The 72,089-nt window shown below is 49.8% G+C and overlaps 1 protein-coding gene across 1 annotated transcript; it reads left to right on the forward strand.

The window, feature by feature from the left end:
• Positions 1 to 9,846: 9,846 nt before the first annotated feature.
• PTPN5 (protein tyrosine phosphatase non-receptor type 5) lies at positions 9,847 to 58,623 on the forward strand (the record flags this gene model as incomplete). Its single annotated transcript, XM_080909238.1, has 15 exons — positions 9,847 to 9,945; positions 16,217 to 16,419; positions 23,247 to 23,323; positions 45,831 to 46,024; positions 46,563 to 46,670; positions 46,890 to 46,973; positions 47,380 to 47,621; positions 48,650 to 48,839; positions 51,128 to 51,212; positions 53,960 to 54,039; positions 54,231 to 54,368; positions 55,395 to 55,505; positions 57,886 to 58,046; positions 58,135 to 58,248; positions 58,530 to 58,623. 15 exons carry the CDS (start codon positions 9,847 to 9,849, stop codon positions 58,621 to 58,623), a joined length of 1,980 nt encoding a protein of 659 aa, XP_080765364.1.
• Positions 58,624 to 72,089: the final 13,466 nt, after the last annotated feature.

The following is a 72,089-nucleotide window of genomic DNA, read 5'->3' on the forward strand; positions in this document are numbered from 1 at the left end:
TACCTGTCGGTGAGACATCAGGACCCTATTTTTAGTCCCCTAATATGATCCACTTTGTCGGTTTTGATGTCCGGATAGCGCCTAACCTTTATTAAGAGATCCCATTAATAGGTAGTTCATAAGGTTTATTCACCCACCTGATCTGTGGGAGCCTAAACAGTGATCTACAGTGATGACGCTGCTCCAGTGGCCGGCTACACAAACCCTAAAGGCTCTGTCTTCGGAAAGCACCGGAAGGCCTACGAGCTGAGGCTCCCTCCACTTTTTTACAGAAGTAAAGAAAGGGGGGCAGACAGGACAGGACGCGTGAGTTGCACAAGCAGCAGCCTACACTGGCAATCAGACGTATTGATTATTTCCTTCCCCAATGCCACCCGTTCAATAGAAATTTAACTGTGTACCTCACTCGTGTATGTCAGACAGACACCTAGACTATATCAACAATACAAACATAGATACGCCTGCCCATGTGGTTCTTATATTCCAGTGAGAAAAGACAACCATTGAATACTGACCTCACTGAGGGCTAGATAGCTCAGTGGTTAGGGGTATGTGCTGCTCTTACAGAGAACCTGAGTTCAGTTCTCAACACCCTTCTCAGGCAGCTCACTCCTGAAGGGACCTTAACTCCAACCCCAGTGGGATCCAACAAAGGGATCTGGCCTCTTCAGGTGCCAACACACGTGTGCATACCCCCCCACACACTGTAATTATAAATATAAAATAATCATAAATAATAAAAATTGCGAAACTTAGTAGTGCCTCTGTCTTATGCTATGAGGAGACACAACCACCACAGCAACCCTTGTAAAGGAAAACGTTTCATCCGAGCTGGCCCAGTATCTTCGTGGCAGGAACTGTGACAACGACCAGGCAGGTATGGTGCTGGAGCAGGAGCTGAGAATTCTACATCTCCAACCTCAAACAGCAGACAACTGTGTGCCATACTGGGTGCCACTTGAGCATGTGACACTCCACAGTGACACACTTGCTCCAACAGGGCCACACCTACTCCACCAAGGCTGCACCTGCTAATGGTGCCACTCCCTATAGGCCAAGAATTCAAAGACCTGAGTCCACGGGGGCCATTCCCAGTCAAGCCACCACGGACTCTATTAATCATCTCATCTATAATTCACAAGTTTGCTCATTTAGAACATATTATAAAATCTAAGAAATACAAGTGAGACAGTGACTATTACCATGTAGCTTATAACCAGATGATGCAATGTGTTAGAAGGTAAAAGAAGCTGATATAAGAGAGAGGCAGATGGAAACAGCCAAAAGGAGCAGGAAGGGCTTGGTAGAGCAGTCATGGAGGTCCAGCTCGCTTCCCTCGCCACTGAGAGTCTAATAACTTCAGCAAACCCCAAAGAAGATGAGTTATGGCTGCAGGATGGCTGCTTGCCTTTCTTTTTAGCTTCCAAGATGACCGGACTCAAATCTGAGGCTCGTTACAGCACCTTAGAGGTCCCTGAGGACAAGTTAGTCACGGCCCTTTCTCCCTTGGAGAAATACAGTGGCTGTGCCCAGCACCAAACTGTATTCAAACGCCAGCTCTGACACTTTGAAGGTACATGGCTTTACAGCGGTATTCTGTTCCTCTGAGCCCCGGTTCCCTGCCTCAAACTGGAGATATTAATAGGACCTACGTCACAGGGCTCGTTTCAGGATTTAGTGAGATGGCACAGGTGAGTTCCTTTGCACACAGGAAGAGCCCACTGAAATCAGCTGTAACTGCTGAGTCTCACTCCGGTCTCTCGACATTTGTTTACCTTTTCCTTGGTCCTGGTTCTTTAGCCTTACTGATATTTTATACATTGATTATAGTTCCTGCTTCAGTGGCAAGCCACCTCAGGTCCTTTGTGGATTAGGGGAGGTTATAAATAAGTAAGTAAATAAATAAAAGTCTGGGCAGGAGAATATTTACACAGAAGCAAAACATTTCATTACCAACAGACTGAATTGCAAGTGAAGCCAAAAGCAAAAAATATTGATCCTGATTTCTAGGAGTACATCAAAAGCCACCACAAGACACCCTCTGGTTTCTCTTCGGCCATTTTTGCCCGCCCGCCCTTCCCTCTCCTTTCTCTCCCCTCTTTCCTTCTTTCCCAACCACGTCTTCCTCCCTCAAGACTGAGTGGATGAGTCACACAAAATGACTCAATAGCCCCCCAGGTCCTCCCAGCCTCCTGACAGCTTCGGTGCCATGGGCCTCATAGAGCTGCCATTCCTGCCATTAGCAAAGAGATGGGAAACAGATGGGGGGGTCACTTTCCATGCTGACACACGGACACACAGACAGGCAGAATGCTGACTCTGCGAACTACCACACACAGGCTAGACCCTCTCCTGTCAAGAGTGACTGAGCTGTGTGGTGACATAAAAGTCCCCGAAACCCCTCAGCGCCCCAAATTCCTGACTGGCAGTAACAGAAGGCAAAAAGCAAAGGAGAAAAAAAAAATCATTTGAGCCCTAACTAGCTTTATTTTGTTTTATTTTTAATTATGTGTATATCGGCGTGAGCGTGCGCCATGTGAGTACGGGTGCCTATGGAGGCCAGAAGACAGTATTGGATCCTCTGGAGCTGGACTTACAGGTGGCTGTGAGCACCTCTGATGTGGGTGGTGGGAACCGAACTCAGATCCTTTGCAAGAGTAAAGCATGCCCTTCACCAGTGAGCCGCCTCTCTGGCCCCAGAGCCCCTACTATCAGAGTGGCTTCCAGAGGTCTTTCCTGCTTCTCTCTACAGTGACAACTGGGAGTGAGTTCTACACTGAGCAAGGGCAGTTCAGGAGGCAGCCCTCACACACACACACACACACACACAGAGAGAGAGAGAGAGAGAGAGAGAGAGAGAGAGAGAGAGAATGCTAATCTCCACCAGAGCATGACCCTGGGCTTGGCTGACCCTAAGCCCTCTTTCTCTTTCGCTAACATCGGCTACCCCCCTTCCCCAGAGCAGAGGTTCTCCCTTCTGCTCGGACTTTGAACTGGCTAGAGCTTCATTTAAAGAGCACACCTCTTAAGTGACATTAAATGAGTCACCTATCCTTTCTGGTTTCTCCAGATTATTGGCATATCAGAAAATGCCCGACTCCGTAGCTGCTGGTCACTTTAGTGAGACCTGGGGACGTTCAGCCTGACACTCCATCATGGTGCTGACACACTGAAATCATCCCTGCTGCCTGGAAAGGAAATTCCTAGAGGGTGAGCAGGTGAGGTAGCCTGTCTCTGCAGGCAAAAGAAAAGCTCAGGGTCTCCAGATCAATATTCTTGACCTCCAGACACATCCTGATGGAGCCTTCTGTGCAGGGGATGAAGGAGATCAAAGTCACTGTCTGGAAGTGCATCTAGGAGGAAGGCAAGGAAAACCCATCACAGCCAACCGAGAGTGATGGGGGCTGAGTGTCCCTGGAAACACAGCTTTGGCTGTCCCTTGGATGAAACAGAGCCACTGGAGGCAACTGGATAAAGGACTGACATTTCTTTCAGACCGCCACCTAGAGGGTGGCCAGGGAGGTTCCGAGAAGGAGGTGACACTTGGTGTTGAAAAGTGCACAAAGCCTGGGGGGGGGAGCACAGCGTGGTCATCGGCCTAGAGATGGGAGAACAACAGTTGTGGGGGGGGGGACTGCGGGGCAGCATAAGAAACCGGAGCACCTCGGGGTACACAAAATAAAGGGCATAACTACGGTAGGAAAACACAAGGCGTAGGCCTGCAGTCCTAACCAGAATCACCAAAGACCTGACGGAAGGACTACATTGAAGAGGTCATAGGAGAAAGGAAAAGCACACGGTTTTCTGGAGCTGAGAGATTAACAACGTAAAGGTCCTGGGGCCCGAGAGGCTGCCATCTTGGTTATGGCCACAGATTGAGAGGAAGGAGTGAAGGGCAGGAAGTGAAGTTAGAGCCTTAAAGGACGGCCTGCTCATGAAAACCCTCTCAGGCTATAACGGTCGGTGGCCTTCTCGTGAACACAAAGGGCACCGGCTGTGGGAGTTCTCACAAAGGATGCAACCTGGTGCGCGGTTCACAAGGTGCGCTCTGCCCACCCTGTGAAGAAGCAGCCGCAGGTGGCCTGGGATGGACGACTGGTAAAGAGGCTACTGCGGAAAGCGGTGGCCCGCGCCGTTCTTTTTAGTAGCCGCTGCCTTCATTTTCGCCACGTAAAACATGTGCAGTCCGCTGCCCCACCGAGCCTGCAGTCGGGTGAAATTTCAGGAACCGGCCCCGGAGAAGGTAAGGCTGGAAATATGCCACACCTGGGTAAGCCCCTAGGAACCCCGGTGCCCACAAGAAAGCGAAGCAGATGGGTGCCTGTCCCGCTGCATAAGTCAGGAGAGCTAACCCGGGTGGAGAGAGAGGTGTCCACCCGCTCTTGCTCTACAGAGACAGAAAAAGAAGGAGTGGGAAGTAAGGTGCCTCCTCCGAGTCCTGGAACAGGTCCGGAGCTCCGGGCTCTGCGGTGTTCCGCAGGTACAGGTGCCAGCATCCCGGCAGGAAACGCTACAGCATCCCCTCCGTGCACAAACACCCCCACCCCAGCTCTGACCCCTTTGTCTAGCTTGCCTCTACCCTCGTCCATCTGTCTGTCCGTCCCGCTCCAGATAAAATGTGTTCAGCCCTAGTGGGGTCCCTCTGGCGGTTGCCGTAGTCGCGCAGCCCCGACCCGGGGCTCCCGAGAGGAGAAAATCATGAATGAAATGGTTGCGGCGCTCCCACTCCCCCGCCCTCTCAGTCCAGGCAACCTTGGCATGGGGGCGGCGCCAGCGAGGACTCCGCACAGAGTTGCGGCGGGTGTGGGGGCACCGGAGATGGGATCCGATGTTAAGGGTCTGTGCTCCCCCTCCTAGAGCCCTAGGCAATGCCGGAACTCCCCACCCCCACCCCGCCAAGCCGGCGAGCCCTGCGCAATTCCCGGGGAGCGGCGCAAGCCCGTCCGGGGGCGGGGCGGAGCCGGGGCTGGGGGTGCCAAGCAGACCCGGCAGCTGCGCCCGCGACTCTGCAGTCCAGGCGCATTTGGTGGGGCGATTGGGCAGAGAGCATGCAAGGAGAGCGGGACTGAGGGCTCCGCGGACAGACCGACAGACGGACGCCCCCGCATACGCAGACGCACCGAGCTCCGCACGGCCCCTGTCACACACAGACAGGGACACACGCAGACACGCACACTCGCGCGCTCACATCCTCCCGCCAGCCTGCTTGTCCGCCGGCGCCTGGAGCTCGCTCTGGCCGGTAAGTGCGGCGCCTTTGTGTCAGAAGCCTGGAGGTATTGGTACGGGGGTCCCCTCTGGGGCGGCAGCAAAATTGGCACCTCCTCCAACCCACGGACGCAGGAGCCCGAGTCCGCCCCCGCCACGCCCCCCGTGGGGCGCCCCGAAGACTAGAAGTGGGGCCCCCAATGCAGGGGAGGGGGCTTGTGGTTGGGGACCAGGGAGGGAGCGGCCGCCACTCCCCGTGCTCTTGCGGGTTCCAAGAAGGGATCCAGATAGTGGTCCAGGTCCAAGCTTCTGCGGCCCAGGCTGGTGTGCAGCTCTCTCAGCTGCAGCACCCCTCCGGAGTCTGAACCCCAGAAAGGGGTGATGGAAAGGGTAGTTAGCCAACTGGTCGCTAAATCGTGTCTTCCCCAAGACCCTTGAGCCATCTGCCACTCCGTTCCAAAATAGAATTTCAGTGCATTTCCCCTCCCCCGACATATTGCTTTTTTTTTTTTTTTTCCTGGAGGAGGCCCAGGCTCCTGCAAAGCTTGGGTCAGAATCCTCATCAAGGATCAGTTAGAGAGAGGATCTTGGGACCGGGAAAACTCATTTGATAGCTTCATTTTCCAGACAGGGAAACTGAGGTCCAGGGAGGTGGTAAAGCCAAGGTCACTAAAGAGTTAGTAGCAAAGCATGCATCATAATCTGGGGTGCTTGGTTTTTATACTCATTTCTTCCCCTACCCAACCCCCAGGAAACCCCAGAGCCCAGAAATTCACGTGAATATGCCAGGTGAGTCTTGGCAATGCTGGCCCTTCCCCCAGCTGAGGCTGGAGATGCCATTCATTTCCTGTCATCCTTACCGGTTTAAAAAAAAATAAAATAAAAATGGGAGTGGGTGCTTTAATTTGCCTCATTTCGCCTCTAGGGGGGCTCTGCTTTGCAAGCATCCATGGTTCGGATGGAGAATGAAGCGGAAATTAGATTCCTGGTGTGAATCCAGCCCTCCAGAAGTCGCTAAGCCTGAGGGTCCCCAGTTGGACCAGTGACGTGGCATTCCATGCTTCATCTCTTCTCCTAACTTTGAGATGGCCATGTGGACTCCCAGTCAGGCACACTTGCCTTCCTCCATGAGCACCCTCACCCAACCATGTCTTCCTAGAGGTCTAACCGTCCTTCCTCTGTGGAGGTGCCCCAGGTCTACGCCGATGATGTCCCTTTTTTCTTGCTGTTTATTAAGGCTGAGAGAGCTACCGAGGAAGCTTGAGTTACAGATGCAGAAACAAACACAACCTGAGGAAAGGTGAAGTTGGTCACCTTGGAGAGTTGGGATGGGACAGGGTTCAAGTTGAAGACCAAGTTCCGTGTCTAGGGATAATGTATGCAGATTACTGAGCACAGTCCCCAGGCCAGAGGGAGGACTTCGGAACTGCTTGATTCTTATAATATTGGTGCCTTAGCTTTGCAGACATGCCCCCTGCTTGTTCCCATCTTTGGATCCTTTGAGAACATGGAGTTTTTAAGTCTTCTCAGGATCTTCCCTAAAGCCAGGCTCACCTGTGCCTGGACCGAGCGCTCAGCCCCTGTAAGACGTCCGTGCTAACTGGCCCTGGAGGACTTTTGCTTACCAGTTAGTTTACACAGTTGTTTAGGTTGTGTGATTAGGCGGTGCATCTTAGCACGGTGTCAAGGCTTGTCTTACCCTTGGTATCTGTATTTACTTGGCTCAGCGCCCATAATGCCAGGAACAACAACCACTCCATTAAGCAGGTGGGGAAAGCCAGGACGAAACTAGAAAGGCTGGGGGGAAGGAATAGCGAGGCAGATAACCTACTAAAAAAGTTTATAAGAAGCACAGGTCTCATCTTCTTGAAGCTCGGTGTGGTACCTGAGCTAGGTCTAAGTGATGTGTGTATTAGAAGGCAGACGCTGGGATGCTTCCAAGACGTAGAAACAGCCGGAGCAGGGAGCAGACAGATCCAAGGACTTGGAAGAAGATCAGAAACTGAAAGGTGATCCATCCCCACTAAGGCCAAGAGTTAAAAAACAACTCATGGTAAGACTTTAGATGTGTCAGGCAGGTGCTGGGTCACTGGGTGCCAAGCCAAGGAACTGGACTTTCATTGTTGAATGGAGGAGAGATGTAATCAGACTACAAGGAGAACAGGCAAGATGGAGACAGCCCGTTGACAGGGAGCTCAAGTGGGAAAAGATGACAGCAGCCTCTGGAGAGATAGCAAGGACCTGGGCTGGGGGTGGTTGCAAGAACAGATAGAAAACAGATCTGGCATCAGCAAGAGGTCTCACTGTCACCAGAACCCGCAGGTGACTTTAATGTGGGCGCCTCAGGGAAGGAGGAGTGAGAGATGACAAGGCTTTGTGGTTTGAATGGCTGATATTGCCATTCACAAAAACAGTCCACCAGGAGGGGGAAGGAGACTCTGGAGGCATAGGAGTGGCTGGCAGAAGTCATGATGAATTCCGATACAAAGCTTTGCAGATGTGGTCAAGTGTTAGTCCCTCCATTTATCCCCTGATGCACAGAAACATCCGTGATGCGCTGGCCTGTTGCAGGTTCCGGGAGTGAATTGTTGAAAAAGACAAACTTCTCACGACAAGAGAGACAGAAAATAGAACCTAAGCAGGATAAAATGGTTTGCCTCTGGAGCAGGATAAAGCAGGAGTGGTAGGTAAGGGTGGAGGAAGGGACGTTCCTTAAACAAAACTGCCTTTTGGGAGTTGATATCCAAACAAAGCACTGAAGGAAGTGAGAAGACGGGAGAGCAGTCCTTTCTAGAGGAGGTTGCATGTGCAAGAGCTCTGGGTAAGAATAAGTGAGTATTTCTAAGGAGCCTTTGTTGCTATAAGAGGTAGGCAGGGGAGAAGTCTGGCCGGGGGACAGGGCATGAAAGAGGGCAGGGCCTATCCTGCAGCTTCTCATAGGTCTGAGGAATGAGACCTATAATGTGTTGGTGTTAATTAGTCCAAGAGGAACTGGGGTCCTATTTGTGTATTCTTAGTGCCTAGCAAAACGTGGCTCACTAATATAGTCTTAGAAGGGAAAAAAGCTGGAACTGGCCATTCATGTACCAGATTTCATATCTTAGGATTTCATGAATCAATAAATATATGGTGTCACTGTAAGGATACAGTGAACTTGTAGTATGGTCACATTCGTAAAACTTAGGGGACGTGAAGGCCTGCGCTGTAAACTGAGTCAAACACGGGTATCTTGGGCATCAAGATGGCCCAAGAGATGAATCACTTGCCATGAAAACCATGGCTTGATCCCTGGAGACCATGGAAAGATGGGAAGAGGGAAATGACTCTGCAGGGCTGTCCACTGACCTCCGTGCGCACACCACAGAATGCACGCACCCACACACGGCAGTGATTTAAATCTTCATCTTGTTCAGTCTGACTCAGTGTTGTAAATACTGCTAGTAACTAGGACTGTGTAGAAAACATACCTGCAGTGTTCACAAACCCGTTAAAATGGTAGCCTTTGAGGTCTTTGATCTTACTTCTGTCTTACAGTTCCTCCTGTTTAACCCCTTCACCCTCAGCTGCTTTTCTGACAAACGTTCTGAAGACACTGACTTCTCTCACACAAAGACACAGGGGTCCAGGATAAGGCATTATCGTCTCCAGTAAAATGACAGACTCCCAAAAAAGGCAGAGAGAGCCAATGCAACACAAATTATTTATAGAGTATGACTACTTCAAGCACATGACTCGTTATTTAAATGAATCTACAAGTGTCAGGGGCAAAACTCTAGAAGGTAGCTAGCCGTAGAAAACACCTATGCATTAAACTGAACGAGGCTTGTGTGGACATTTTAAATTGTATGGGGCCCTGTGCCAAAAACAAAAGCAGCTCACCAGAAAATACCGATGCACCCATATGGCTTGGCACAACTGTAGATGTGGTCTGACCCTAAACTTGCCCGTGGCTGAGTGAACTGAGTGAGGTTCTTCCTGTCTCCCAAGCTCAGTGTTCCCATCTCCAGCTGGGGTAAGGTTTAGGTTCCCAGGACACTGCAACACTAAGCCCTCCTACCCTGTGCAGTTGACAGTGGTGTTGTGGCTCCCTGTGCTCAGCGGATGATTTGGGGGAGGGGTGTGGGGCAGATAGGTAACATGTTGGCCTGCTGACAACATGAGCTGTTCCCACAAACAGGAAGCCAGCTGCGAGCCTGTACCAAGTGGGGAACAAGCAGAGAGGTGGTCTTAGTCTAAGGCTCAAAGCCTGAACCTCCTGGTCCAAACTCCATCTGAGCCCAGCAGGTGCTTTGCCTCCGTACCCTGGAGCAGGAAGAAGAGGGTGCGGAACAGGAGAGCTGGGGCCTGGAGAAAATGGAGAGAAATAGACCTGTGATTGAGTTGTGGGAGTGTTTGGGAGGGTGTACGCAAGGCCTTGCCTTGAGTTCCTTGGGGTATACACCTAGGGGTAAAATGGCTGGCTTTCAGGGTGATTCTATGCTTCACTTTGTGAGAAGCTAATGGTGTGCTTTTATTTAAAAATAAAAGGGATTTTTGCATGCCTGGTATGAAGAACAACCCCCCCGCCATGGAAGTCTTAGGGCCGAACGGCACAGGAAGAAGCCATTAATTTAAAACAAGTAAATTTGGTGTGAGCTCCGCATGATCTTGGAGGTAATAGAGAAGAAGAAAGGGGAACGGAATGCAAATGAGAACAAGCCGCCATTTCTGGAGAATTATTGTGATCCGAAGGCACTGTGGGTGGGAAAAGAACGCTCTCCTGAGAGATGATAGTGGGTGGAATTCATTCAAGCATGCAGGTATTTACTGCTCTGGGCATCGGAGCCTCAGCCTTACCCTTGAGGCAGTCTGACTAGTGGGGACAAGAAAAGCAATCTGGCAACAGCGGTCAGTCCTTATCAACGTGTGCCATGAGAACAGGCACGCAGACCTTCAGATCGAGCTGGTGATAGGAGCGTGCAAGCCCCACTACTCAGAGGGCTGAGGCAGGAGGATAATAAGTTTAAGGCCAGCCTGAAATTCAGAATAATCAGTTCAAGGCCAGTCTAACCTAGTGAGATGCTATTCAATGATTTTTAAAGTAGGGGAGCTAGATATCTATATATCTATACAGTTATAGATATATAGTTATAGGAATCTATATAGTTCAGTTGGTAGAGCTCTTGTCCGGCATACATGAAGCCCTGGGTTTAGTTCTCAGCACTGCATACATTTGGTATGTAGTGCATGCCAGTAAATCCCAGCACTTAGAAAATTCAGGGAGGAAGACCTTAAGTTCTAGGTCATCTTTTGACAACATAGTAAGTTCAAGGCCAGCCTGAGATAAATGATGCACTGTCTTTATTAAAGATTGCTCACATATAATCCTAAAGGTACATATACATATACATATACATATACATATACATATACATATACACATACACATACACATACATATACATATACATATACATATACATAAACCTATACCTATACCTATACCTATACCTATACCTATACATATACATATACATATACATCATATACAACACATACATCATATACATATACATATACATATACATATACATACACATACACATACACATACACATACACATACACATACACATATACATATACATATACATATACATATACATATACATATACATATACATACACATATATATGCAGTCAGATGCACAATGATCTACTGAGCCTTTACAATCCTACAACTATCAAAAAAATGCAGATGTGGATGTGCCTTAAGGATGCTACTCGTGTGTTTATATACACAGTGCATGGCTGATTTTTATCAGTAGAATTTATTTTTATGGAACCAGAAGGGTAAATTTCATCCTTTATCTAAATAAAAATAAAATAAAATAAAATGATAAGAGATGTGAAATGCGTCATTAACCTCCAGCCTCCGAAGGCAATAACTACTCCCACTTCTACCATTGTGGGGGAATTTTATCTTTTCTGGATCTTCATGTAAATAGAATCATGATGACATTGATTTGGGTATTGATTTCTAAGTGACAACTAGAAGGGGGGAGGATGCCCACTGGGTTCAGAACGGTTGCCCTTCCACCCCGCCGCCAGCCACACTGAGATGCCCCTTCTTGCCCAGTTACCTATCCAAGCCTCTGCGTCCTGTTTCCTCCCACCCCAAGCATCTTCCCTGCTGTTAGGGGACTCCTCCTGGCCTTTCAGCTCTCATCCGTGCAATTACGCCTTCTATAAGACAGCCCCAGCTTGCACTTCACACACACACACACACACACACACACACACACACACACACACACACACACACACCTGGCACGACTTACTAGATTGAAACCAGCAGAGCAGAGGCTGAGATCAACTACGCATGTCCCGAATGAGCTATGCAGATACAGATGTAGCATTATCCCGTTTTATCTTAAGATTATTTCAGATACAGAGTTTTTTTTTTAAGATAAGTATGTGGGGGGCTGAAGAGATACCTCAGTGATTAAGAACATTAGCTGCTCTTGCAGAGGACCCAGGTTCAGTTCCCAGCACCCACACGGTGACTTACAACATTTCCCGAGGGGATCCAACGCTTTCTTCTATCTTCCATGAGCAGGAGACGTGCACACAGTGTGCAAGAATACCCACAGGCCAAACATTCATGCACATAAAATGAAAACTATGTTTTTGTATCTATGTAGGTGTGTGTGCACACACAGCCTAGGGATCATCTAAGTGGTGGGTACTTGTCTACTATCTGAGAGGTGCTAGATTCAATCCTCAGGACCACAGAAAATAAATGAACATAAAAACACAAATTTAAGAATCACAACCTGGAACCTGTATGATTGAAGGAGAAAAATGGCTCCAAAACTTCTCCTCCGGCCTCTGCTGGCACAGCACGGCAATTGCACAAGTATGGGTAAAACGTTAAAAATTAGGATAACTGTAAATACAGCCCAAACTGCTTCCTGAAACTGATTAGAGGGAAACAGTGAGGAGTCTAATTTCTGGGCAACGATGGGAATCAGAGCCTGGGACTTATGGCCAAAGAAAGCTGTGTAGCTCAAGGCAGCACAGGGAGGCGGAGACCAGCCAAGGAGGTAAAGGTCAAAGGTTTTCAAGAGGAGCCTTTATTGACAATGGGGTCATATAGTCGGGAGCTATTCACAGAAAGCCTTAAAGCAGGGTCTCCCATTGTGCTGAAGGCTGAGTCCTGAGTCCCTGTCCCTCCTCTTTCTCTCCATCATCATCTCTCGCTTCTTACCTTCCCATCTCCTGAATTTGAGCACACAGGAAAGTGCTGAGGGACCAGTGCATTGCCTTTTGTCCCTTCTCTGTCTCCCTACACTGGAGGATACAGGATTAAGTCCATCCCTTACTCCTCCTTTGCCTGAGCAGCTCATAGAAGACACAGTCATGAATAGGCAAGCCAGAGAACACCTCTAGGATGAGGTGTAGTTCTTCACCAGGTCCCAGACCACTAAAGTACTGAAGGAAGACTTCACATGAAGCCCAGGTTGCCTGCAGCAGTCTTACTGGAGAAAACTGGAGGAAGCATGCACTAAGGTGGGCCTTAGAAGAGCAGGAAGCCACAGCATAGAGAACCTGTCTAAGCAGGAAGAATAGGAGACAGAGAGGCTGAGAAGCAGGAGAAACATACACCCACTTCATCATGGAAGAGGACCCAGAGAATTCAATTATTTTAACCTCTAACCCATTCAGATGGGAAAGAGGAGTTTGTCTGAGGAACCTTTCTCTTTAATGCAGGGATACCTGGCAGAGACTAAGGCAATGGGAGGCTGACTTTCATAGTTGATAGCAACTATATAAAGAGGTTGCCCTGGGGCTGGAGAGATGGCTCAGTGGTTAAGAGCACCGACTTCTCTTCCGAAGGTCCTGAGTTCAAATCCCAGCAACCACATGGTAGCTCACAACCACCTGTAATGGGATCTGATGCCCTCTTCTGGTGTGTCTGAAGACAGCGACGGTGTACTTATATACATAAAATAAGTAAATAAAATATTTAAAGAGGTCTCCCATGACTTGGGGGTAGACTGAGCTGGGTCAGTAGGAGCACTGAGGTGTCCATCTCAGGATTATCTAGCATTTTCTGTACACAGGACTCTTCCTAGTCTTTACTGCAGCTCTGAAGCTCTCCTGCTGAGCCTCAGGGAGATTAAGACACCAGCCCAGGGCTCTGTAGGGAAAGGGTTGTAGTGCCAGCTTCTGAATCTATCCTTTCCCCAGAGATCTGTGGCTGACTTAAGAAGAGCAGCCACAGACTGCCAGTGTGTTGTGTTTTGAGAGAGTCAACTCACAGTGTGTCTGTTGAAGGCCACCAGGGTCCCAGGAACACACCTATTTCCAGAACACAGTAAAAGAATCCAGCCTCCATCCTGACTTCTCCATTGGCCACAATGAACATCTTGTCTCCTAAATATATCTACCTTTCTTCTAACTTCTACAGATGAATCGTGGTATCTCCCTCTGTGGTGACTGGAATGAGAATGTCTCTCCTTGACTCCCACCCCATAGGCTCCTATATCTGCATGTTTAGGCCCCAGTTAGTGAACTGTTTGGAAGGGTTAGGAGGTTTGCCCTTGTTGAAGGAAGTGTGCCGAGTGTGCTGCTGGGGGGTAGGCTTCGAGGTTTCAGAGGCTCACATGAGACCCATATTCATTCTCTCTCTCTGTCTCTCTCTCTCTCTCTGTGTGTGTCTCTCTCTGTCTCTCTCTGTCTCTCTCTGTCTCTGTCTCTCTGTGTGTGTGTGTGTGTCTCTCTCTGTCTCTGTGTGTGTGTCTCTTTCTCTCTCTCTGTCTCTCTCTCTGTGTGTGTCTCTCTCTTTGTCTCTGTCTCTCTCTCTCTTTCTCTCTGTCTCTGTCTCTCTATCTCTGTCTGTGTGTGTGTGTTTGCTGCCTGTGGATTAGGATGTAAACTGCTTTGCCTATCTGCTTCATGGCATGACAATTAGGGGCTAACCTCCTAAAACTGTAAGCAAGCCCCCAATTAAATGTGTTCTTTTATGAGTTGCCTTGGTCATGTTGTCTCTTCACAGCAATAGAACAGACTAGGACACACACACACACACACACACACACACACACTTTTCTAAAGACATCAGAGAAGCGTGTGGCACATACAAACACCTGACTTGTCTTTGTTATGGTTGCTTCAGGAGGTCAGACCCTTTTCAGCCTTCATTCCTAGCCCTTTCTATGTCTTTTTCTTGGGTCTTGCTCAGTTCATTCAAAAGAGCCTCAGTCCGGAAGTTGTCCCTGAGCCTAGTTTCTGCTTGGGCTTTCCCAGGCTTGTCTCTGACTCTTTATCAAACTGCTCCTTCCAACCCTGACGATTCCCCATCACCCCCACATGTACTGCTGAAGGCTGAGCCAAGCATGACCCCAGAGGGGCTACTCAGAGGCTGGAATGGGACCATAATGGGAACTACAGCCACTGAGGATGTGACAGTAGCTAGGACTTTAAGGTGACCATCTTTACACCTTCCCCTCCCTAAACGCCTCCAAGCCCCATAAGAAGGAACATAAAAGATTCCAGATGTGACCATCACAGCTTCTCCATAGCAAGTCACAGCAACACCAACACAGCCAGCAGCAGGAAGCCCAAGTGACACCAGAGGTAGGGGGCGGTCAAAGGCACAGAACGAAGTAAAGCCACCATTTGTGAAGTCTAAATTCTATTCCAGGGGGAAAGCAGAGAGCTGCACAAAAGTCCGGGGTTCCTTTCTGCCAGCCGGGGCAGAAGGCCAGGGATGGGGATGGGATCCCTGCTAAAGCCAGACACATAAGGCTTAGCAGAACTGGGTAACACTTGCAGCACTGAGCGCTATGTGCTCTTCCAAGTCTTAGATTTACTTAGCACGGGTATTTCTGTCGGTCCAGTTTCCTAACCTGATAAGGAAACTGAGGCACAGAGAAACTCAACAAAGCTCTGGACAATGTCCAAGGCTGGCAGCAAAACCCCTCACGTTCACAGCTTGGAACCAACCACGGTAGCAGCATTTACACCATGGAAATCAGCAAAAGTTACAAAGCCTGAGCTTTGCGGCACTTGACCCTGGACTCATCTTGAATCTGTATAGATCCTGTCTGGAAGGAAAAGGGCTGTAGCCATTGGAGAACACCCAAAGCGCACACAAAATAATAACAATTGGCATTCCCCTTCTTAAAAAGGAGCGTGTATTCATACAAATCAATGGATGTGATTATGACATTTCCATATGCGTGCCAAACATATTTCAATCATGTTTGTCCCTCACATGCTTTCCTACCCCTTCTTCCTCTGCCGCTCCTCCTCTTTCCACTTAATCTCATTTCTGTTTCCGTGTCTTTTCTTTTTAATCTAGAGTCTACCTATTAGAGAAAATGTGATATTTGTCTAAGTCTGGCTAACTTTGTTTAACATGATGTTCTCTGGTTCTACCCTTTTATCTGCCACATGACATAAATTCATTCTTTATAGCCAAATTAGACCCTGTAGTGTGCATGGACCACATTTTCTCTATCCCATTTCAGCTGCTGGTGGATGTCTAGGTTGAGTCCATGCCTGGGTATCATAAACAGTGCCGGCATAACTTGGGTGTGTAGATGTCCCCATCCTTTACTGACTTAGATTTCTTTGGGTAAATGCCCAAGAGCGGTGTAGCTAAATCCTAAGGAAGCACCATTTTTAGCTTTTTGAGGAACCTCTTTACTGATATCAATAGCAGCTGAATCAACTTTACATTCCCAACAACAGTATAGAAGAATACCTTTTCCCAGCATCCTCTCGGAAGTTTGCTGTTTGGTTCCCTGAAAGTAGCCATTCCAAGTGGAGTGAGCCGGAATCTTTAACTGTTATTCGTTATTTGTTGGTTATTTGTACAGTTGCCTTGGAAAACTGTCCAACTGTGGGTGTCTTTGGGACCTTATGGGTTCATGTCCTGAACATTTTACATACATCTCATGTAAAAACCTTGAATAGAACTCAAAATTCACTCACTCTTCCTAATAACCCTCTGAATCTTAAGTGTGTGCCAGGTGAGGAAACAGAGCTGGGAATCAGGCATTTTGGCCAAGATCAAGGAGCCAGTTGGGAGCCCGAATTTGTGGAGCAATATCAGAGGTTCATATTTGTGGAGCAATATCAGAGGTTCATATTTGTAGAGCAATATCAGAGGTTCATATTTGTGGAGCGATATCAGAGGTTCATATTTGTGGAGCAATATCACAGGTTCGTATTTGCTTCTTTTGTGGTAATTTTAATAAGACACTTGTAAAAACTCAAACTCTAACCCACTTTTGTTTAATTTTAGAACCACTTTTTGAACAATTGGATGAATAAAAATTAAGTGTGAGAAACAGGAAACCCATATCTCAAACGACAAATCTTGTGATTCAGGTAGAGCCTGGATCTGGAGTTGAGGCAAACAGTGGAAAGTCTGCCTCTGCTGTTGCCAAGTGTGTTCTTGAGCGAATAACTCTCCCTCTCAGCCACCACAACATGCGCATATGTAAAAGGGAGTTTCTGACCTGGGGTTAGAGTAAGAAAGAAGAAAGGAGGTTTGTGTTTGGAGTGAGATCTAGCACACAGTAAGCCCTAGGCAAAGGGAGGCTGTGATGATCACACCATAGTCCTGGATGCAAGTCTTCCCAATGTGGCAGGACTCAGGGCATTGATCACAGAACAGAGGGATAAGAACAGGAAAGTGGATACCAAGTTCCCTGAGGGAGTCAGCAGTAATTCTTAAGGTGGTAACATTTGAACAGGGTCTTTAAATTAATTTTTATTAGCACAGAGTAATCGATTTCATTATGGCATTTTCATAAATAGACATCATTTTATTTTGTTCTCATACCCCACTACCCTATCCTATCTACCACCCCCACCTTGCTGGGCCCTTCCTTACTTTTAAACAGGTCCTACTTCTCTTAAAGTGAAAATTAGTGTTTCCCCGGGCTGACAGATAAAGAGACTTTTCCAGCAGAGGGAGAGGAAGGTGCCTTTCCAAGGCATTAGAGATGGAGTGAGAGTCTAAGTAGAGAAAGCATCAGCATCCCCACAGGAGGTGTGATCACACCTTCATGTTCATGATTGCCTGTTTTCTCCTCACAAATTAAAACTGTGTACCTGGGGAGTGGGGAGCAGAATGGAATGTTTTCAGAGGCCTTAGAAAACACAGGTAGACCAGATGTCCTTTGAACCGTCAAGACCTCCAGGCCTCCTCTGTGTCCCTGCCTGTCCCACAGTTCATAATCGTATAGGTCTAACCACCTATGCAGATGTTCTCCTCTTTCCAGTGAGCACAGCTGGACTCGGATTCTACCAATGGTTGGCTCAGCTTGGTTCACCCTCCACAGCTGGTCAGCAGCCTTTACCCAGCTTCCCTGGAGCATGGCCTGACTTCCTGGTGTTCTGAGTGTCCTCTGCTAGTCCACTGCCATTCTCACATCTGTCTCTTTTAACCTTGATGCCACAAAGTTGAAACCAGGGATAGGCCCACTTGCCAAAAAAAAAAAAAATTTTTTTGAGGAGAGGGTTCTTTTTAAAGATTTGTTTATTTACTTTACATATAAGAGTACTCTATAGCTAGCTGTCTTCAGACACACCAGAAGAGGGCATCAGATCCCATTACAGATGGTTGGGAGCCACCATGTGGTTGCCAGTCCTGAACTCAGGACCTCTGGAAGAGCAGTCAGTGTTCTTAACCACTGAGCCATCTCTCCAGCCCAGGTATTGTTTTTTTTTACACCTTTCCTTTTCACTACAGGCTCTTAAGACTCAGAACACATCACACCTTTAACTATAGCCAAGAATTAGTAGGTTCGAGACCTGTGACCTATTCATGTACTGATGGAACATGTTTGCCATTATCACACTCAAACCGCCTCCCAAGGCAAGCTCATGCTTCCTAGGAAACCAGTGGTCGCATCCTCTAATACTTCTGCTGCCAGAGAGGACATTAGGGAGCCCCATCCCAGGACAGGCACAGGAATTACTCTCACTCTTCCATTGCTTTACACTGTGAACCCAGAAGAACCACTGTACCCACAAGCCTTAGCATCTTCCTCTACATGATATGGACCATCTGTAGATGGGGAAGGCTTTCAAGAGAACACAGTGCCTGCTATAGTGTGACACCGTTCTATCTCTGAATGTGGTTCCTACCGAAGGCTAGGAGGGGAAAAGGAAGGTGCAGAATGTGAGTAATCGGGGCAGATCTGTAACTGTGGGTAGCCCTGGGCGAGTCATATCATATGACAAAATCTCCACTTTGCTTCTCTAGAGAACTGAAGTACCAGGCAATTTCTTCTAGTCCTGTTGGGAGGACAAGCAGCTCCCACATGAACAGTGCTCAGGATAGGTCCTGGAACTGTGTCATTGTCCACTCCCTCCTGGGACATGGAGTAGTGAAAGAACAAGACTTAATCTACCTGTTTGCCTCCCTCCTCTGGGCACCTCCTCCTCCTGATTTCCATTCACATAAGAATGGAAATTTCTAATTTCTAATTTCCATGAGAAACAGAAGATAGAGATTTTGAAGACCGGGAGAGGTCCGTGGAGAGAGTGAAGTTTCCGCAGAACCCGAGCTGGGTCACAGCAAGATTCATGGATCTTCATCCTAAAGATGGAGTCAGGACAAGGTGCCTTAGTTGTGTACATGAGCCCATGGTGTTTCTCCATATTGCTTGCATGGTTGGCCTCTGTCTCTCAGCCCCTGTGTGGTAGCCGAGGCCAGCAGAGAACCTCTGCGTGTTTGCTGTTCCCATCTAACCATGATGGGAAGCAAGAAGAGCCACTGGACCAAACCACAGATACCCCCGGGCTTATGGCTCATTGCATCCGTGTGGTTTGCACACAGTAGCTGTTTGCAGTAAACCTGAGTTGAAGAAATGGATGGGCCAGTCCCTGTATTAGACTCGCTTGCTTTGAAAGATTCAAAGCCAGGTTCCTAAACCTTAGCGTGGCTTGTTCAGCCCCTTCCATCTTCCCTTCCTTGGGTCCCAGGTAGTCGAATGCTCCATAATGCTACCCACAGAGGAAGATGAAAAGGGAGTCATTCATTTGCGTATATCTCAGCCAGAGAACAGCCAGGCCCCTTCTTTGAGATTCAGAGCACTCTCAAGTTCGTGGTCTGCTCAGATGAGGGCACAGATGGCTGGACAGTGGACAGATGGGCCAGGAGGGTAGGCAGCTTGGTGGGATGGAAATAGCATGAACTAGGTAGGCATTGGGAGTCCTGGGAGAAGAGCCTGTCTGTTCCCTGAGTTTGCTGCACGCATCATTCTGGGCTCTTTGGCTGCCAATAACAGAACACTTCACAACCCAGACGGTACAGATTCTTATTAGGAACCTTGGGGCATGATACAGGCGTGATGGGCAACTGAGCTTTGCTTCAGGGATCCTTCCTATGACAAGAGGCCATCAGGGCATTAGGTGAAGGGGCAGGTATCGCCTAACAAGAATCCAGAACTACCTGAAAAACACCATTCAGGTCCCAACTGTGTGACCTGAGGACTACTCTGCGCCTCAGTTTCCCCCAGCTTGACGTTGCAAAGCTGGCCACTTTTCCTTTACATCTACAGTTTGCTTTTTTGCTGAGGAGAATTCCAGATAGCACCTTTCCCTACCTGGACACCTTGGGAAGGAAGTTTGAGGGAGCTAGGTGAGGTGAGCACTTGTGTGTGGTCCCTGGAGGGCACTGAAACTACATATTTTATGATTAATGACTCATTTGCATAACGTGACCAGCCTGACCATTTCTTTTCCATTGAGCCAGCTGATCCTTGGCTCCTGCATGCTAAACTTGCTGATAACAGACCCGGACGGTGGACTACCTAACCGTTCTTCTCTGTGTTGAGAAGCTCCTAGCCAATGTGAGAACTGATCACCACCCTATTTTTGACCTTTAAAGTCCATCAAAGGCTCAGGAGCAAGACTGGGTGCCTAGAACGCATCAGGGGTGGGGAGAGGAGGGGAGGATGCTCCCATATCACTGAGGTGGATGGGGAAGGTAGCTGTATGAATTGCTAAGAAGCATCGAAACAAAGTAAGCCACAAGAGAAGCGTGGGGCAGGTACAGGGAAGCCTGGAGGGTTTGGTTCTTCCCTGGAAATTATGAAACACACCATGGAAGAGGTGATGGCTGAGAAGAACACACAGGAGGGGGAGGGTGTGGCAGAAGTCGGAAAGAACATTGCAAGTTGAGGAACAGCACGAACCAAGGCACGGAAGTGAGAACAGTTCCATTTGGCAAACAGAGTTGAGAGATAGGATCTTGAGACAGTGAAGAGCTTTGTGGTGATGGGGAGGCATGCTGAGGGGTCTGAGGGGGCAAGCAGGAAGTCTGTGGTAAAGCACAAGCCTATGTTGATTCCCCCAGCTTCACACTTGGGCATCGTTGTCCCTCCCAGCTAAGTTTCCTCCTCCCATGTCCCCCATATCACCTAAGATGGTGCTTGCTCAGGATCCTCTCCCTGCCTCACCAAATATGTCATCTTTCTCCTCCTAAACACTGAACAAAGCCAGCACCTATTCCGGGAGGCCCTCAGTAGCACCCACCCACCGGCACCTAGGCAGAGGAGTGGCACAAACAAACTCACTTCTGCATTGTCCTGGAACAAGCCCCTGCTGAAACTTCCTCCAACTCATAGTGGCTATTTGTGTCAGCCACGGGCTTCTAGACGTTGGGCAAGTGGTCCGGGACGGGTGTGTGACTATGTGATTATGTCCACAGACATGAAAGGACAGTTAAGGGTAATAATGATGATATTCAGGCTGTAAGAAGCTTGGGGTGTGACCACTGACAGATGAGCAACAGGCCCAGGACAGGGAAGCAATGACCCGAAGTCCTAATAAGTCCTGTTATTGTGGGGGTAATAACAGCACTGGATCATAGTAGCACCATTCACAAGAGCCAAACGGCAGAGCCAGTCCACATGTCCTGATAATTGGAGAATACGATGCTGTCTGTCCATACGGTAGAAAATTATCCACCCATTAGAAAGAATAAAGCCATGGTTACCAGCTTGGATGCACCCATAGGCATTATGCTAAGTGAAGGGAATAAGACATGGGAGTCTCCACGTGTGATTCTACTTCCGTGAAACAACCAGAATTGGCCATGGAAGCACAAATAAAACCAGAGGTTGCCAGGGGCTGAGGGGATGGAAGATGGAATATGGCTCTTTAATAAATATATGGGGTTTCCTTCGGGAGGTAAAAACATGGTGTAACTCGGTGATGCTACTATTAGGTGACATGAGTGTATTCAGTGCACGATGACGGGTTTCCAGGTGTGGCAGTACATACCTGCAGTCCCACCGTTCGAGGGCAGAGGTAGGAAGATCAGGAGTTCAAGACCAACCTCAACTGCTTAACAACACTGCTCCATAAATAAGTAAAGAAATAAACGTCAGATTTTATGCTATGCAGACTTTATGGACAGGTGCCGCCTGCTAAATCCTGAGTCCCTTCCTTACACCTAGCTCCACCCCCTCCTGTTGCAGACTTCCTGATCCCAGGCTGGCTCTGGGAGTCTTGTACAAGGAAGCCACACAGCCAAAAGCAAGGACTCCCTATCCGAGAGGCAGGGCTCATGACTTCTGGGAGAAGTCTCACCTGCTTCCTCATTTCTTCTGACCAGACTACTTGCAGCCGGTGCCCCCCCCTCCCCAAGTAAAACATTTGTCACCGCCAAGTTCTCGCTCTGGCAGCCTGTCATTGACATAGAGATATCCTTCGAGGAGTCGCTCCAGCCTTCCCTTTGGAGAACGCTTTCTCCTCCCACAGGCTTGAGTAGAGCTCTCCCCGGGAGTGGACCTTACGTAAGAGACATCAGTTAAAGAGATATGACACCGTCATGTTAGCACCTCCAGCTCTCTGGTCGGATGGGAAGGGCCCTGGTTCGCTCAGCACTGCAGTGAGCCACCGGAGGTCTGGCTCACAGGGGTTGCTCCGCAAATGCGTGTTGAAGGCACCCCATCACCTCTGGGGCTCTCTGCTTCTAAGCACAGCAGCGGAAAGCCATTAAAAGAGTTGACACAGGCGAGTTTTAGCAACTGTTGCCCAGCTGATAGAGGTGGAAGAGGAAAGGGCTGCCCAATTCCATGCTGCTGTTGCTGCTCCTGGTGCTCAAAGAGAAAGGCAATTCACAGGGGCAGGGCTTTCTCCATGCCGTGTGATCGGACCATCTTGATTCTTGGAAATCGAATCAAACTCCTGATATGGCCTATACACACAGCTCTGAGGGGACAGGGGCTGGAGCCCAGCACAGGACAGAACCAAATCTTGCTCCGTTTTCCTCCGCAGGGTTGGGTGCTACTCTCTCTGCTTTTCTGACTATGAAATTAGTCATTTTCTAGGAAGCTTATTTATAGAGCCCACTGCATGGATGCAGCGCTGAGCTATTCCGAACATGGCTGAGGTGTGAAAGCAGGTGTGAGTCACTTGTGAGTCCCTGTCCAGATACCTTAGTAATCATTCTGCCTAACCTTCCCGTCCGCTGACTCGGGGTATCTTCTATCTAGGGGTGCTCTTATAGTAAAGCGAGTTCAGAACTGAGAGGCCGTTCTAGAACCCAGTTCCCCTGGCCCCCACTTTGGCATTCCACTGTGCACGTGTATACATCAGCAGCAGCATCACCAACAAAGGAATTAGGATGGCACAGCAGTAAGAGCATTAGCTTGGAGTTCTTCAGCGTAAGTTCAAACCCAGCTACACTCTGATGAGACCTTGGGCAAGTCATAGTCCGCTAAGCTTTGTTTGATGAACATTATTTTCTGGGGTCACGGCGAGGTCTCTATTGCAGAGTTTCTGGAAAGTTGACCTATCTTTTGTGGAGGGGGAGATGGTGGTGGTGGTGATATTATTTAGGAGGCGCCTGCGAAATCTTTCCCCTCTTGTATAGCTTGACCATAGGACCTGTTCTTTCCCTTGAGTGCCTCTGATGAGGAAGAGTATCAAAGGGATACTGCGGGAGGCAGTTTTTCATCTTTGCTAAAGGCTGGGGCTCAGTCCTGGAACACCAACTTCCCCTGACAATTTCCTTCCCACTGCAGGAGTGAGAGAGAGAGCCAGGCCGCTGATGACTCCGAGGGAGGGACGCTGGACATGTGCTGCAGTGACAGGCTGTTGGGTGAGTGTCCTCTGCACTTACTTGTCTCAGGAACTCAGACCTGGGGGAGAGGGTGCCACCTGACACAGAACCGAAAACCTGCGTGGCTTTGAACTTGCTGGTCCAAGGTCTCGGTCTGGATGGGGATTTGTTTCTCAAACCCTAGGTGTCTTTCTGACCTAGTGTCACTTTGGGCAGCTCTGTCTCCTCTGGGAGGAAGAACAGACAGCTGAAGATGTGCTTAGAGGTAGAAAGGAAGAGAGCAGGCCAGGGAGCCTGGCCCGGAACGAGAGCAGCTGACCAGAGAAGGCCTTGGGAGCAATGGAGGGAATTCTAAAGCAGATGATGAGGTCTGAGCTGAGGGTAGCCAAGCAGCATGCAGAACTGCCTGTCAGTCCTGCCGAGAAGCCTGGCTAGGAACCAGAACCTGCCTCTGGAGTGCAGGTGACCACAGATGTGGGAGTCTGCCTGCCCGCTCGAACCCCTGTCATGACTATCACCATGGAGACAGGCAGGGCATCATGCCCACAGGGTGGTGGCATGGCCCACCAGTTGGAGACCACATCTGTGGTCGAGATAAACTGCATTCGAGGGAAAGGAGTAGAGAAGACAGCAGAAGTGGTTTTCTTTTCTTTTTTATATGTTTTAATATTTTTTCTCATAAAGAGTGCCCCTTACAGCAATGTTACAAAATAAGGGCAGGTGGGCCAACGGACACTTGCGGTACCTTTGTCACACAGCCTACGTTTCCATATCCTCCACCCAAATGTTTGTTTCAAAAAATAGCCTCTCGAATTCTAACTTTGAAGCCTCCCAACCTGTGGTGTCTGAAAACCCTCGTGATCGTGCAAGGTAAGAAGCTCCAAAGTGCAGTCTTTGTGTGACATTTAAGACTGGCACTGAAAAGAAACAGATATGGCTCTGAGGCTGTGACTTCTAAACAAGCAATGACAGCATCCGCTGTCCACCTGTCCCCATGTCCCTGAAGCTCTTCTGGCAGCCTGAGCCTCTGGGGCAGCTTGCCTTTGTCCTGTAGGGGGGTACCATTGTACGCCATGATCTCTTAGTTAGAGGGATGGGTGCAGCTCATAACGGCCAGAGGAACTAGTTGGAGAGAAATGTCTGAAGGAATATGAAGGGTGGGTATCTGAAGGGCCACCGTGTGCCGGGGATGGGAGGGGTGGGAAGGAGGTGGCAGATCCATCCTGCATATTTTATTGTGATAGCATAAGCCCAACCTCTAGACACAAAGGATCTGGGCCCATGGGATGAAGAACTTAGCTTCCCGGCTTCCAGAGTGGTCCAGTCGTAGAAGTGATGACTCCAGAGGAGGGAAATGAGTGTCCCGTCACTGGGGGCATTCAAGCACTGGAAGATAAGCAATGGAGAGGAAATTTCCACAGTGGGTGGGGGAGGTCTCAGTGACACCAAAGTCTCTTTCAACTATTAAACACTTCTGTGATTCAGACGTGAGTCATAGAACTTGGAGATGATTCTACAACCAGAGATGACCCCCACTGGCTGGAAAATATCCACGGAAAGTAGGACATAACGTATAGGAACCCAGGGAGGAGAACAGAGCGAAGGGATGAGCATGGGGCTTGGCATTTGAGTCTGGTTATTCTATTTACGGGCTGTGTATTTATGGGCGAGCCGTTTAACCTTGCCGGACCTGCCTCCAGTCCGTCGTCTGAAAATAGAAAGAACAGCAACATGAATATTCATCTTCACGAAGGTCCTGGGGAAGTAAATAGATGTGACCCCACTCATCGGCTCAGTAAGAATGTTTACTCAGTCCCTACCATGTCTCGGGTACTGCCTTGGGCGCCGGGACACAGCGGCAGATGAAGCATGGTCCCTACCTTAATGAAGGTTCATGGACGAGATCTGTGCTGGGCCAGTTCTGGAAAATGGGGCAAAGCCACAGCAGAGGGGTTACAGTAAGCAGTACGATATGTTTAATTCTAACTCTCCTCCCCCAGAGCCGGTAAACAATGTAGAATGGAAGAGGAGATTAGTCATCCCCATTGAAGCTGGCACATTGCCTGCCTTATGCAAGACTCAGGAAGTTGGTATCATTTACTGCCCCCATCTTACAGATGACAGGACCAAGGCCCCAGGGAAGTTGGGCCTTCTCCCCAAATTCCCTCAGCTGGTTGAGGTTTTGAAGGGAAAACTCGGCCCAGCCATTCCTGAGCCAATGACCTTGCCGCTGCCCTGGCCTACTTCCAATATCTCCTAGAGTTGGGGTTCTCTGTAGATGAAACGAGAAAGAGTGAATGGATGTTTGTCCCCAGGGAGGACTTAGGCAGTGTCTCCCTCTGTGTCCTGCTTCTGGAAAGCCCTATCTGCCAAGGGCCCCCTAGACACCCCTGATGCCAGGCAGGCATGGTACTGTAATGATCATTGTGACCGTGAGCTCTTCAGGGCCAGGTCTATTCTGTCTTATTTCTGTGTCCTCCACGCCTGGCATTTATTTAGCCATGTCTTCATTTATTCACCATTAACTGAGCGCCTACGTGTGACTGACACTGTAATTGTTTCAGGAGCTCCAATAGAAAGCAGGCTAAACTGAGAAAGTGCCTACCCCTCTAGAATACATTATGTCTTAAGATTGGGGCTTCAGGCCTGGAAAGACGACTAACCTGTTGGGAGCCCTGCTGTCCTTCCAGAGGTTCCAGGCTCACTTCCCAGCACCCACCTGGAGGCTCACAAATTGCCTGTACATCCAGTTACTCCATGAATTCTGCAGGCATGTAGGTTATATACATACATGCAAAAAAAAACTCATATACATTAAATAACTTAAAAAAAAAAAGAGAGAGTGGGTGTTCTTTCTGGTCTTAAACCTGGCTCAGTCAGTAATCAGAGAAGTAATAACTTCACCTTCCTGGATCTGCTATCTGTAAAGTGTCAAGATTAATCTTTGTGCGGCTGAAGAGGTGGCTCAGCAGCTAAAAGCACTGGATGCTCTTTCAGAAGAGCTGGGGTCATTTTCCAGCACCCAAACGGTAACTCACAGCTGTCTGTAACCTCAGCTCCAGGGGACTTAACACCCTCACAGAGATATAAAGAAAATAAAATACCTTTTTAAAAAGATTTATCTTTTGGTGCCATACAGGATTGTTGGATGGCTCAGTGAATTTAATAGAGAGCTGAAATCATCCATAAGCATTCACGGTAAATGGGAGATAGGCAACAAATGCAGGGGCGGGGGGGGGGGGCAGATCATGGGCAAGTAGTGGAACTGACCTTAGAAAAAGATGAAAGCCAAGCAGAGGGCAGTGGGGAAGAAATGGAAGGTGGTTGAGCACCGTGATTCTGTGGCGCCAATCCTGGTGTGAAAGACATGGTCACGGAGGCCGGTCATCAGATCTGCTGACCTAAATGGCAACCTGCACATAAAACGGATGAATGTCCAGAGGCCAAGAGCACTGGGGTGCTGGGCCTCTGGGGGAGACAGACACTGTGAGCAATTGCATACTAATATTAATGGTGTAAGAATACAGCCCTAAGTAGTCTCTCTCCCTCCCTACTGCCTTCCCTGCTGGGCAAGATTCAGGCAAAGCTAGGTTCCAGCCAGGCCGGGTGACTCATCCATTCCCACAGAAACTTCAGAGTAGACATGGCAAACACTCAGAGCCTCGGTCACCCGGACCCGAGCCAGCACGAGGGGTGTCATATAGACCTCTTAGATAAGGCTCCCTGGAGTGAAGATGTCTTTAGGCATCCCCAGGCATCCAGGAAGCCCACAGCTGCCTTCAGAGCGGGTAGGCTTGTGTTCCTTCTCATTTGACACGACCACACGCTCACGTGCACACACGCACGTGCCCACACAGTCACCCAGGCACGTGGCCTGCCTCGGATTCACAGGGCCCTGTGGGGGTGGACACGCACCTCCGTAGGACACACACCTGCGTGTCTCCTTCCTCTTGTAGGCTCAGCCAGCTTCACTCAGATCTGCAGTGGTGTCTGCCTTCATCCGACACACAAGCTCCCTGGTAACTAAAAGACACACCAGCTCTCTCACTCTCTCCGGGTCTCTCCTGGGACTGCGCCCTGACCTCACACATGTGCACAGAGGTCAGGAAGCACGCTCCTCCCCTCTGCATCCCCATCCTTTCCCAGACATTTAGCCACCCTTGGTTTCAGGGACCACAGTTGGCACTTGGTGTAGACCTGTCACTCTGCCCTTACGAAGGTGTCTTTTCTTCCCCGAACTCACACACTCCTTTTCACGTGGTCACTCTCCCCTCTTCCACTCCCCTTGCATGCTAGATTTACTTGCTCACCATCACCCAAACGCATCGGTTCATGCAAACCCACACTCCCTGCTCTTGGGTGAAAGCAAACAACACTGCTGATGCTGTTCCTTTCCCCAGCCAGCACTGCCATGGCCTAGCCTCAAAGCCAACTGCTTCCTTAGGGTACACAGGAGGTGGAGAATGCTGGTGCCTGTGGTGAGTGGGCCATGCAATCGAGTGACATCATTGAGTCTTGCTTTCAGTGTCTCCGAAGGGCAGACTCACGGACATGCTGACTCCTAAGATTTACAAGAACTGAGGCCGGATCATGAGTGGGGCCTCTAAAGGTATAGCACCTGCCAGCCAATCTCTTACTGCAAGGGCTCTTGTATGTGTGCATATAGAAACATAACCCTGTATAACCAATCATGGTCCACCTCAATCAGTATGTATCCTCAAATGATGCCACTGAGGGGGAAACCTTGTAGGTATCAGATCATGGCAAAAAGGAATTCTGAAGACCTCATTGTCAGAGTCCTGCCTAAGAGGGCCTGGACACCAAAGTACATGGGTACCTGAACCTTGTGAATCATTGCCCTAGAAGATTGGTGTGACCTAATGAAAGGAGATGCAAGCCCCATGTCTCAGAATGGCATTGCTCTTGAGACCAAGGTACCCCAGAAAGCCCCTATAGCTGACTAGAATCATGAGCACCCCAGCTACCCCAAGAATTAAGTGTTTGATGTTCACCTAGGTTCACAAGTGTACAGTGAAGGCTAGAACTTGTCCTTTGGGTAGGGATAGAGATGACTTCTTAGGATGCTTGCTATCTGCGAGCCCTGTCTCCATCTTCAGTCTCTATGACTTGAAGGCAGGTCCCAGCCCAGCATTAGGCACAGTACTCTATGTGTAGACTGACCAGTGTTCAGTGGATTATTATCTTCAGCCAGGGAATCGATCTCGGTCTCAACGAGAAGCAACTGCTTATCCCGGGTGCCACTTGATGGAGTAGAGGAGATTGAGGTCTGTACTAATGAAGGCTTGTTCATCAGTCACTCCCCCACCCCCCAGTCTGCTGGTTTTTATTTCTTTATTAGAATGATGCTTCTGTTTTTATTTAGAACCCATAATGCATTTAGAGACGTTTACGTTGACTGATAATTTGAGCCTTTAGGCCATAATAAACAAAACACTGTTAGGATGTTCTAAGACACTAATGGAGTGACATTTTATAACATCATGGCCTGGAGAAGAGGTCCTGGCCAGGTATCCGCTAGTCAGCAGTGGTAGAGCTTAACTACTTCCTGACACCAAGACAGAAAGGAGAGCAGGAACCCAAGAGGCTGAGCCTTGAAATGCTTTGGGGAGGTAGACAGACCGGGGTTCATGTTTCATCTCTGACACTAACTGGCACCATAGCCTCAGGCAGATCATGTGATTTGACCTCACAATTCTATTCTCTGAACTACAGACGGGGAACAATGTAAGATAAAAGGTTAAGGTAACTAATGACTTGATAGATCACAAGTGTTTATTGCAAATGGTAGCTAATAATGATGGTGGCCATTCCAAGATGTGGATCATGAGCAGAAGAAAAAAAAATCTTTCATTTATAAGCCTGCTCCAGGACTCAAACATCAAGATATGGCCAGTCTTTGCAGCATAGCTTCTCTGACTGCCCACCACAGGCCTGAGAGTTTGCAGAGCCAAAATAGCCCCTACAACAGCATTGTTGCTTGTAAAGTCGGGTAAGAAAGGGACCAGCTTTGGCAGAACAACCTCTTCCCTGTTTCCATCACAGGGTTTGGCATAGCCATGGTGTCAGGGGGTTACCTGGATATGCAAAGACACTAGTAAGAGTCCCAGCAGCTGCTGCCTCCAAAGGGGTCAATGCCAAAGCCCATTGAGACAGGTGAGAATCCATCAAATTCCAAGACATGTGGGGACAGATGGTCCCCCTTCTGGTCCAGTGTCAAGCCACTGTGGCTCTCAATATATCCTTTATAGCCTCCTCGTAAAATGTGCCTTTCCAACCCCATCTCTGACTCCAGCCCGCTTCTTTACAGATCTCAGCACCTGTTTTAGTTAAGCTATCACTGCTTTATAAACGGTCTCTAAACGTAGTGGCTTCAAACAGGGGCCATTTTACCTGCTCGAAAGCCAGAGCGCCAGGCAAGGATCGGCCAGGTGTTCTTTGGTTCCATATAATCCACCGGGCTGTGTTCACCTGCTGCTGATCGGGGAAACAATGTCCAAGACAACTTTTCTTACGCACCTGGTGCCTCAGTCTCTGTCATGTTGTTTCGTTCTCTCTTCGGTTAGACCTCACGGCACAGTTGTCATGAGTACATGGACTTCTCCTATAGCAGCTGCCTTCTAAGACAGAACACTCCAGGAGGGTGGACATTGAAGCTTCGGGTTTCCTAAGCCTCAGAAACTAGAGTATTATTTTGATCTAGTGATGATTTACTCCCTGCCCAGATTCAAGTAAAGGAAGAAAGATGGTTCCTCTTGATGGACCGAGTCCAGGGATCTACACCACCTTCATCTCCCATAGCATCCTTCGTCACCTCCTCTGCATCTCTTACACGTGTTTCTTTCCTAAATATCAACTCCTTTCTCCCATTTCCCACCCCATTCTTTTTTCCAAGCCTTTCCCATTTCAACTATGCACTTCTGCATATCGTAAGCCCTTGGCTTTTCTCCCTGCTTGTAAAGAGCGTGGCTGTGTGCAGACTCATCCCCAACACTTGTAAAGCCTCTGTGTGCTGCATCAAAATAATTTAAACTTGGAAATAGAGCCAATGAATTTTGAAATGGACTATTTTACACTCTTCTGCCTGGACAATATTCATCTGTTGGAATAAGGAGTTGGAAAGCCAGGTTCATAAGCTAAGCCAGGAGACAATTATGAATCCTTGGCATTCTGCATTAAGATCCAAGGTTTGGAGAAAGCCAAAACTAGCTTGGCTGGCTCTGCCCACTGCAAGGATGCTCACACACGAGTATGCACAGGAGCATGGGGAAAATGGTTTTCCTGTAGCAGCGTGGAGGCCGCTGTGAGCTGGTGTGTGCATGGAGCTTGTAAACCCAAGTCTATCCACTTATTTGTTTTCTGATTGTTAGATACAGACCCAGATATGCTTGGGAACCTGCTCAAATCATTTTGCATATCTAAACATCTGCCTGCCCCCCACTTAGGCTATGGCTGCCTGGACTGTTAAGAAAGGCTGTCTTTTATTTATTTATTTTTTGCCAAATTCCAGTGGACTATCACCTTGCTTAAAACAGGCCATTTCTGATAGCAAGATAGAGTGTCAGATTAAGGTGCTTGCTGCCAAATCTCGTGGCCTAAATTCAATCCCTGGGAACTACATGGTAGAAAGAGAGCCCCACTCCTGTAAGGTGTCCTCTGACTTCCACACACATGCTGTGGCAAACATACACTCAAAAAGAAGGTACTTAAATTAAATGAAAACATAATTTTTTAAGAAGCCATTTCTCTGTCACAAGCAAGGCCATTTGGGATTGTACTTCTTCTGTCCACCCAACCCAGCCCCACACCAGTGGTCCTAGAACCCAGCGGCAAGGGCTATCATAGCCCCACCTACCATGGCCACACCCACTTAGCCACACCCACCGTGACCACACCCACCGTAGCCCCACCCAACATAGCCCCACCCAACATAGTCACCACTACTCACCATACCAACACCCACCATAGCAACACATACCATAGTCACATCCACCATAGCCACACCCACACCGTAGCCACACCCACACCATAGCCACACCCACACCCAGCCAAGAGACTATAAGTCCAGCATGTTGACATCTCAGAAAAGGGTAAGGCTGCCAGTGATCGGCAAATTCTGTTGCACTAGTTATCAAAAACTTTACAGCTTACAACGTTCAGAGCCCAGGGATGACTTGAAGGGCTTAAGGTTCTGGCTTAGCCTTTCAGAACATCTTAAAATGTTGGCCGTTGTACGGTGATTCAAAACTTAACCGAGGCCCAACATCTGCTCTACCTAAATTCACCCACAGCTGTTAGCATGCCTTCTATCCCTGCAGCCTGTTGACCTCAGTTCCTCTCCAAGCAGACCCTTCCATAGTGACCCAATAAGGACACTGGTTCCCCCAGTGTAGGTGACTCCAGTCAGCATGCCACCCAGGAGACAGCACCCCAGATGGAAGTCACAGCCTCTTCTAACCTAATCATAGAAGTGGATGCCTTTGCTGTGCTGTGGGCTTTTGGCCAGAGCCTAACATGGTTACCATGTGGAAGAGAGTGCACAGGGTTATGACCACCAGGAGGCAGGATCACCGATGGCCACCTCTGGGGCTTAAGAGATGAAGAATTAAAGTTGAAAAGCTTTTAATAAAGCTTAGCATAACTAACACCCTCCACCCAGCCGCATTTTCAACCCACTAGAACGCTTCAGTCTGCTTCCTTCTTTATATTTTTCAGTGTTCAATTTGCGAGTTAAACTCTATGTAATTGTATATATGGGCTAGTGTGTCACTGATCTTTAAAATATGAGTATAAAATGACCATCTTTTAACAAAGTTAATTTCTTATAATCCAACGAGGCACAGTCTTAGGATGTACCAATGAACCATTCCAAAACACTAATTAAACAGTAGTGCAGGTTGGGGGTCATCCTTACCCCTGCTTGCTTTGTTGGCAGACCCCAAACCTGGGACTTACCCAAGCCCGTGAATCCTAATGGGGGCTGGTTAGTCCTATGAGACCTCTGTACAGACAGATGACAAAAAAAAAAAAAAAAAAAAAAAAAAAAAAAAAAACCAAAAAACAAAAAACATGGCATCCTGTGTCCTTGAGGAAACTCTACAAAGTGACTCAGAGGCCATGATGGTGAGCCCACTCAGGTAAAGGAGTCTCAAAGCCTCCTTGACAGTCCTCTATGGCGCAATGAGATCCAGGAGCCTTTCCTCCTGGGAGGTGCTGATTCCCAAGCAGGATCCGTCTCCAGCTTTAGCAGACAGAACAAAAGGCCCTGTCTGTCCTGCCTTTCTCTTTAGACACGGGACCAATTTCTGGTTCAGTGGTTTGGTTTCCGGTTTCCTTAGAGGTGGGGAGGGTATCCTGAGTTTCCACCACTGTAGGCCATGCCTCGTCAGTGGTCCGTATGAGGCCCCGGTTGGCTTCCTGAAGTGCTTCCTTTTCTCTCTGCTGCGCCCTCTACACATAGTTTGTGTGTTTAATATTCATTCTTATTCCTGCCCTTGCTGAATGATGTCAACATTTCATGGTCTATTTTTAAATTGTGCATATTGAACAGACAGTCTGTGCCTTACAGTGGTTGGAATTGAAGTTCCCTCTGACTTGCAGGTGGAGCAGTGGAAACAGCTTTGATCTTCTCCCATGTCAGCAAGATACAGTGTCCTACTCTAACAGGATGCTGGGCAGGAACTGGGGCTTCTAGTCAGACAGATCAGCAGGGTAAATCACAGAGGCTCTGCCTGTTGCTAATCTTGCTTTGCAGCAGGTCAGGTGGGATAAAGCCATGTCTACGCAGGATGTTTTCAACTCCTACTGAGTTTCTTGGGCAGGAACTCTTTCCTAAGTGCTCCTGCTTTGGGTTGGATCTCAGCCTGTTACTCGGTGTTATATGGCTCCAAGCTCCAGCACGGTGTCATGTTTGCCTTGATATCTTGCTCCTAATGGATACAAATGCTTTCTCTTTTGTACATTTTTTATTGGATATTCTCTGTATTTACATTTCAAGTGTTATCCCCTTTCCCCCAATCCCATTCTCCCTCCCCCTCCCATTTCCTCCATGGAGGTGCTCCCTCTCCCAACCACCCTCTCCACCTCAGCACCTTGGCCGTTCCCCTACACTGGGAGAACGAGCCTTCGCTGGACCAAAGTCCTCTCCTCCCACTGATGTCAGAGAATGCCGTCCTCTGCTGCATATGCACCCGGAGCCATGGGTCTCTCCGTGTGTGCTCATTGGTTGGTGTTTTAGTCCCTGGGAACTGTGGTGGGTCTGGTTGGTTGATAATTTTGTTCTTCCCATGGGGTTGCAGACCCTTTCAGCTCCTTTAGTCTTTTCTCTAACGCCTTCATTGCAAATGCTCTCTTTATATCTCTGAACATTTGGGTTTTCTTTCCTCCTAGTAATAGGCCTCTCCTCCCTTGCTCTTCCCGTCAATAACACGGGAGAGAAATATGGCCCTCACTGTGATTGTTTAGAGTTTTTGTTTGTTTTTGTTTTTGTTTTTATCAACTGGACTCAAGCTATATAGAGCCAGTCATCTGAGATGAGGAAATCTCAATTGAGAGACGGTCAGATTGTCTGTAGGTAAATCTATAGAGGGGTTTGATCAATAATTATTGTGGAAGGACCAGCCCGCGGTAGGTGGTACCTCCCTGAAACAGGTGGTCCTAGACCATAGAAGAAAGAGAAGTAAGCAAACCACAGTAGCAAGCTAAGAAACAGCAGCAATAAGCCAAGATCAGTCCTTCAGGATGCCCCCAGACAGTGCCTGTGACACCTACTTCAGCTTGTGCCTCTAGGTTCCTGCCTTGACCCCCCTCCAGAGAGGACCATAAACTGTAAGGTGAGACAGACCCTCTCCTCCTTGAGCCGCTTTTGACCCTACTGTTTATCACAGTGTTTGCCCTTGTTTATAAAGCAAACTAGAAAACTCAGACACTACGTAGATTTTTCTTTGAGCTTTGTGTTTTGGAGCACGCCCTACGGCTTCAAGACCAGTTCAGCAGACAACCTGGAGGCCGACATCGCAGGTGGAATCTACGGAGATGCCCAGGAGCCAGGGCGTGCTAGACCATTCCTCCCCGCCATGGTCAGGACGGTTGATCTTTATCCTGAAATGAAAGCAGCAGACAGCTGTGGACTTAGATTTCCGAGGTCATTTAGCCAAAACTGCCAAAGAACTCCAAACTAGGGCTTGGCCTGCCCCTGCTGTGGGGCGTAGGCCACAGTCTCTCAGGATACCCTTCCACAGCACCTGACCTTTTTGCTATCTCACTAATGAGGGGGCAACATGAGAGAATTTCGGGACAGACCTCAGAACTGGGGTGTGGCAGTGCTTGCCTGTAATCCCAACACTCAGGAGATAAAGGCCTGGGGGATCCGGAGTTCAAGGCCGCCCTCAGCTACGCAGTGAGTTCAAGACCACTCTTAGGCTACATGGGACCCTGTCTCAAAAATCAGACAGAAAGACTCTTAAGCCCCGGACCTTCATTTCTTCATCGGGGAATGAGGAGGTCAAATGAGAAACCTCATCTTCCAGGTGTCTTGGTACTTAGGTCTCAAGCTCTTGGGGTTCCAGGTACCCCCATTACCCCAGGGGATCCATGTCTGTTCCCTTGGTTCTCAGCATGGTGGCTGGCACAGAGAATGCACCCAGCTTTTCGCCCTCACAGTTCGGAGCCTGCACCAGAGGAGCACCGAGTGCTCGGCCTTTGTGAGCAGCTGCAGGGCTGTTTGGAGTTTCACGGGGAGCCGTTCCATTATATCCTGTGCAACGCACACTTGAGTTGCATTTTGTTGTGTGCTAGCACTCTGGATTTAATTAACTGGCAGAGACAAAGTCTCGCTGTTTCCCTAAACCCCCCATCTAGGCCCATTCTACCTACTGACCCCGGCTGTCAGCCAGCAGTCTCAAAGCTCCAGCCCACACCCAGGTGGGGCGTTCATTGTCCTCCTGGAGGCTCAGCTGCTCAATGAACAGGAAGTCCTTACCTCAGCCAGTGTCCCTACCCCACTCTTCACCCACCTCATCTCTAACCTCTGGCTACCATCTACTGAGCATTCATGATCTGATTTGTGTGTTTTTACCTCATGGTGTCCTGAAAGTCCGATGAGATAGTGTTTGTACAACTGTTTTCTAGAGGAGAACTGGGTTCGGATTGTCACACAGCCACTGTGCTTATCCAGGGTCGTGCAAGTACTAAATGACAAAGCTGGGCCTCTGTAGGATGCTAAAGCTTTAGGCTTTTAGCTGCTACAGAAAGCTGCCTGCCCAGAAAACAGACTGGCTTTGGCCTTAGTACTCCTTTTTTTTTTTCTTTTAAGATGTATTTATGTATTATGTATACAGTGTTTTGCCTGTTTTTATGCCTGTACACCAGAAGAGGGCGCAAAGATCCCATTACAGATGGTTGTGAGCCACCATGTGGTTGCTGGGAATTGAACTCAGGACCTCTGGAAGAGCAGTCAGTGTTCTTAACCACTGAGCCATCTCTCCAGCCCAGTACTGCTTCAAGTTCCCTGGAAGTCTGCCTACCTTGAGTTCCCAGACAGTCTCCCACCAGACCCCCTTCCAGAGAGCAGACTCTCCCCTGTCTGTGAGCAGTGATCAGCCCAGGTGCCCACCACAGACTAAGCAGTGTGTGCCCTTGACCTCCAAATCGCCCCCCATCACCTGGGCCCCAGCCCTACTTTAAGAGTCTCCCTAACCAGAAAAGCCCGCCCACTGGGTGTGACTGGCCAAGGCAAGCCTGACCCAGCTCTGCCCTCTGTGTCCTGAAGAGGCAAATGAGGCAGCAAGCATTGGCACTCTAGGGTAGGTAACAGAGCCAGGATGGGAGGGCTGATGCGGGCACCGGGCCATCTGGGTCTGTGTCCTGACCCTTCCGTCCATGCGATGGCTTTAGGAAGAGGTCCCTTCCTGGGTGTCTTCTGAACTGTAAAAGAACAATCCCATTACCTCTGCCCTGCAACCATTGGAGGGCTTAGTCAGTGCTAGTAAAGAGGTCGCCGAAGCCTCTCTCCACCAGGTAGCCAAAGTTCATACAGGAATCCAGCAAGCACACGGAGAATTTCCATTTCCAGCCCAGCAATCCTGCATGTGACATCCCTTCTGCCTGGGATGGAGGCAGGGGGCAGAGACCCCCACCTATTGATGAAGGGAGTCGGGAGACTTTCTCTTGTTCAAACGACCACAAGGTTTCGCACCTTGCCCAAGTCACGGGGCTGAAAATGGTGAGCTCCTGCATTCTGGTCCAGAATCTTCTCACGCTGAAAATAGTTTTCCTATTCTGCCCCCCCCCCCCCCGAGTCCTGCCTGCTGAAGAAATGGAGAGGTGAATAAGATGTGGATGGTGGGGCTGGGGAGATGGCTCACTCTGGGACGTGCTTGTTGTGTAAGTACGAAGGCCTGAATTTGGATCACCGGCATCACCAAAAACACGTTTTAACGAAATGTGGTACTGTGTCCTTGTTATCTACCACCACCCCACTTCTGGGGGAAGCAGAGACGGGAGAGTCCATGAAGCTCACCACCCAACCAATCAGGACTCATCCGTGAGGCCTTGCCTCTAAATCAAGATAGACGGCACCCAAGGAACGCCAGAGGTTGGCCTCTGGAGTCTGCACACAGTACACACAAAAACAAGATCTCTCTCTCTCTCTCTCTCTCTCTCTCCTCTCTCTCTCTCTCTCTCTCTCAGACTTGGTATTCACTGGCTAGTGGACTGATGGGGCAGGGGAGATGTCAGGAGCCAGTACAAGTTCCCACAAACCTTCGTCTGCTGCCCCTTGCCTTTGCTGAAAGGAGCCAGACACACACATGCACACACATGCACACACATGAACACACATGCACACACACACATGCACACACATGAACACACATGCACACACACACACACACACACTCGAGTGACTGTTTTCTAAGTTGTTAGGAGGGGCTGAGAGTCAGAGCTCTGGGAGCTGCAGCAGCCTGTGGTAAACACTCAGTCTGTTCCCAGGAGCTCAGCACAGCAGCCCCCATCGGTAATCCCAGAATGAAGTAGGGGCAGGAAGGTCAGGAGTCAAAGATTTTCCTGGACTATAGCCAGCTTGGACTATATATAGGAAGTGCTATCTTAAAGGGGCAGAGGGTGTTTGCTCATAATGCCTGGGGTAGCAGACAACCCCCATGCTTTGCCACGTGGCTACCTATTGACCATAGGCAAGCCATGTCCTCGAGTTGTCCCTCAGTCTTCCCAGAGAAATTAGCAGGCTGAGCCAGATCTCCCTCCCTGGAATTGTCCCTGGCTCCGTAGTCACTGGCTTTGGAAACCTGAACAGGACTAAGTGCCAAGCCCAGGTGGCCAGCGGTCTCCTGTGAACAGCTGGGCAGTCACAGCCGGTCACTCTGAGAAAGAAGAAAAGCTGAACGGGGCCAGTCTTCCCTCCGCACATAAACAGGAACGGGCTGAGCCAGGCTCCAGCTGCAGTTATGGTGGGCTGCCTCTGGAAGCAGGCGGATGAGTCACTGGGGAGCCTTGGTGGTTCTCCGGCTCCACAGCACCAGCCCCCAGGGCAGCGGGGCTGCAGAAGCGAAGGATGTACTCTGAGAGGTACAGGAGAGAGGTCGGCGTGTCCTCACATGCTCCATATGACATCGGAAGCCCGTCTGCCTTCACTCTTCACCCTGGATCTCAGAAGCTTGGGCAAGGGTTACTGATCCTGCCTCTCAGGCACTCTTTCCCCATCCCTCCATACTACTCAGTATCCCAGGATTCATCTGCCAAATATTATGCCCAAAAGCTGCACAGCAGCTGATAGGGCTCGAGGTTCCCTTTCCAGACCCTCATGATGCTTCCTACCCGTGTTGCAAGGACCCTTCCCTAAGATGTCCTATGGCAAGAAGAAACCATCCCTGAATGTCAGGAAGCCTTGGGTTCAAATCTTAGGCCCGCATTTACTCAGGCAAGGGTGCTGAACTTCTCTAAGGCTACGTTTTCCTGGCCTTACCTGGAGAAATCACTTTGCACCGGACTGGAAGCAAGCCAGTCAGGAGCCTCCTATTAAGTCGCCTGTGAGCAAGCCTCTGCGCGGTGGTCTCACGTACAGCAGAGCAACCACATTACTGTGAACTACTGAAGCTAACAATACAAGCATCTGCCTCTCCCTGACAAACGGGGCCTAATATAACATCTGTCCTAGAGAGGCCAATGCAACTACTTTGGGAACAGCACGGCCAGCCCAGGGAGATGATGTCACCCTTCCCAGAACATGACAATGAGTGAAAGGGAGGACAGGACAGTAAGAAGTGGCATTATCTCTAGAAGACTGACAAGAGCCAAGAGGACTAATGAACCAGGACCCAGGTATCTTCATGGGCAGGACTGTTTGTTCACTGCTAAGTTCCCAGAGCCTGGCCCAATTCTTGGCAAAGCAGGCGCACAGTACATCCTCACTGAACAGCAAGGGAAACAAACCCTTGTGGTCCAAGCTCTTATTCTCTATATCTGCAATGTCTACCACTTCCTGTCAGGGATCCCCACTGCCCACCCACCCCACCCCCGTGGAGATCGGGACTTCTTAATAGGAGGTCTATATGAACAACGCAGTGTGTGTTTGATGGTGCATCTAATCTGATCATTTCTGTCCAGAAAATAATTTTTAAATGGAAAAAGATTTTATGTTCTAATTTAAGCATGTGCGTGTATGTGCATGTTAACATCTATGCATGTGGTACCTGCAGAGTCCAACAGTATTCATATCAGATCTGCAGCTAGAATTTACAGGTGATTATTAGCCTCCTAATGTAGGTGCTGAGAACTGAACGCTGGTCCTCTGAAAGATCAGTGAATGTTCTTAGCCATGGATTCATCTTTTGGTCCACAATTTTTTTAATTTCCCTATTTTCATTAGTCTGGGGGGAGGAGAGAGATTGGGGGGGTCACACATGCCATGACACATGTGAAGATCAGAGGACAACTTCATCACATTGATGCTCTCCTTCCACCTTTTATGGAGGTTTCAGGGATCAAACTCAGGTTACCAAGTTGTGTGGCAAGGACCTTAACACACTGAGTCGTCTAACGGGCCCCTGAAAATGATTCTACATAAATTCTGCTCTGAAAGATGTCTCTCTACCTGGTACCTGGTAAATCTCATCACTTGGTTCATCAGAACCCCCAGAGATTTTTTTTCTTTAAATGCAGAGCCTTTGGCTAAACACTATTATGGCTCAGCTAACAGAATGCCTCCCTAGCATGCACAGAGCCCTAGGCTTGGTCCCATCAGCATATAAAATCAGGCGCAGTGGCACTTGCCTATCACTTGAGGAAGCAGGAGGATTAGAAGTTCAAGTTCATCCTCAGCCACGCCCTAAGTTTGCAGCCAACTTGTAATACGTGAGACTCTGTCTCAAAGGGAAAATAATGTGTTGTCTCTGAGATCTCCACTCATGGCCCTCCCTATCCTATACATGCAGATAGCCTGCCATCTCCTATCTGCAAACGTAATGGCCACAGGTTCTCAGAGGGGCTCACCTCCTGAGCAGCTGTTATGTCAGGTGAGGGGTGTGTGCACTGACATTCTCTACAGCCCACGCTTCTAAGTGTGGATAAAGGCACAGCCTGAAACTTGAGAACACTAACTAGGATTCAAAAGACTCGAACTCAGAATTTTTGTTTCTTTTTAAGACTGTCTTTATTGCTACAAATATGTTGCCAGAAAGATGGATGGATGGATACATAGATACATAGATACATGGATACATAGATACATAGATACACAAATACATAGATACATAGATACATGGATACACGGATACATAGATACATAGATACATAGATTCATGGATACATAGATACATAGATACACGGATACATAGATACATAGATACACAGATACATGGATACATGGATACACGGATACATAGATACATAGATACACGGATACATAGATACATAGATACACGGATACATGGATACATAGATACATAGATACATGGATACATAGATACATAGATTCATGGATACATAGATACATAGATACATAGATACATAGACACATAGATACATAGATACACGGATACATAGATACATGGATACACGGATACATGGATACATAGATACATAGATACATGGATACATAGATATATAGATTCATGGATACATAGATACATAGATACATGGATACATAGATACATAGATACATGGATACATAGATACATAGATACATGGATACATAGATACATAGATACACAGACACATAGATTCATGGATACATAGACACATAGATACAAATTTAAGACATATAAATAAAATCACCTGTCCTCTCTCTCTCCTCCCCCCTTGACTGGCATGGTGGCACATGACTTTGATCTAAGTACTTGGGAAGCAAAGGCAAGTGAATCCCTGTGAGTTCAGGGCCAGCCTGGTCTACATAGAGAGTTCTAGACCAGCAGGGCCACATGCTGGCACCCTTTTTCAATGAGTACACAACGACTGCTGTTAGCACTCAGCACACGTCAGATCGTCATGCCTCCTGTGAGCAGCGCTGTCCCCTCTTCATCGGGCATGCTGTCTTCCCCTGAGCACATTTTTCTTACAGCTTAAAGCCAACATCACACTGTGTATAACCTTTCACACTCCAAACTTCCGAACTTTCTTCCCCTGTTATTAAATATTCATCCACAGAATCATAATATAAGGGCTGCACAATGCTTTATTGCAGGCAAGTCTCTTGCTTCTCAGACTGGAGCACATGTAACCCCAAGGGCAAAGCCACAGGGTAAATGTCGCCCGTTTTTCTGAAGCACAAATTTGATTCAAAACTTTGGGAGGGGAAAAAACATTTTAATATCAAAATGAGTACTATGCCACAGTGTAGGTTAGAAAAAGCCTATTATTTTTAAAAGAAAGCAACAAAACCCCAAACTATGTGAGCTCAATGTTGTTACCCTCTGAGGTCAGAAACAGACAAGAACAAAATTTCAGTTCAAGTTCCTGTGCACACATATGCATAGTTCCTTGCACACATATGCACCTGTACACACATATGCACCTGTGCACACATATGCACCTGTACAAACATATGCACCTGTACACACATATGCACCTGTGCACACATATGCATAGGAAAAGGTCCAGGGAAGCCCTGGCCTGCATCCTCCCACACCTCCCTACATGAGGTCACCATCAAATGTGTGCTTGGGGTCCTTGCCCTTGAGAAATTACCCTCCTGAAGAGGAGGATACTCTTCCCACACAGTCCAGCTTCTAAGCAGCAGCTTTTCCTCTCTTTGCATCCAGGACCAAACTGAACTTAGTGGTCACCAGCTGTGCCCATCACAGTGAGCCACCCTCCTCTTTCCTTCTCAGATCCCACCGGCTCTCTGACACATCACCTGTGCACATTTATTTGCTCTGGTTTTCCCATGGAACAAGAGACCACTTCCTTCCAAAGCAAGAATTGGAGTATGACCTGCCACTTATCAGGTACCTGCAAAGTATCAGGAAACATGCAACGTTTTATCTATAGTATCTAAAGCCCTCACAACATCTCTGCAAAGTCTATATTACACCCCCCACCACCGCCTTATTGAGTAAAAGAAGAAAAGGAGGAGGAGGAGCCAGGCAGGGTGGTGCACATCCTGAATCCCAGACTTGAGAGACAGGCCAATCAGAGATCTACATGGTGAGTTCCAGGCCAGCCAGAGCTATGCCTGTCTCAAACATACAAACGAACAAAAGGAACGGGGTAAAATAACATCAGTCAATATGTACCAAAACCTACATGCTAACAAACAAACGGATACCACTCTGCCCTCGGGGACGTGCACAGACCGTAGTGAGTGTCATGTGTCCAGAGTCCCAAGTGACTGCTTCAGACTGAACCCATTTACCAAACAAGGCATCCTTGAAGGGAAAAAAACACACAACTCTCAGCCATTCTGCCCTTCTTCCCACCTCCCTTTGTAAAAAAAGGGGGGGGGAGAGACGGCAGTACCAACTTATGAGCTAATGTATACCACCATTCCGAACAGAGCCATTTCAAGGTATCTTGCAGTGGGTGGTGGTATGAAAGAATGGTGTGGATAACGGGGCAGAACTGAGTTCTGGTGACATTTAGTTGTCAGCCACAAGATGAATAGGGGTTTCCTAGGTGACACAGACAGTGGCAAAGGAGGGAAACAGGGTGTTGAAGGAATATTCTAGGGGGTGGGATTAATAGGCAAATAATAGGCCCAGAAGCAGCTCACCCGGGAACTAGAAAGGTACAGCCAGACAGCAGCATAGAGGAGCCATCCGGAGTCAGCTGCCGGAAGCAAGGAGCCTGAGATCTTAACAAGGCATCTCCAGGCCCAAGGTTCTCATAACCTTGGACATCTAAGTCTGATGAGGGGCTTGGTAATACTGAGTGAATGGACACGTGTGCAGCTGTGTTGGCTTCACATGCTTCTGTCGTCAGCCAACATGTGTCCCCATGCAAGTCCACATGTATAGTGACATGTAGACAGCCCCATCCCAATTGTCTTGCCCAAATGGACACATCCACTTTGTCAGGCTCTTTCTCTTGGGTGGGACGCTGACCTGAGTTTGGATAGAAATCTCCAGCATCTGGAGCTCACTGAGGGTGCTGTCCCTAGTTCACCACACCATATCAGGATGCTCAGATGTGAGCAAGCGTGTTACAGGTGAGACTCTTTTGTGCATAGTCTTGATGGGAAAGCAACCTCCAGAATAAGGACGGAGCAGAGCCTCTGCCCTGCAGGCCCAGGCAGAGCCACTTGGGAGCACTTGGTTTCAGCCTGTGCTGTCCCTGAGTGGGATGAAAGGCTCAGTAAGAAAGGCAGGGGTGGGCTGAAGATGTAGCTAGTTGGTGAAGTGGTCACCTTGCATGCAACCAAGCCCTGAGTGCGGTCCCCAGCACCACGGAAACCAAGCATGATGGTGCAAACCTGTAACCACAGCACTCCAGGAGGCAGGGTGGGAACTCAGGGAAGGACGTTGATAAGAAGCTACACAGTGAGTTTGAGGTCAGCCTGGATTCCATGACACCTCGAGGAAGGAAGAAACAAAGGAGGAAGGAAGGAAGGAAGGGAGGGGGAGGAAGGGAGGAAGGAAGAAAGGAAGGGAGGAAGGGAGGGGGAGGGAGGGAGGGGGAGGGAGGGAGGGGGAGGGAGGGAGGAAGGGAGGGAGGGAGGAAGGAAGGAAGGAAGGGAGGGAGGGAGGGAGGAAGGAAGGAAGGGAGGGGGAGGAAGGGAGGGAGGAAGGAAGAAAGGAAGGAAGGAAGGAAGGAAGAAAGGGAGGGGGAGGGAGGGAGGGGGAGGGAGGGAGGGGGAGAGAGGGAGGAAGGGAGGGAAGGAGGGAGGGAGGGAGGAAGGAAGGAAGGAAGGAAGGGAGAGAGGAAGGAAGGAAGGAAGGGAGGGAGAGGGAGGGAGGAAGGAAGAAAGGAAGGAAGGAAGGAAGGAAGGAAGGGAGGGGGAGGGAGGGAGGGGGAGGGAGGGAGGGGGAGGGAGGGAGGAAGGGAGGGAGGGGGAGGGAGGGAGGAAGGGAGGGAGGGAGGAAGGAAGGAAGGAAGGAAGGGAGGGGGAGGGAGGGAGGGAGGGAGGGAGGAAGGAAGGAAGGAAGAAAGGGAGGGGGGAGGGAGGGGGAGGAAGGGAGGGGGAGGGAGGGAGGGAAGGAGGGAGGGAGGGAGGAAGGAAGGAAGGAAGGAAGGGAGGGAGGAAGGAAGGAAGGGAGGGAGGAAGGAAGGAAGGGAGGGGGAGGGAGGGAGGGAGGGAGGAAGGAAGGAAGGAAGGAAGGAAGGAAGGGAGGGGGAGGGAGGGAGAGGGAGGGAGGGAGGAAGGGAGGGAAGGAGGGAGGGAGGGAGGGAGGAAGGAAGGAAGGAAGGAAGGAGGGAGGGAGGGACGGAGGGAGGGAGGAAGGAAGGAGGGAGGGAGGGAGGGAGGAAGGAAGGAAGGAAGGAGGGAGGGAGGGAGGAAGGAAGGAGGGAGGGAGGGAGGGAGGGAGGGAGGAAGGAAGGAAGGAGGGAGGGAGGGAGGGAGGGAGGGAGGGAGGGAGGGAAGAAGGGAGGAAGGAAGGGAGAGAGGGAGGAAGGGAGGAAGAAGGAAGGAAGGAAGGAGGGAGGAAGGGGAAAAGAGAAACTGGAAACAGGAAGATAGCTATGCAAATCTAACAGCCAGAGTTCAATCAGAACCCACATAGAAAAATTTAAAAGATTTCAAATTGCAACTGAAAGCCCAGCATTTCCAAGGGCAGATGGGAGGACAGGAAGGAGGATCATCTGAGAGCACCCACGGCACAGCACCGAAAACAGAGACTCTGCCGCAGAGTCATCCTTTTACTGAGGCACATGCACGCTTACTCCCAATAAAACGTTTTTTAAGACAGGGAAGCCTGGGGGGTAGGGAGAGATGGCTCCGAGGCTGCTTTTCCAGAGGAATCAGGTTTGTTCCCAGCACCCACATAGCCGCTCACAACCATCTTTAACTCCAGCTCTAGGGAATCCAATGCCTCTGGCTTCCTTGGGCACCTGCATTCTTGGGCACATATCCACATGTAGACACATACACCTATGCATATTAAAAATAATAATTGCTAAAAATAATAATAATTATTATTGTTGGGGGGCTGGAGAGATGGCTCAGTGGTTAAGAGCACTGGCTGCTCTTCCAGAGGTCCTGAGTTCAAATATCAGCAACCACATGGTGGCTCACAACCATCTGTAATGAGATCTGATGCCCTCTTCTGGTGTGTCTGAAAACAGCTACAGTGTGCTCATGTACATTAAATAAACAAGTATAATGATGATGAAGATGATTATGATAATTAATAATGATAATAATAAAATTGTCTTAAAAGGGAAAGGTTAATAATGTTGAACACAGCCCCCATTTCTCAGATGGGTAAACCGAGGTTCAAAGAACAAGTGCCCTAGGCTAGATCGAGAGCAGTCATACCAGAACTAGATGCCAGATAGCCATGATCTAGTCTTCTCACCAAGATTTTCTCCCTTACTGCTCTAACTTGCTCTTCCTGATCTGATTGATAGAAGGGGGGGGTCTCGAGATGGGGGAGGTGCGCAGTCATAACCACCCCGTGGTTCCAGTCTTCCAGCCCCACTCGGAACACATCACAGAAGACAAAACACTGAGAGCAGGAGTGGGCGGGTTGTTCAGGGTCACGGCCTGCCTTTGCCGTACCCCCCCCCCTTGCTTTTTTAAATTGAGCTTGAGGTAGTTGTTTTTGTTTCCTTAAGAAACAGGGAAAGAATGAAGCCACGTAAATACACCGGTGTTAACTCTGAAACACCCCCCCCCCGCCATTTTAACTCTCTTGCTGCAGAAATAAAAGAGAAATAATTTGTCCACCCACACGTAGCTCTTTCTGACGAAGGTAGGTGAATATTGCTTTGCTAATCGAGGGTAACTGCTGGAAGTGGAGCCTCTTTGACTAGAGGAGAGCTGTAGCAACCCTAGAAGGGGCTAGACCACCATCGAGCCACAGAGCCCAGAGCACAGACGGAGCCAAGTCACCAACCCCTCCCGTGCCACCTTCCGCAGGTCTCCCCCAGCCGGTAGATTTGGAAGCAATGGACGAGGCCAAAGGACTCCCCAGCAAGCAGAAAGAGATGCCACCACCCCCGCCACCCTCACCGCCCTCTGAGCCAGCTCAGAAGCTGCCACCTCAAGGTGCTGGGAGCCACTCCCTCACCGTCAGAAGCGGCCTGTGCCTCTTTGCTGCCTCTCAGTTCCTGGTAAGGATGTCACGGGCCTCACCAGGGCCTAAGAAGAGGGTGGGTTGAGGGTTAGCCTTCTCCTTCTCCCAGAGATGGCTGCCTGGGGATGTTGAGGGATGAGGGCCTTTCTGGTGGCCTCAGTTACTTCGAGTCTTCATGACTGGAGTGAAGGGAAGGCTGGAGTTCTGAGCTACAGTCTCGGAAATTAATTTCCTCATATCCTGCCAATCCTAACCCCTAACCAAAAAGACAGGAATCCCAGGTCCCTTAACCCCATCTCCTTCAGAGTTCTCTCTGAAGACCTCCTGTCTAAGGGGACCTTTCTAGAAGACTTTATTTCTGTGTGTACCTGTGGGGAGGGTTGTCCCAGTTGCCTGTGATTAGCTCTTCTCCTGAAGAGTTCTGAGGCCTCCTCTGGGGTACACCACCTTTCCCTCTCCACTGCCCAGTTCGAGAGGCTGGGGAGCTTTCTGGGGGCTGAAGGTGAGCTCTCCAGGGCAATCCAGGGGCAAGGGGGTGCAGCCGTGCACTCAGTCTGTGCCCCCGACTGCCCCAGCTCGCCTGTGGGGTGCTCTGGCTCAGTGGCCACGGCCACTTCTGGCTGCAGAACACCAGAGACCTCATCTCCTCCTCGCTCACAGTGTTGAATCATCTGGGACCTGCGGTGAGTAAACTCTGGGGGGACCCCTAAGATAGTGGGATGGAGTGGGTTAAACTGGGGCTCCCATCCCACCCTCACAACACCTGGTTGGGGTGTCTGAGTTCAAAAGCTGCTTCTAAGAACCCAAAGGCCTTCTGTTAGAGCCAGGACAGGGTGATAGATAAGAACACTGCCTTCCCCCAGTCTCTCAGCACACTGACCAGTTTGTCTGATGCTCCCCAGGCCTGGCTGGGTTCTGAGACCTGGGGGACACCAAGTCTGCTGCTAGTCTCTCTGACTGTGAGCCTGGCCATCATCACCACCCTGGTAAGGTGCCTCTGTCCTTAGCCTCGGTGCTACCCCTCCCCTCAATCAATCCCACCCACTTCCCACCAGCTCCATCTGAGCCACAGGCAGGGTGACCCGGGTTCTGAATGGGGGCCCAAAGATGGGCTTGTCTTCTTCAGCCTATACACTTCCTTCAAGCAGGAGGCTCCTTTCTAAAAGTGAGCAGGGGCTAAGAGAAAGAAAGGGCAGAGGCAGACATAACCCCAGACCCCACCCAGAAGGACTGAATGACAAGAAACTGGGGACAGAGTGACGTGTAGGAGCCAGAAGAATGTTGTTGCTCCAAACCTTGTAGCTTCAGAGGGCTCAACCCACGGGATACCCCATGGGCCCAGAGGGCAACGAGCACAATCCCGGGTCCATGATACCACGTGCTCCCAACCAGGTGTGGCACCTCCTCAAGGCACCTCCGGAGCCACCTGCCCCGCTGTCCCCAGAGGACAGACGACAATCAGTTAGCCGGCAGCCCTCCTTCACCTACTCAGAGTGGATGGAGGAGAAGGTAGAGGATGACTTCCTGGACCTGGACCCGGTGCCCGAGACACCCGTGTTTGACTGTGTGATGGACATCAAGCCCGAGACGGATCCCACCACGCTGACTGTCAAGTCCGTGGGTCTGCAGGAGAGGTGGGAGGGGGAGGGGAGGGGCAGAGGAGGGCCGGGCCTGGGATCACACACTCTCAGCTCCCTTTAGAGGGGAGATGCCTAACTCCTGGTCTAGAGGACAGGGCGATCGTATAGAGACAATTCTCCAGTAATGCATGTTGATCGGGGTACCTCAAGATGGATATCAAGGAGCAATAATAGCATAGTTCCTTCCCACATGCACACCTATACCCTCCTCGGCTTGAGGAAGGCAGGGCTTAACTTAAGATTTACGGTTTTAACTTAGGATTCCTTAAGTTTTGACTTGTGTTCCCCGTAACTTGTAACTTGACAAAGAGACAGTAAGTAGCATTTTCCCCAAACCTCCTGGGCAATGAAAACCCTACTTCTCTAGAGTTCCCCATAGGATTCAAGCGCATGCTTTGGGAGATAGTGACTCCCTCTGTTTAGAGCTAAGTAAGCTAAACTCATATCTGGTTTGAGGTGCCCACAGAATGTCATTTAAAAAAAAATGCTTGATGAGGACTCAGAAAACCTAGACGATACTGCTTGGCTTGGCCGCTTCCTCATAGCAGAAGCCTACTCACTGCTAGTGCCCCCCTGAAACTCAGTGTCCTTCCTATATGAGGATCCTCCCCTGATGTTTTAGACACTATGCATGATGGAGTTCGTCCCGTACGGGCATCTTTGCTACTGCTGGCTGCCTTTGGGCTCCCTCCGCCCCGTCGCTCCTAGCTGAGATGTCAGCCTCACTCTAGAACTGTGCTACTGGGGTCTAAAGCTGTTCTCTTAAGCTTGAGACTCACTATAGTAGATGTCTTCCCTGTGACCCTCCCTCCTCAACAGAGTCCAGGAAAGGGCCGTTAGGGACAGCACAGGGGTGAAGCTTTTGGAACGGGGGTCTCCACCCCACTGTGGAAGGAGCAGACAGGGCTGCAAGCAGAGCTGTAGTGTCCTTAGGACGGGTTCTTGTCACATCCCTCCCCCTGGAGCCTACTCTGCTCTCCATGGACCACCTTTCTCCTTCTCCTCCTCTATGACCCTTGCAGGAGGGGCTCCAATGTCTCCTTGACCCTGGACATGTGTACCCCTGGCTGCAACGAGGAGGGATTTGGCTACCTGGTGTCCCCACGAGAGGAGTCAGCCCATGAGTACCTGCTCAGTGCCTCCCGTGTCCTCCGGGCAGAGGAGCTGCATGAAAAGGCCCTGGACCCTTTCTTGCTGCAGGCGGAATTCTTTGTAAGTCCCTCCAGTGGTCCACCCACCCCCAGCCAGTCGGTGCTTGAGAGTTCAGCGATTAGACTAACATCTCCCCTAGCATCCTGTGGAAGCTCTCAGTCTGAGACCTGATGTCCTCACCCGGAAAGTCAGAGCAATGGCAGGAGTTAGGGAGATGATACCGCATGTCAGACAGACAGTGGTGCTTGGCAGGGAGGGTCCTTGCAGAAGCTAAAGGGGACAGTACCATATGGCAGGCAGACAAAGGTACTTCCGGATCTGTTGCGAGGACCGTGCTTTGGAAGCTGTAGAAAGCAGCAGCCTCCTGATGGTGTGGTTCAGTGGCAGAGCCTGTGCCTAGCAGCATACGCAAAGCTGGGTGAAGGCACATAGGAAAAGAACGTTTTGTTTATGTGCTCTCCTGTCTTCCCACCCTCCCCTGCCTCCATTATCGGGTTGTTTCTCCCCATGTCCCTGGGTCTCCCTTCTTCTCCCCTGGGTTGAAAGCTTAGACCCTAAGTCCTTTCATAAACTCTGACCAACATGTGTTAGATCTAAAAGGACCCAATAAATAACAGTCCTGATTCCCCTGCCTGGAGTGAGTAGCCATCTAAGCTTCCCGCCATAAGAAAGGATGGCCTGAATTGTCACCAGAAAGTAAGTCTGAAGTGACCGAGGCGGAGTGAGACAAGACGAAGCTTCTGCTACTGAACCTCAGAAATACCAACCCCACTGCACCATAGTTAACAAGAGAACCCCAGGAATGAGAAGGGAGGGACTGAGGCCCTTTCCCATAGACTCGCCAGTCAGGTAGCTCATCCCTTGTGCCACATGGGCCCCACGCTCCACCTACAGAAGAATGCTGGGGCCCAGCTTTCTTCTCCAGCCTTGTGCTCCACCCCCATATAAGCAGGAGCTGCCCACTTCTGGGCCCGGGGACTGGGACCTTCCTCACATCCTTCCCACCTCAGCGTCTCTAAAGCCTCCCTCCACCACCCAGCCCCAGCTCCCACTCACCCCCCCCACTCTCCTCAATAGTCAATAAACACCATCAACTTTTGTCAAGGAGGAAGGAACATGGGCTGCCCACCCACTCCATGTTCTGCACACGTGTGTGGTGGGGGTTTTCTTTTTTCTTTCAATTATTGTGTCTTTTGATTCTCACAAGAGCCCTAGGAAGGTTCCACTGTCTGCAATGTGTAAAAAACGTATAATATATCCAGGTTCAGTGAGCATTATGACCAGGTGCCAAACTACATAGGGAAGCATCCCTAGGGAGGCATCCCAGCGGCCATCAGTGAGGGGATAGGACTGGGGTGAGCCTAAGAGTTAGAGCCAGTTTAGAGGTACAGGGCTAAAAATAGCTTGCTCAGCAAGTACAGCGCCATGAACATAGATCAACCCACACGGGTCCGGGCAGAGGAGGGAGGCTTGACTAAGAATGGAAATTCAGGAAAAAGGAAAGCCAAGTCAGGAAGATCACAAGTTCAAGGCCTACCTGGGCCACATAATGAGTTCAGGGGTAGTAAGGATTACTGAGACTCTGCCCCAAAATTTAAAAGTGTAGGGGGAAAAGAGAGAGAGCTGGGATCTTAGCCCAGTTGTTGGGTACTTACCCAGCATGCACAAAGCTCTAGGTCTCCTATGTAAGGGGAAATGGGGAAAGGGACAAGAGAGGGAGGTCAGGTTCAGAGAGACTTCACACACCAGGATGCCCATCAGACACAGGGCTGCTTCAAAGGGACAAACAGGTCTTCAGGGATGGAGAGGCAGGCTCTCTTTTTACAATCGGGGAGGGGTCTTAAAGGAAGTGACCTCAGAGAGACGTGTGAAGGAAATGAAGGTGGGCAAATATTATCAAATAAAGTGAACATCACAAACAAAAGTCCAAGGACAGAGTGACAGACAACAGGGACGCTCGTCCCCAGAGCTACCTGGCTGGCTGCTACAAAGAGAGCAGGGAAGGAAGCGGTGGCTGGCAAGGTCACTTTTTGTCTTGTTTAATTGAATGTCTACGACAAGCCAGGCTGGCCCTCCATAGGCAACTGTTTATTTTATACCCTTGGCATATGCCAATAACTATCGTAAATGAGTGTGCATGTGTGTGTATGTGTGTGTGTGTGTGTGTGTGTATGAGAGCACGTGCGCACGTGCCCTAAACTCACTTAGTAGAAAATGCTCGTCAAATGAATTCATGAACTCAAGACAGTCCCTGCGCTGGCAGTTGGAGGTGAGCAGCCTCTGAGTTTCCAGACTCCCGGAAAGACTGTCCTGAAGACGCTCACAGCGCCCATATTTTCCTCTTCTAGGAAATCCCCATGAACTTCGTGGATCCAAAAGAGTATAACATCCCAGGGCTGGTGAGGAAGAACCGATACAAAACCATCCTTCCCAGTGAGTACCTGCTGTCCCCGGGGCGGGGAGGGAAGCAGGGTCCTGTCATCTGGGAAGTCCTTGAGTCCAAGGCCCCTGGGATGATAAATGGTCATCATCGGAGATGGGTGAGGCCGGGACAACCAGGAAAGGGACCGCTTCACCTGGACCCCTGCTCTTCCCGGCCGGTGGCACAGAGAACTGTAGCAGTTACAAAAAGGGTGTCTCAGAAGCAGAAGCAGTGAAATTCGCGCGTGGCCTTTCTCTTCTGAGGAGTGTATGGTATTTTAAGAAGGCTATAAAGGTTCAGAGAAAGTAAGTGGCTCACCCACAGACACACAGCTAGTGAACCAAGGCTTTAGACCTGGGCTTCTGTGAACCCAGAATCGGGCTCTTCTGATTTCCCGCGTCCGTATGACCTGACTGTCAGTCCGCTAACAAAGCAGAGCTGCCTCTCCAGAGGGGATGAGGTGCTGTCATCCTGTAGTGATCTGTTTATCATGGGGTGTATCCAAGTGAGGCTACCTCATGATTCCCCTGTAAGGCCTGAGCAGGGCTTGTCTCCTTAGGAGGTGGTTAGACCAGGTGACCAACTGTCCCCGTTCTATCCCATGATGCCATTGTCAGGGCATTTTCATCAAGACCCTCTGGGGGCTACCTCAGAAGAAGGGGGTGGCTTAATGGAAGTGAACCCCTCCCCCAAATCTACTCTACCCAGTGTGTGGAGTAGTGAGCCCTTAAAAAGCAGTTTGCCATCAGCATCTCCAACAGCATGTAAGATGTCATGACTTATTTTTAACTTTTAAAATATCGACTTGTGGTTGCTATGGTTACACAGTCTCTAGGTAGTTACGTTTAAACAAAGCACCATTTAGGGCCAGGATGCCTTATTTGGGCTGCTCACCTCCTTTCTCAACTTATCCTCCCTATTCCTCTTCTGCCTGTAGGCAGCGGCCTGGCTACCCCAGAACCTAGGATCTTGCTTTGCTCCTTAGAAACAGCCACAGGAGCTAGCCATATGCTACACGGTCCTGCTGGATTGCTGACAGGCGCCCACCTCCTCCAACCATACCCTCAGCTGACTCTGAACTTATGAGACTAGATTAGGGCTAGGGGTAGGGACATGGAAGGCCCAGCAGAGGCAGCCTCTGTGACCAGCGACACCCTGAGATTTATTCTACCACTGAAAAAATACATTTCCTGAGCCCTATCCCAGGGACGGAGAATCTGGATTCTCCACACAGAGCTTGGTGTCTAGCAAAGGAAACATTCCCAGGGTGAGCGCCACTTCAGCAAAACTGTATGAAGGTCAGAATTCGGGGTCAGAATGCTGTCCCGTTCATCACAATACCTCAAACCCCAAAAGGACAGCAAGCAACTGGGAGACACTCCGGTCCTTCTTGAAATGAAAAAGTGGGTGACTCCCTCAGATCCAGCCCCCCTCCCTCCCATCCTCACCATCAAACGACTTTTCAGGTGTTCAGTCTTCCACTTTGCCCAGTTCTAATGAGCACCGTTCACATTTGGTACACTGGCAGAAATGTCACTGGGAGAGAAGCCAGGCTGGACAGCCTATAACCTTGACGATTGCTGGATTTCGGCAGTCACATCCTGACTTGGGCTTTTTCTTCCTTCTTGTCTCTCTCACAATGAGGCAGAGAGAAATCCAATCGTGTCCCCTTCTTAAACACAACCAATGTCACCCTCTCTGAGCATGGTGTGTGACGCTGTCTGGCATCTGACTCCTCTCGAGTTCCTAGCTCAGCCTTGGCCTGGGTACCTGGTCACACAAAGTGTTTGCTGTTTCTCCTCCTGGTCCTCCAACCCCTGAAAGGTGCCACAACAACCCTGCCCCTGTCCCCTCTGTCCCTTCAGCCCCAGAGCTCTCAGGCCATGCACCAGTGGTCTTCCTGCCCAGTGCTATGCTAGAGGCAGGGAGCATCCCTCTCTTGTTGATCTAGGGGCACTAACAGCACCAAGCAGAGCTGGCATGAGCCAGCCATCATGACAGCCACCACGGCGACTCTCTGCTTGCAAAGTTCTCCCATCTGGCCAGAGAGGACAGCACCCACATCTGTCCTTCCAGCCCCTTAACCTGGGTAGGGGATGCCAAGACAGTCCAAGCAGAGCTGCCTGCCTGAGCACTCTCTTCTGGAGCCCCTCCTGCCGACTCCTCCCCCTCCCCTCCCCTGAACTTCCACTTCTAAGCCTCTCTGCAAGAACTGTCCACACCCATATGGCCTGCCACAGCCTAGGCAGGGATGGGGGTGGCAGGGGGCTGGAAATGAAGGCAGATGCCCTTCACCTCCATCATCACCCCAACAGCTCTGGGTTCTTCTCCATTCCCATCGTCTGCTGGAAACCCGTGATCACCACAGTTATGTAGAACTAGCCATATCCTGTTGGGCGCTGCTTCTCTGCCCAGCGGCTGTAGCTTTTCCTTTGAACTCTCTTTCTAATATTATCTACCTTATAAAAACACGTGCCTCTGAGTGTATGGAGCACACTTGTAGGGGTCTGAGGACAACCTGTGAGATTCCGTTCTCTCCTCCAACACATGGGTCCCAGCGATCCAACTCAAGTTGTCACGCTTAGCAGCAAGCCTCCTTACCCTCTGAGCCATCTTACCGGGCCCTGTTAACTCTTTTCTCTTCATGACATTCCTGAGCTGCCTGTGACAGCACATTCTGGCTGCCATCCCCCGAGGAAGTGTGGGTGCTGTGGAGGAGGACAGAGAGGCCTCATACCCTCACCTGTCTCCCCCACAGATCCTCACAGCAGGGTACGTCTGACGTCACCAGACCCTGAAGATCCTCTGAGTTCCTACATCAATGCCAACTATATCCGGGTATGTAGCTCCATCCCCAGAGTCCTCCACTAAAGAAGAGGCCTGAGCTGATGAACTCCATCCATCAGACTTGCCCTCCCCCCAAGCCAGTGTGGCTCCTACAGGCCCCAAGGGGAGCCCCAGTGTGGGAGGAGGCCCCGGGGGTGCCGCCTCCGACCCTGTCCTGACGGACTGGACTTGGGTGGCTGTAGGGCTACAGTGGGAAGGAGAAGGTGTACATCGCCACCCAGGGACCCATCGTCAGCACCGTGGCCGACTTTTGGCGCATGGTGTGGCAGGAGCGCACACCCATCATCGTCATGATCACCAACATCGAGGAGATGAACGAGGTAGGGACCCCCGTGCCATTGCTCACTGCTCCCTGCTTTGCGCCCCCTGTGATGCGTCCCGTTTGCATATTAATCGTCATGAGGATCCCGTGAGCCTGGCATGCACTCAACTGTCAGCATAAGGAAATGGGAGGTGTTGAGAGTTAAGGCAGGGCTGGAGGTCAGGAGCACCGGCCGCTCTTCCAGAGGTCCTGAGTTCAAATCCCAGCAACCCCATGGTGGCTCACAACCGTCTGCAATGGGATCTGATGCCCTCTTCTGATGTGTCTGAAGACAGCGACAGTGCACCCACATAAAATAATAATAATAATAATAATAAAATATTTTTTTAAAAAGGAGAGAGTTAAAGCGTACACTCAAGGCCACACAAAGCTGGGCAGGGCCTGGACCTGGCTCCTCCCACCCCATGCAGTGGCCATGATTTCAGCCACGATCTCCGGCTGCCTCCCAGTCTGCCACTGATGTGCAAGTTCATGATGAGTAGGCTTGCTTAATTGAAATCTCCATTTAAAATAAAATCCTTCAGAGGGAGGTTGGAGAGAGAGCTCAGTCAAGGACCTGAGTTGTAAACCCATGAAAGTCAGTCCAGGTGTGGTGCATGCCACTGTACCCACAGTTCTCGGGAAGCCGAGAGACGGGCGGATGTAGGACTTGCTGCACATCCAGTTTCGTTACTTTGTGAGTTCCAGGCCAAGGAGAGATCCTGTCGGAAAAACCAAGGTTGACTGCCTATGAGGAACAACATGTGAAGTTAAACTCTGACCTCCATGCATGCACACACTCACACACACACACACACACACACACACACACACAGAGTCCTATAAAAGGGTTCTCACTTTCATTTCTCAAATGAGAAAACTGGGGCTCAGAAGTGAGGTCACGGGTTATGAGGTCAAGATTTCAACACAGACCCCTAAAGCGACGCCTGTTGTCTTTGTCTACCGTCTGCTGGTCCCAGCGGGATAGGAAGGGGGTGTGGAAGGGGAATAGGGGTATAACCTAGCCTGGCCTTGGTCCTTGCAGAAGTGCACGGAATACTGGCCCGAGGAGCAGGCAGTCCACGATGGGGTAGAGGTCACCGTGCAGAAAGTCATCCACACAGAGGACTACCGGCTGCGACTCATCTCCCTCAGGGTGAGGCCTGGACCTACACAGGATAGGGCTGTCGGGGAGGCTTAGTTGAGACCCCAACTGCAAACAGTACTGAAAGACCTACTGTAGGTGACACATCAGCCCACGGCACTCCCAGGACTTACTGGTAAGCAGCGGTCAATAGACCCAGACACTGAGAGAGCCTCAGCTGCACTTCCCAAATCTTGCTTGCACGCGCACTAAGCTCTTCCTGAGCACTTCGGATCACTGGGCAAGGAGGCTTCAAGGGCTTCCAGCATTGTCCTTATTGTCCTTTTATCGTCCCTGAGAGTTCCTTAGGACTTTGAGTGCTGGTAACATCCCTTCCACTGGGGTGCTGCAGCTTCCGATCTGATGCGCCCAAAATGTCCGCCAGCAGAGGGCAGGCACTCCTTGCACACAGTCATGGTTCCAGGAATGGCAGGAAAAAAAGGAAACCGCATACAATATGAGCAACTCGAAGCAGTTCAGAAGAGTGGGGGAAGGCTTCCTCACCCCCCAGCCCCCCACTGGGATGTTATACTGCTTTGGGATATGATGTTTGGGGGCATCAGAGAGGTACTGAGATGTGTTTGTGGATGGTAGAGTCTCGTGTGATAGCCCAGAAAGGTACAGAAGTTAACTCAAGCACCAGGAAGCCAATGCCTTATTCAGAAACAGTCTGATGCTGACACTAACAGCCACATAGGGTTCAGCCACAGAAAACAGCTTAGGGCCTGACATCTGCCCCTCTGAGCTGACCTGTCTCTCACGGGAAGCAGTGCTGGGCAGGATGCCAGGGTGCCTCACCCCCACACTGCCAAGTGGGCACTGCCCACACGAGCATCTAATACCAAGATTTCCTGGAAACCCTGAAGACTAAGGAGTCGGGGGCAGGGTACTGTGGTCACTGTCACAGCAAAGTAACCCAAGGACATGGGGAACCATCTTCCAAGTAGAAAGAGACTATTAGACAGGCTAGAGAAGAGCCGGGTGTCTTGGGGTTTGAGGGTGTTTCCAAGTACCTGCTTTGTGGTTCTGAGTTGGGTACTGGGGGCAGAACTGTGTCCTGGCCTCTCTCTTCAAAGAGCACCCGTAAGATGGTAAACACCTACTAGTGATAGGCAAGGACACAGAAGGGCAGTCTGCAGAATGGCATGCTGGGGGGGTGCTTCCTGGAAGTGCTGTGTAGGGTCCTGCAGGATTGGTCAGGGGCAAGCAGGAGTGGACAGGTGGGAAAGCTCACGGCGAAGGCACAGCTGTATGGGCAAACACACGCGTGTGCCCATGTCCTCTCAGGACAGGAAGGATGATGGAGTGATGAAAACTTTCTGGGGTCTCTAAGGGTGTGAATCACATCTGAAGGGGTGAACTCCTGACTTGTCTTCAGATTCTTACACAATGGAAAGGGGGGGTCTCAACGTATAAAGTTGGGGGAGGAAGCCACCACACTCAGTCCACGGTGGAAGGTTTCTTGGTTTGGTGTGGGGTTAGAGACTGAACCAAGGTTCTCATGTACACAGGCCTCTCACTGAGCCACACCCCCAGCCCCTTTTGCTGTTTTGTTGCTTCTGAGACAGTCTCACTAAGTCTCCAAGGCTGGCCTGGAACTTGCTCTGCAGACTATACGGGCCTTGTGATTGTGATCCTCCTGCCTCGGGCTTCCAAGTAGCTAGAATGACAGACCTGAACCACCAGACTTGGCCAGCACAGGGTCTTAAACACGGTGCAGTGTGTCCAGCCTTGGGCTGGGGAGGAGATCGTTTTGATGCGGTGGGTCTTTGGGAGTCAGGGAGGAGGAAGGTCGGCTCTTCCCACTGGGGACGGTAGAGCTGAGAGGCCGGCAGCGGCTGAGGACAGTGTGGTGGGGCAGGCACTGCATAAAGCCTGTGCCCTTGGTCATGTGACAAAGGGGGTGCCTGGAACATCTGTCAGGATAAGGAGTTTTCAGACAGTAAGAAATTGGAGGCCCTTTGCCTTTCTTGGATGGTTTTAGAGTTTAGAGACCAATGTCACACACACACACACACACACACACACACCACACATACACACATATACACACACACACACATACTACACACACACCACACACACACCACACACAACCACACACACCACACACACACACCACACACACACCACACACACCACACATACACCACACACATACACAATTATACACACACACACTACACACACACACACACACACTACACACACACCACACACACCACACACACACACACACACACACACACACACTAGATGGAGGACTGCGGATCCCTACTCTCTCTGTGTTCCTCCCTTTCCTCCCTTCCATCTTTGAATCAATTAGGTCTGAAAGCATTCACCTGCATCTGGGGGTTGGGGCACTCTCTCTCTCTCTCTTTCTCCCGGGCAGAGAGGGACCGAAGAGAGGGGCTTGAAACATTACTGGTTCACATCCTGGCCTGACCAGAAGACCCCCGACCGGGCCCCCCCACTCCTGCACCTGGTACGGGAGGTGGAGGAGGCAGCCCAGCAAGAGGGACCCAATTGTTCTCCAGTCATCGTCCACTGCAGGTGGGTTCTCCCAGCCACCCACTGGGGCAGGACCACCCCCACCCATGGGCTGCTCTGTCCCTCATCCCATCATCCCCTTGGCCCTCAGTGCAGGGATTGGGAGAACCGGGTGCTTCATTGCAACTAGCATCTGCTGCCAGCAGCTGCGGCGTGAGGGCGTGGTGGACATCCTAAAGACCACGTGCCAGCTCCGTCAGGACAGGTCAGCCCACCGATCGGGGGAGGAAAGGGTGGCCGTGGGATGTATGCATGGATCAAGGGGCAGTTGGCAAACCAGACATAGTGTGTAAGGCAGAAGGAGAAAAACCCAAAGGGGGGGGGTAGAAGAGGGTCAGCCAGTGGGCTGAAAACAAAGGTGTGTCCCTGAAAGGAAGGGGCAGTGGGCAACAGCGGGAAGAGTGGGTCTCTCTAAGCTGCAGACCAGCTGGTGCCCCTAGTGTTAGGGGACCCTCTCCCGCAGCCTACTGCGTCTCTCCTGGGCAGGGGCGGCATGATCCAGACGTGCGAACAGTACCAGTTTGTGCACCATGCCATGAGTCTCTATGAGAAGCAGCTGTCTCTCCAGTTCTCAGAGTGACCACGCTCTTCCTCCAAGATCCACTGGCCACTGCCGAACCCGAGGCTGGACCTTCACCCCAACCACCCAAGATCTTGCCTTGGGTCCTGGGGCCTGTTCCCCGGCCCTCCCCTTCAGTCTGCTCCCCACCTGTTGTCCTGGCCTGGTCCCTACCCAAAGCCTAGCTCTTCCGACTGTACATACTGCAGAATTGGGGAGGGCAGGGGAGGAAAAGGCCAGGCCAGGCCTGGGGCCCCTGGGCCTGACCCACACCATATAGGCCTGGGGCCTCAGTTTTAACCATGGTTCCACAGCTACTCGGTCCAAAATGTTTCCACACCATACCCCAAGTGTCCTACCACACCCTGTTCTGTCTGTCCATCCACCACGGCCATCTGTACCAAACACTGTGTCCCCTCAGCCAGGAAAAAAAGTACTGAACTGAGCTCTCGCTCCCCTCACCCACATCCCCACTCCCAGACTCCCACCCTGCTCCCCAGGCAGAGAGACAACGACCTGTCTCCCAACCCACCAGCCCCTCTGAAAAGACAGAAAGGATTTCGCCACCGGGATGCGGATGGCAGAGACCAGGCGGGGGAGCAGGTGGTGGTTGAGAGAGAGAGATCCCAGCTAAGAAGGTTCCTGGGCAAAGGTAGGCATCTCCAGCCTATGAGGCCCTGGAGAGGAAGAAGACACTGAGGAACCCCAAAGATCTGAGCCCTGAGGGGGGCCCTCCAAGGATAGGATGAGGACAGTTCCCGTGAGACATCTTCTCTGCGTCACTATGGGAAACCGAGAATGTCTCGCTCCACGTCGCTCCACGTGTGTTCCCTTGTCCATGTATGTACTGAGAGCCCAGGAGCAGGGCATGCATGACTCTTTGGCAACATGTGATTTCTTGGAGCCTCGTGTTTTTATTGCTGACTTTAAATATTTACTCCACGGCAAACAGAGACATTCGGTGTCTTTTTATAATCAGCTCGTGGTCATTGAATAGAGCAATAAACAGAGCATTTTGAGCAAAACTAGCCTCCTGGGTCTGTCATTTCCAGTTCTCTCCTTACACCCTAGACTTCACCCCACCCCCACCCCCTTCCCAGCCCGGGTACAGAAAGTTGGGCCTTGTGCTCGCTGGCGCCCCGTGTGGAGATTGAGAATATATACAGGGAAACTGGATTTGAAAAAAACCGTCAGGATTCCCACACGGCCTTCAGCCCCGGCCCACGGAGGTGCACTGCACCATACAGAACTTCAAAGACAGGTATGGGAGCTTTCCAGGAAGGCAAAGTACCTAACAGGTCACCAGCGGCAACAGGTTAGCCAGGGAGCCAAGGGTGGGGCAAGGGGGAACATTCCCATCACACCCAGGCCCCTATCTCATTGGTTAGCTGCTTTTCTCTGCAATCCAATCTGAGCTTTAGACATTCTTACTGTTTCCTTACTGTCCGTGGTATCCCTTCTGCTGGCTGGTCAGCAGCCCTACCTCGGGGTGACTTCCATTTACCGGAAGTGGCTGACAGCTACCTTTCCTTCATCCCGGGAGGAGGGGGAGGGCGGGGGGGGGGGATAAGAACAGAGGAGAAGTATCCCAAGTGACTTATGATCTAGTTCCCTGGGGACCCTTTTGCGGGGGAGGGAAATGGCTGGGTTGCAGCTGCTATAGGAACCCCATGGGGCCAACATGAGGTAAATGACTGGTCACTAGGTTCTAGGCAGGGAAGCCAGCTCAGGGAGATCTACCACCCAAAGGACGGAGCCGGTCTAGACTTCAGACCGGAAGTAGGAAGGAGGGTTAACGTCCTCCCTGGCCCTATAAGGCCACACAAGGCAGGACAAATGGTACTCCCAGGATTTGTGCTAGGTGGTACTCATCCAGCGCACCTCTTGCTGTTTCTGGGGAGACAAAGGCCTTCAGCTTCTTTTCCAGACCTGTTAGGTTGTGCATGCTCTTGTGCCCAATCATGGACAGGGACCTACACGGACCAGCCGCAGTGAGAAGCAGAACCTCCACCCTAAAGCACAGGAAGGGGACTACTTGTCTGCCACCTGCAGGCCTGATCTGCCCGTTCCTCAATCCAGCCAGCTCCCCCTCCCCTAATTCCTACTACCAAGCTGTGCGTCCTGGAACTGAGATAACAGCGTAAGAAAAAAAGACCCCCCCCCACGATAAACACCACATCCAAGGTGCTGGCGATGATCAGATGCTCCTGGAACAAAGGAGGAGGAGACGGGCTTATCCTACCAACAGGGCAGCAGCTGGGCCTCCAAGCAACGGACACAGCATTCAAGGGTTGGAAGGCACAGGTTAGTACAGAAGCTAAGGCTTCCCGCCATTTCCCCCAGAAAGAGACATGAGCTGGTACTTCTCTGTACAAGAAGGGGATATGGTCTGAGGCAGAATAAACCATCTCAGAACCCAGAAGTAGAAGTAACCCAGGCAAAGATGTATAAGGTAGGAACTGGGAGTTAGCCTCAGAGAACCTACTCAGGAGGCTCAGTGTTCCCTGGAGGCCACTGGACAAGGCCGAGCTGGAGGAACAAGAAGCTCAGATTCGTACCTGGGTAACAGACTTGGGCAGGTCATTTCAATCAGACATGTTTCCTCATCTGCAAACAGGTTCTTAGAAAAACCACCACGCAAGTTAACAAAGAGGTGCCCATTCACTGCAACACAGGGGCTGTCAGCAGGAACCCAGAAATGCCTTGCAAACTGGCATACAGAGGTTCCCCAAGGCACAGAGAGAAAGCAGGGGCAGAACTGTGCGTCTCCCCGGCCTCCTGACATGTACAATGGGCAGACCACATACACATATGCATGTCTGCATGGGAGAGATGCAGAGGAAACCCCAGATTGCATGCAGGTTGAGATGTGGGAAGGAGATGTTTATAGTACTTTATGTTTTTAATATATTAAACTACTGGCTCAAAAAGGTCTAAGAAAGTAAAGCTAAGGCTCTGCTTTGTCCTGCGTCAAATGGAAGCAGAGCTGTGGAAACCGTCACCTGTCTTTCCAAATACCACAAGTCCCCAGGACCTCAAGAGCTAATCAGTTTCCTTGCAAGGCCTACCCCAGAATGGCATTGTCAGGAATCCCTCCTTTGGCCTGACTTCATTTCCTCCTGATGAAACACCCAGCGTCCTCTCCCATGCACCTCCCAACATCTCCACAGGTACTCCAGCCCCACCCCACCCCCTGAGCCCTACTCAGCTGGGTAAGTTTAAACCCCTTAGTTCCCCTCTCTGGGAACCTGGGATTGTTTGTGTTGCTCACTAGTTCTTGTAACCAGTCAGGGGAGGAAAAATGGTGAGTGAAGAAAAGAGAGGCCAGTAAGTAGAAAACCATTGCCTGGTTGTTCTTCTCTATGCGTTCCCATCTCCCTTGTGTCCACAGACACAGCGCATGTGTGTGCATACGCACACACGCATAAGGACACACACACAAACACAAGGCCTCTGAATCTCCCTCCTACTCCCTTATCTTCAATGGCCTCATCCTCCCCCTGGACCATACAGGTGAGTGCCCGAACCTGCTGTCACCATGACGACCGCTCAACACCAGCAGATGGTATAGGAACATGTGACCATGGAGTTCTCTAGCTCCACCACCCACATGGAGACCTTCTCCCAGACAACCAAGACCGTGGGAGGCAAGCAGAATGGGTGAGGGACTATGAAGGGGGGTCTTGCTCTGCACCTACTCATGGGTAGCCTGCGCGTCTGCCATAAGTTGGTCCTTCAGGAGCTCCCATACTAGCAGCAACCTCCTCTGTTCTGATCCAAGGCTTGAGAACAGATCGATTCTCTGGGGAAACGGACTAGGAAAAACATGGATCCGACAGATGTGTGTGAAGGGTTAAAACACTCTTCAGTTGCTTAAGACTTTCAGGGGCAAATGGACTTCGTGAATGGCACACTTGCAGGAAGGTAGATACCTTATCTGCATTGAGGAATGCTAATGCTTAAGAAATGGGAGACCCAGCCACCAGCCAAGGCAAGACTAGAGCAGAAACAAAAGCCCTAAGTGATCTTAATCCTGGGGGGCTGGACTTAAAGGAGAGAGCACCAAAGGAAAGCTGAGAGGGGGTCTCGGGCAAGTCTGTTCCAGCTGCATCTTCATCTCCAGTGCAAACGATTAAAGATGGCCGAGAGCCAGGGTATGGAGTCGTTTTCCTCACAGCCACTGCATCTACCTTCAAGGTCTCAGGAGAACAGAGTCTACGTCCTCTGTGTACAAGGTCACGAGATAAACACCGAATCGCTCTGGCCTGCGAGACAGAACCTTGAAGTGAGGACTCAGTGTCTAGGATCTAAACCAGAGATTGCAAAATGGTTTCTCCTCACGACTCTCAGCCCTGGCCGTGAATTAGAGCCATCTCAGCAGAGGGGTGGGGCTGGAAAAACTAGCCATGCCCGAGTCTCTCCCCAGACCATTAAATCGGGAATGTTTTTAAGCTCCTTGGGGATTCTGGTGTGCAGCCAGGGCTGAAAGGACAGACCAGCAGAGTTCAGGCAGGAAACGGGGGAAAAATTCAGGGGGGAAAGAGTGGGGGACACTTGAGAGAACTCCCTTCTAAGGAGACGGTTGTGGTTCACATCCTGCTAACTAGCAATCGAAATTCACATGTGACATCTCCGCTTTTCCATGGAAGGGTTACTTTTTGTTTACACATTGTAGAGGTCAAATAAAAGACATCTGCAGGCAAAGTGCAGCCTCACCAGGGCCTAAGACCTCCGGCTGCTATTTAAAATCAAGGCCTGAGAGCATCTTAACAATGTTTTCCATCTCGGTCCTTCAGAGCAGTATAGATAGCGAAGGCACATGCTTCACTAGGCTACCCCGAGATAAACAAAAACGACCTCTGAGATGTGCCACACGCACGTGTTCCATGGCACAGGGGAAGGGCAGCTGTTACTGATAACTTATCGGAGTGAAGATCTTCTGTAAGGCCCTGCGCTTACTCCCCAGCACTGCAAGAAAACAAAACGAGAATTGGAGGGGGAAGGGGCTGGAGAGATGGCTCAGCGGTTAAGAGCACTGGCTGATCTTCCAGAGGTCCTGAGTTCAATTCCCAGGAACCACACGGTGGCTCACAACCATCTGTAATGGGATCCGATGCCCTCTTCTGGTGTGTCTGAAGACAGCTATAGTGTGCTCATAAAAATAAATAAATGAATCTTCAAAAAGGAAGGAGGAAGAAAAGAAGGAGGAGAGGATTCAGGGAATGAAGTGATGCTCTTTCCATTGATGTGAAGCCTAGAGACAGCCCCTCAGGGTCAGCAATGTGTCCTGTCCCTCACCCAAGTATCACTACTTCCAAGAAGACTAATATTGAACTCACAGACTGGCTGAGAAAATCTAGAACAGAATTAGCTAAGTTACAGCCCTCCCAAGAAGGAGCAGGCCCAAGCACCTTATACTAGGGGACAAGAACTTCCAGGAGAGAAACCCAAGACAGACAACACAGACTGACTGACAGGCAGACAAGTAGACAGACCTCTTTAAAAGTCTCCTTTTATATACCTGTATGAGACTCAAAGTGACCCTTTAAAGGTCCCTGGCCATTGAGTGGTGGAGGGGTGTCAGTGCCCCCTAGTGGCTGAAATCTGATAGAGTTTGATGAGGATCTCTGCTGTGAGCTTTTCTCAGCCACAGAAGGTTTCTGGTCCTCTCATTACCCTTGCTCTCCATGACCTGCCCACCAATCAAACCGGAGCCTTCAATCCCTGCCTGAACTCCACCCTGGAGGCTTCTTGGTGTCTCTCCTCACCCATAGAAAGTTGTGAAAGAACGCGGCACGGTGTCATTATCTGCTTTGCACCCTGAGTTCCAGCACCCGGCCCGGAGAAGTGTCTCTGGGCTCATGAGAAACCATCCCATCATCTCTCTGAGGGTGTGCCTCCCCCTGTAACTCCCCTATTCCTTTTTCTTCTCCAGCCCCTTTCCCAGTGGCCCCCAATACACAAGCTGTGCATTGTGACCCTCTCTACTCCGAGGTCCCCAAGAGAAGGCAAGAAGCAGCGGCGATTCCAACCTGCAGGCTGTGGAGTAAACCATGTCCTGTGTCCCCCACAGAAAGTAAAGCAGTGTCCAGAACCCTTGTGCAGGGATCCCCCAAGCCCACCCATGTCCTGGAAGAGAGAAAGGGGGAACTGCTAAGATCTTGTATAACAAAATCAGCAAGAAACACATGCTAAAGTTGAGGCTGGACCCCAAAGAGATAGAGGCCTAGAGACCACCCACCCATCACAGACCCCAGCTGACCCCTGCCGGGACAACCCAAAAACAGTGGTGGGGAAAGGGACACTTGCAAGATGGGAGGGGCCTCAGGGGCCGAGGTGTTTCGAGAGCAAGGAGGGGCCAGAAATTATCTGCAGGGCAAAGCAGTAACTAGGACAAAGCCAGAGGGCAGGGATACAGCCAGATGGAAGGAGAACATGGAGTCCAGCCGACAACAGCAGAGGAACGGCCAAAGCCAGGACGTGGTGGATGAGGTCCATACTGAGTACAGCAAAGAGGGGCCATCGTGGGGGACTGACACCAAGCTGGGGGACATAGGGACCTATAAGGGACCAGTTGTAGGGAAGGGCTGGAGATCCTGGAGCCTCCAGAAAAGGCTTGTCAAGGACCAATCATCCTTAAGGTATCTACCTACCGGTCACTTCCAGAGAATTGCTGCCCAGACACAATGTTTGGCTTCCAAAGGCTGTTGACAGGGAGAGATGGGTCACTGGGAGATGCCTGCCCCATCTTTGGATCTTCTGCTCTCAGTCAAGCTCCCCCGGAGCCACCTCTTGCCCGTGCCCTGTCATCCAGCAAGCTCCCTGAAAGCCTGTGAGCGCCATGCAAACAAGAAGCAAGCCACATTTGTTCACTCCTGTCTCCTCTAGGTCTAGCCAGAGCCTGAGATGAACATATAAATTACATTAAATGAAATACTCCTTTCTCATAGAAAATGTTTGTGTCACACACACACACACACACACACACCCTCTAATGGTGTAACTCTGATCCACCTAGAGTGGGTGACCTCAGATGACTCAGGCAACTACAGGTACATTACCAACAATGAGCACATAGATGTCATTACACCATCCTTGCTGGTAACAGAGGCTGAGCCTATCGTCTTCTCTTTCTCCTCCTCCTCCTCCTCCCCTTCCTCTTCCTCTTCTTCCTCCTCCTCCTCTTCTTCCTCCTCCCCCTCCTCTTCTTCCTCCTTTCCTCCTCCTCTTCCTCCTCCTTCTCCTCCTCTTCCTCTTCCTTCTCCTCCTCTTCCTCCTCCTCCTGGTTTTTTCCTCCACGAAACTAGACACCTGACCGTCAGGCTGTGCCCTCTTTCTATCCTCTGGCCAAGAAAAAACTAGTTCAAGAAGCTGTTAAAGAAGATTGGAAGTGAAGGGAGATGCCCTGCCCAAGATGCAGTCTCCCAATCCAGCTGAGGCACTTCAAAGGCTTTGTCACAAAGCCCTGAGTTCAAAGCCCACAGAGAATAAAAGGTTATCTCAAGCTCGGTACAGAGGGAACCAGTGAGCAACAATCTTGGTTCTCCTCTAACAATCTAGGTTTTCCCCCAAAAATAAATAAATAAATAAATAAATAAATAAATAAATAAATAAATAAGCAGGAGATGATAAATGAAAAGAGATTCTGATGATTTGGGCCGAGGTACCCAATAAGGACTTTGGAGATGTGTGTATGGAGTATAGAACCCCTGACCTGGGAAGGCTGCTCAAAAAGCTCAAAGGATAAAGAGGGAAATAGGAGTGGGGAGATGGGGAGGTCAGTGCCCAGCAGGGGGCAGAGACCTGGGGGTCAGGCCTGTGCATCTCCCCTGCCCTGCAGACACACACACACACACACACACACACACACACACAAACACCCTCCTACCTTTACTCCACGTCCCGAGTTGCATGCATGTGAACTCAGAGAGACCTAGGTTCAAATCTCACTTCTGCTATCTTGGGTCTCTCTCTCTGAGTTTCAGTTTCTACATCAGCGAAAACTAAACTTCTCTCGCACATTTATTTCTCTATCTGTTGTTTGTTCGCTCAGTTGACAAACCCTCGCTAAGCACTGACCATGTAATTACAGAGTCTGCGTCCTGGGCCCAGACACATAACGACTGCTCTGTGAATGGCAGTCCCTTCCTCATTCCCTACAACCCTATTCTTCCATCTTATAGTTGATCAATGAGCTTAGCGGGGCAGGAGGTATTACCTAATGAGCTTAGCCCCTTAAATGGTTTCCTCCAGGATTCTGGGCACAACTAGACAGAGTCCAAATACCTCTGATTCTTGTGTTTTGATAAACACAAAGGTCATTAGAATTCTGAAGCCCCTAGAAGATGTAGAAGCCAAAGCTGACATTACCAGTGTGTTTACCTGCACCATGGAGCTGAAGAGCCCCTTCCTGAGACAATACTCGTCAAGGTCCCCCTAGTCAGGGACCACTCTGGCCCTACCATGAGAAGATGGCTTCCACACCATCTGCCTTCTCATACCCTCTCATAATCTATTTTTTTTAAGATTCATTTATTTTAGTTATATGAGTACACTGTAGCTGTCTTCAGACACACCAGAAGAGGGCATCAGATCCCATTACAGATGGTTGTGAGCCAAAGTGTGGTGGCTGGGAATTGAACTCAGAACCTCTAAACTACTGAGCCATCTCTCCAGACCAGTACTTTTTTATATAAGCAATAAAAGAGTAATTGATATAAATCATAATTTGCCATGCTGGATGTAAAAGGAGGCATCGAGGTCCAAAAGACCTGTCAGGGTTTAGGGAAAGAAAATGGCTTTGAGGGGTCTATATTGGAGAGAAGACCATGCTCTGTGCATGAAAGGACTACGTGGAGATTGGAGTTAGTACAAAAAAAAGAAAAAGAAACATGGGATATATGATATAAATATTCCTTAGACTGTGAAATAATGTCCCGGGACAGTGTAGCATAGCGGTTAAAAGGTCAGACTCTGAAGCTAGACTACTGGGGTTCAAGTCCCAGCTTCTGCTACTTACAGATGTGTGATTTAGCTGCCTTAACTTCTTTGTCCTAGTTTCTCCGTCTGTCTGTAAAGTGGGGAATCATCGTAGAACCTTCCTCTGAGAACCAGATTAAAAATTAGCTGTAATAAGGCCTATCAGATCTCTAGTACGACATACATGTTTTTTTACTGATGTTGATATTACTGGATGGGGAGACTATGTAAACATTCTAAATGGGACTCGGGAGCAGATGGTGACAAGCAAACAGAATAAAAGGAAGAGTGCTTCCGCTGCTGTAGGCCACAAAAGGTCAATGATCCCAAACCCCACCTCCCTGCTCCCTGCTGCGGATGAGCCACTCAAGTTCATCGGAAGAACCGAAACTGGTGGCAGTGACCACAGCAGACAGCTGTGTTTGAGATCCACCCCTCCAAGGAAGAGAGTGACTCTGTGTGACAGTTCAACAGGAAGGAGCTGAAGAGGGGTAGCAAGTATGAGATCTCAGACTGTCTGAGGATGGTCTGACTCACACAGTTAAGATCCAAGATGGCAGACTCAGCAACATGCGTGTTCTCTGTTCAGGCAGGAACCTGGGACAGAAGGGTCATCTCACTCTCCATTGCAAGTGGTTCAGTGAGAACTGGACAGATGGAATTCCTGTCATGGCAACCCCCACATATCCATCCATCCATCCATCTATCCATCCATCCATTCATCCATCTGCTCTTAACAAAACCCTGTAATGGGTACTGAAAAGAGAAGGTTCTTCTAGTGGAGGAGGCAGAGATGAAAATGAAATTATAATAGTTACTAAGCCAGAGTCAACACACACTGGGGTCATATTATCAGCTGAGTAATCATGGACCAAACACTTCCTAGCTCTTAGCTGTGAGACTTTCCCTGTGGGGATGTGTGTCCATGTCTGTTCACCCCCAGATTGTCCGATTGCACCGACAATAGACTATTCCACCAAGTCTAGCCTGGTGGGCCAATGAGTTTATTGGGGTTATTTTCACTTGCATAAGTTAGGGGTTCCAGGAGTATTGGTGTCTCAAAAGCAATCGCATCACTGAAGCCCCACCTCAGAGTGGATGACACTCACAAATCTTCCTTGCCAGAGCTTCCTGCTCAGTGTTCAGTCTCCTCTGCCTACCTATGGTTTACTGCTGACAGTCGTGGGGAGGGGCCTTGCAAACCTCTGTTTCCTGAAAGTTGCAGGTTTCCTTAGCTTCAGGTGTCTTACAAGCCTCCATCCCCTCCAGGGGAGGAACGTGTCAGCTCAGAAAATAGCTATATAATGTCTCTATAGTTCTCATGGCACATGTTCCATCAATCTGACAACATATTCCCACATGATAAACAGTCATTACATATGTATGTAACCGTGAGATGCCACACATGTGAACGGTGCCTGGAGTCTGCCCTACGAATTCATTATTGGTGTGATGGAGGTAGGCCTAGCAGCTGTGGGAGCCAAAGGAAGTTGATGTCACAGAGCCTCGAGATTATCCAGAAAAACAAAAGGCAGTTCAACCTTCAGCGAAGGAACCAGCATCCCCACCCAAATCAACAGCCAGAACAAAAGCTCAGACATCAGAGAGACAAGGCAGGGAGGGCATTAGGGCTCCTCACAGTAAAATAAAAGTCTCAATTTACATACTAGATGGGTGAATGAGTTGTGTAAAGTCTACACTCTGCCATGCACTTCCATGGGTCACATACTGCACACAAATATACTAGTGCCTCAAGTTCTTGTGATTCCCAGGGTCAGAAAAAGCAGAAGAAACCTACAGAACTGTGTGGTGATTTGGGAGGGTGCTAAAAAGTCTATCTATGGGCCTTCCCTCTAAATCCATGAGCAACTTCAAAACTGCATATGTAAAAGAGAGGAACTACTCACACCTTGGATGTGAGCTGATGTCTAAGGATGTGTCGGTACCCTCAGAGAAAGATGAGTGAATGCTGTCATATACCTTAAGTACAGTGTAAACCACAAAGGCAAGCAAACTGAGTTGGTCATTAATGATGCACAGAGCAGAGATGGTTGGGAATAGAGAATGGGGACCCAGCTGAATACTGCAGTATTGCACCTGCACTGTGGAAGGTACGCACTCTCTCTGTTGACCCAAACTGTTCAACCCCAGCATACCCTCCTGATAAACACTAAAGTTACCCAGCCCCCGGCTCCAGCCCTCCACCAGCCCCTAACCAATTTGTTCCTCCTCTGTTTCCCAGTTCTGGCTATCTCTAACCTTTCATATTCTAACCATCCCTACTTCTAATCAACCTCTGTCTTGCAGATTCTAAACCAGTTTGCCAAACTTTATCTTTTATTTCCAAATTCTGACACTCTCCAGCAACCCTAGTTATCCCAAACTTTTTGATCCTGACCATCTCCTACTCCCTCTCCATAACTACTCCACACCACCTCTTACCACCTCAATGAGTCTGGGGGTCCCATAGACCAGACCAGTATAAGTACAACCAAACATCCCAACTCCAGTAGCCACCTATATCTCCATCTATTTCTTTCAAGAGAGCTGGCTAAGTCCCAGAGCTTCATCCTCCACTAATCACCCTCCCATTAAGCATCTCTTGGTTCTTTTAACTGCCAAACCTCTGAGCTTTCCTCAGCACCCCTCCACCTGTGAACTGCATTATCACCACCTGTTGGCCACTGCCAACCTGGTTCTCATAAATTTTGATTGACACAGCAACCTTGAAAGTTCCCATGACTGTGGTGCCAACTCTTTTTCCTTCATTCTCTTGCACACCAACACTCTGACCCAGTCAGTCCCTGCCCTTCCTTCTCCTTAGAGCATCTAGCAATCATGATGAGTGGCATGTCAAACATTGTGTATGACAAAAGGGCAGCTGAAGAATGATAGCAGGGAGGACTGAGACAGGGACCGAGGTGGGAGCAAGAGATGTTGACTTGGCCCATGCTCTCACTTATGCATGCCACTCACCTCCAGATCACAGGCTTGCCTGGTATGTGGACGGTAAAGCGGGGTGAGGCATATATGCTCATCTTCCCAGACATGGGCACAGAGCATGAAGGCAAATACACATTCCGGGCAAAGAGCACAGAAAATGAAGTCTATGTATTCCCTGCAGGTAAGGTCCCCTAAAGGTAGGAAAGGTTCAAGGATACTAGACCAGCCTGTATGCTCATAGCCACCACACACACTCCTATTGCCACTAGTTCTTCCCCTATCCCCTGATGCCTTGCCCTGTAGATCTCCTTCCATTGATTTGTCCATTGGAAAACACTAGCTGTCCTGTGACCATGAAGGTGGGCTATATGGCTTACATTAAGATGCCCTTCCAAGCAAGGCTATTACCCAAAGTGACCTGGTTCAAGGATGGTATGTATGTAGGTGACCAAGAGGAAATATGTATCTGTGGAGCTCAGGAAAGACCAGGATCTGCTCACCATTTCCAAATGTATACATCAAGGCATCAGCTTGGTCCTATTCAACCTCAGGAATGACTGTTGCATGGCAACCACCCCTGCACAGCTCAACATCCTGGGTGAGGGCACAGCCATGGGGTCATTTGAGAATACCCAGCTGCCTAGTAATCAAAGAGGATGGCTGAGATGGAGGCCCTAGAAAAAGTTTGAGTTTTAACTGGGAATGGAATTAGAATGTTGACTTTATAACCAGAAGCCAGCTACATAATATCTTATGTGGCCTTGGTCAGGAGACCTCTCTAAGCCTCTTTCCCACCAGGAACAGGGTAGGGGTAGGTAGGCATCTACTAATGCCTTTCAAATGCACATCCAAGCACACAGTGCACAACACATCTTATGGTAGTCACCTGAGTGTGGCTAAACAGTGAGGATGTAGTTGGAGGTAAGGAGGAGATGAGGTGAAAGAGTGCTGGGTAGACGTGAGGTCAGTTCCAAAGAGCACTGAGGTGGGAAATAAAATGGACTGGTGTGGGAGGTCAAAGGGTAGGGCTAAAGTAAGCATGGGAAGCTGGAGTTAGGGTAGGAAGGGGAGTTTAGATTGGTTTGAAAATGATAAAGAGCTGGCCTTGTGATCTTCAACATCCACCAAACACACATGTGCACACATACACACACACATCATCTTGCCACAAAACTGGGGCATGGGAAGGTTTGAATTTTCATTCCCCACCCCTGTGTCCTTGGTGTTGAGGACACATCAATGCAGAATACCTAAAAGGGTAAAACTAATAGACAAATAAGCAGCTGTGACCCAAGGTCGGCAGTCACACTAGACAGCATGGCTACTCTGGAACCTCTAAAAAGGGAGAGAACCTATCTGGGAGGGGCTTATGGTATATGAGGCAGGGAAACATGGTTTGCCAGGGGCTGCCAGGCAGATATTTCTAGGTAAACAGGAGGTTCAGAGAGGCAAGGATCAAACTCTCTGAGCACATCTTAGGAGAGCTGGGTACAGGACAAGTGAGGGACACAGAAAACTCAGAGCCCAGTGATGCCTCAGGCTAGCCAGACCTCTGGTCAGTGAGA

The sequence above is a fragment of the Micromys minutus genome (genome assembly GCF_963924665.1).
Source record: "Micromys minutus genome assembly, chromosome: 32".
Lineage (NCBI taxonomy): Eukaryota > Metazoa > Chordata > Mammalia > Rodentia > Muridae > Micromys > Micromys minutus.